Raw genomic sequence first — 72,089 nt, forward strand, 5'->3', positions numbered from 1 at the left:
GGGTTCTAGCATTGGGAGCATTGTTGTTCCCTAAGATGGCCAAGGTGTCAAGGACCTGATTGCTCATACTGAGAGTAGTAGAGATGGTGGGCAATGGATTGTTCTTCGTTGTGATGTTAATGCCAGTGTTAACTGAACTTTCTTATGCAGACATAATTGTGGTAGATTGATTTGGTCCGAGGTATATGAGTTCACTCTCAATGAAAGCATCAATTATTGAAACGAAATTCGCGCACCACTGTAGAGGGAAAAGATGCACAAACTCAACTAAGTGTGAAACAATGAACAAACTGTAAAGTAACCTTGGCACGGTGGGGTGTTGGCCAAAGGCTCTCCGATGTTCAAGTTTGTAAGCAATAAATGAGACTCAAGCAGCAAGTAAGAGAATAGAGTATGCAATTATTGCATTACTAGAGATGAATCTTAGAATGGCGTATTTATACCAGTCGAGGGAGGGCCCTTTTAGGATACAGAATCCATATCAAACCGGAAGAATCCCAAATGATATCTAAGAGTAGATATTGCATCATCTTAATAGTGTGATTACTTGTGGCGCACGCAAAATGCCTATATTGTAGGAATATTCAAGAATATAAGAAACATGGTTGAATCTATACCGGATTAGATTTTTGTATCTTTCAAAATAAGAATGGTCAATCTCGGTGAAGTTGACTGACTTTGCTCACTTATCCAGATCAGGATGATGGTGGCATAGCTAATTCGTCTCTGCAAATTTGTGATAGAAGTCGTTGAGTCTATGACCAGACTACTAATTAAAAGTATTCCGATCCTTCTTACTTTGGGCCCCTAGAAAATCGTGGTCCCACAAGTTAGATTCGCAAGCCTAAATTCCTTTCTAACCCTAATTTTCCCAAATTTCTCGCCACAATTCACATGCAGTCTAATAAATGTTGTAATCAACCAAAATCCCACGTAAGTTCTATGTCGTAAAGCATGTGGCTTATCTCTACCAGTGTCAAAAATGAAATGTCCACACTACCCTTTGATTTAACATCTATTTAACGGAATGGATAAAAATGGGGTGAACTAAGACTAAATGAGTCGAAAATAACAGTTTCAGTGGGGAAAATAAGATAAAATCAGTTTAAGAGAGTAAAATGAAACTAAATTACAATTTCAAAGAGAAGATCAATAAATAAGCATTAAATCAACCATCGTTAAATGGGGAAAAACAATAATATACCTAGACATTGAAAATGAAACCTATCTACTATAATGGTGTGTTTACCAAACGGGACAAGAGTAGGGAGAAACATAATTGTACTACTTTTGACGCATTCTAGTGTTTACTAACATTTGGGGAGTAAAAATAAGAGAATTTTAATGAAAAGCTCTCGATACTGTTCACTTTAACGAAAAACCATATTTTTACACTAAAAAGTCAATACTAGTACTATTCACTTTACCTTTATTTTGTCTTTATCATTAAAACTCAAAGTTTTCAAGTCCTTTTCATTAGTTTTCCTTAAAAAAAAAAATGGGTGAGGTCTACCTAATATGCGGAATTGGATTACCGAGATATGGGTGGTATTTGGATTATAGGGAGAAGGCTTTATCCGGAATCAAACTTTTCTTTCCAAAATACCCTTCCATCTCGTTGCCTTCTACCATCGTATCCAGCAGCTTTCTGTTCCTCTTGTTGTCATCATCTTTCACAATCGACGCCCTTCACTGACTCCAACTTCAACAAGAAGTTATAAGGCTTTGTTTTGAAATCTACCATCTCCCCCTTCGAAATCTGCTTCTCGATCTCACCGACCTCACTCTGATGGTGGCAATCTTCCTCATGCTTTTCCTCACCAAGAACCCCCTGAACGCCTTCTGGATTTTCAGTGCAGAATCCAATCGCCTAAACTCCTACCTGACGTAGTGGACCAGGACCAAAATCACCTCCTCCAACGAGCCCTCTAAGAGTTGGGCCGAGAATTGCCAAGCTATGGGGGTAGGGGGTGAGGAAGACCGCGGTGGTAGGAAGGTTGCGTGGCTAGGAAAAAAAAAGATAAAGGATGAAAATAGGGGCGCGGGGAAGAGATAGAGACGGGGCAAATGTAATCATCTTTTAATATAAAAAAAAGGGAGTCTTTAATTAATTTTATATAGATGGATTTAATGATATAAAATTTAATTTTATTAATTAACATGAAATAATTTTTTGAATAAAGGTAATTTAGTAATTAGACTAAAATTCTGATTCAAGTGAATTAGTAAGTAACTTATATGGAACCAACATCATTCTTTCTACGATTCCAAATAGATTAGTAAAAAACTTAACAAAAATCTAATTTTGTTTCCTCCTCAATTCAATTCCCCTCAATTTATTTACATATTAGTAAATGAGCCATAAAAGAATTCAATTCCCACTTGGGGTTTATAATATTTACTTTTGTTTTAAAAAAAAAAATGAAAAAGAACATTTTGGTGGAGCACCTTCTTGTTGATGAAATTCTAAAAGCCTCATACTTGAAACCTCATACCAAATAGATACATCATAGGTACTGTCCTCCTAGTTTCCCAAACAAAGAATTCTCTCCCATCAAAATGTTAGTCAATTCTATTATGCTCCAGGGTATCCTACAATCCAGGGTTTTTGGCCATTACATTCTAACAAAACTACCAAATAATATTTGCCAAATCAAAAGAGCACCTGAGAAATATAGACAACAATTCCAACCTCCCTTGTTTTTTTAACCTTTCCCCTCACAGGCTTTTTCATGGATCTTAACAGTTGCAAACCTTGTATACCTAAAGCTGGGTTTAGGGTTAAGTTTTTGGATACCCGGTATAGCTTCTCTTCAAGATGTGATTCGCGGTAGGTAAGACGTCAATCGTGGTGGTCGATGAACACCTGATGGACAACTAGTGTCCGCAGAAGAACTAGCAGACATGAATCGTTTGCACCTTGGCAAGGAATTTGATACCCATTCAAAACACATCTACAGCTGAGTTTTGGTCTTCATGCTACAATTAAATTTTCACAACCATTATAAACTAAACAGATTAAGGCAACAATAACTAGCTTTTGCAAAAATTAAAACAAATAAAACTTGGTCTTTCCTTGTCTTAAAAAAATTAAAAATGCATAAGTTTGGGAAGATTATAGTTGAAAAGCCTTTTAATTGACATTTTACAGCTCCTAGTTTTTCTTTTTTCATGCAATTACATCAAAAATAAATTACTCTTATTCATAGTTATGGGGAAAAAATTAAGTCATTTCATAAGCCTGCCAACAAAGGAATCTTTATCTTTTTAAACATCATTTAATTTCAAATAATGCTATTTTGAAAAAAAAAAAAAAAGAATGTAGGTTCACCTACCCTCATTGCTAACTGTAAAAGACCCTTCTCTCATCAACTTCAGGCTTATGCTGTTGAATCTTTCCCGTGAATATTGTCTAGATGCTTTTCTCCAATCTGTACCAGCCTTCATCATAGCAGCAAACTCCTCATAACTGATCCGTCCATCCTGCAAGATGACAATACATCAATGATGCATAAACATAACTTGATTACGAAAATTGACACATGCACATAACAAATGCAATTAAAAAGTAATCTTACAAACTGAAAACATTTAACATGATTCAACCCTTTTCACCAGAAGGTGAACACATTCTAAGCAACAAAAAAAAAAAAGAGACTGAAAACATTTTAACCATGTGTGTTGGAATAAAACGTTTTGGATGAAGGATAAAGCTTTTTAAGTTAATTGTATCAAAATGGTAATTCTAACCTTATCTGTGTCCACGTCGTGCATAATCGCATGGATGACTTCCTCACCACCTATGTCAACATCATTAGTTAAAGCATTTCTCAATTCTTCAAGTTCTATATGGCCACTTTGGTTTTGATCGAAGAAGGCAAAAGCTTTATGTAGGTGCTCGTCATTTGCCATCTTTTTAAGGTGAACCGTAACAACAACAAACTCTCCATAGTTCAGAGCTCCATCCCCATCAACATCGGCCTGTAGCAATCAGAAATCAATTAGTTACTTTGTAAAAACCCCAAAGGGAACTAACATGTTGAACCAACCCTTCTCTTTTCTCTTATGAAACGTTTTTTTTTCCTCTTTTTTTTTCCATTATTTTAGTGTTTTTAGTTTGTTTATCAGGATTTAACATGGTGCAGAGTTGGGCAATTTATCATCTAAACCTCGGTTTACAAGTAAGAAGGCAAGTTGGCGAGGCACAAATTGATACTTACAGCTTCCATCAGTATTTGAAGATCTGGATCAGAAATATTTTGCCCTAACTGTTGTATCCCACTTCGTAGCTCTTCTATGGTTACCTTGCCCTTGTTGCCAGTGTCCATTATTTGAAAAGCCTCTTTTATGCCAGCTACTTCCGCAACTGACAAATGCTCAGCTATGACCTATGGATGAAATATTCAAGAGTTCAGACATAGAATATAGGGCCAACTTTAACACAACATACAAGTAGCCAACATCGAACCCTTCGATTATTATGCACGCTAATAAGTAAACTCAAAACCTTACCCCAAGAGCTCTTTTCTTCAGCTTGTTCATTACGGAAAACTGTTGCAGCCTTGCTCTCACAGTTTCACCAAGTGGGACATTTGGGGCCTTCTTGGCATTTTGTATCCAAGGATGATCTACATGAAAAGAATTGGGATTAACATGTCATGTAAGGCAATAAATGTTTGGTAAACGGATGATCTCAGATTAGTATAATTACCAAGCACTTCCTTAGCTGTTAGCCTCTTCTTCGGATCAGGATCAAGCATTTTCTTCACAAGGTCCTTTGCATTATCAGAAACTCTAGGCCAGGGGTCCCTCTTGAAATCAATGACGGATCGAATAATTGCTTGTGCTACCCCTTGTTCAGTTTCTACAGTTGAAATTTTTTGAAAACTATGAGAAAGAACTACTAATAAAAGCAAATAAATACACTAGCAGGCACACTTTTGTTCAAGCTGATCTAAATCATGGATCTTTGATAAGCAAAAACATTACAATCCCCTATAGTAGTTGTGAAGAATAAAGATAGAAATGTAGGACGAGACACAAACCTGCCCAAAAAGGTGGAACACCGCAAAGTAAAATATATAGGATAACCCCAGCACTCCAGATGTCAACCTCGGGTCCATAGTTGCGCTTCAAAACCTCTGGAGCCATGTAATAAGGACTGCCCACTATCTCATTAAATTGCTCACCTGTGGAATATGACAACCTTTAGCTACACTGTTTTCATAATAAGCGAAAAAATATAGATGATATAATGATGTAAAACAGAAATTTCAAAAAAAAATCATTAAACAGGCAATATTGAAGCAGTGCAATACCAGGTTTAAAAAACACAGACAGTCCAAAATCAATTGCTTTCAAAGAGGCTGTTTCCTTCTTATTTGCAAATAGGAAGTTTTCTGGTTTGAGATCACGATGCATTACTCCGTGTTTATGACACATCTGCAACATAAAGATGCACGTAAATAAATCAGAATAATTAACAGTAACATAGGTACAAAAAAAAGTAGACATCATCACCAAGTAACAGAAAATCAAAGATCAATATTAGTGTCAACAAAGATAGAATTAGTAGATATTCAATCTAACACGTAAAAAGAGATAGGAGAAAGAGACGTATTGGGCAAGGACAAATATCTTCAAATGCACAGGAACTAGTCATATTACAGTAAGCTGCAACATGTTATTATATACAAAGGTTTAAGGTTCAAATGTCAGCAAAATATCACCTAAAAGAACATTTAAGTGAATGAAACACAACGAATGTATTGTCCGTCTATTTAACAACCAATAGTGAGAAATTTAAACCAAATAACAGAACACATAGCACCACAGCCAACTGCTGAAGTGAATATAGAGAATATTCAATAAAAATGGACGGAGGACATTCAACTCACCCTATGGTTCTCCATTTACCATTTAAAGTTCATAGAATGTTATAAATGACAAATATGCTTATATCAAATCTAATATAAGCATGTAACTATCAAATTTCAGAACCATTGGTATTACCAAACCAAATAACACAACATAACCATAACAAAACTCAACCTGAACTACTTCGACAATCGTCCTCATTACGCCTGCAGCAGCACGTTCTGTGTAATGACCCCTAGCAACAATGCGGTCGAATAGCTCACCACCCTCACACAACTCCATCACAATGTGAACCGCATCATCATCTTCATAAGTGTCCTTTAATGTCACAATATTTGGGTGTGGAGGCAAATGCTGCATTATCTCAACTTCCCTCCTCACATCCTCAATATCGACGGCTGTTCTAAGCTTCTTCTTTGATATTGATTTGCACGCAAATTTTTCGTCTGAGGATGTCTCTGTGCACAGATATGTTACCCCGAATTCGCCTCGGCCAAGTTCGCGTCCTAGATCATATTGGGCTGAAATGTCTCGACCTGTGGGGTCTTTCAAGACCAATAGCTTGCCATCACCATCTTTTCCATTAATGCCACCAAAATCTGTTGCAAATGGGTTTGTCTTCTTCTTGTTGTTCTTGTTCTTGTTCTGGCCAGGTGTGCCAAGGGTTACACAGCAATTTCCCATGAAATCAAACCCTAAAAATTTTCACAAATTCCAATCTTTTCTCAAGATTTCTTAAGGACCTAATTGAGCAGAAAGGTCAATAAATTGAAATCTGAAATGGCAAATTAGGAAAAAAAAAATCAGAGAAAATTAATGGCAAATTCCACATTTGGGTTCCATAACATTTCCAGCTCCAAGATTTTTAGTTTTGGCAGAAACCAAATTTATAAATGTGGAATATTCATGCAGAAACAAATAAGAAATCCTTGATTCTTAATATAGAAACACAAAACAAAACAAAAACAATCAAAAGATGGGAAAATGTAATAGAAGAAGAAAACCTACCTACGGTTTTTTCAAATTTTGGGATTTTGAAGGAGACCCAGATGAGATTTCAAGGTAAATTAATGCAAGAAACCAAAGATTTGGGAAGGGGAAGAAGAATATGAAAGGAGTAGGAATTGAAGGTGTGAAAATGCCATGGATTTGCAGAGAGAGAGAGAGTCAAAGCTCTTTCACAGAGGCCTTTGTTTCTCTCTCTAAAAATCCTTGTTTCTTTCTTCTTCCTTCTCTTCGTTTTCTTTGTTTCTCTTTAAATTCAAAAAAAAAAAAAGAAAACAGAAAACAAACCTCCTCTTTCTTTTTCTCTTTCCGTTTTTCTTTTTATTTTGTCTTTGCTCAAAATATGCAATACAACCTTGCAAGTCACAGCCCACAACTCACAGCTCCCTTTTTGTTTTCGTTTTTGCTAATTTTCTTGCCTTGTTACCGTTAGATCAGTTATCCACAATTTTCCAACTAATATTTATACTATTTCATATTTGCATAAAAATATTTTTTGTTATAATTAAACAAATTATTGTTAGTGTAAAATAATTAAAAATTAATCTATATTTATACAGTTTATTGACAAAACTTTTCTTTTTAACCAAGAGAGGGTGAAAATACCAAATTAAACCCTACCAAAAAAACTAAAAAATGACCAAAATAAAAGTTATAAACGATATAGTAAATTGAACACAAAATAATTTTATTGCTTCTTTTCATAGCCTCACAACCAAGTAACCATATTAGTTCCGCTCATTTTCTCTTCCACGTTTTTCTCCTAAATAAAATAAACTTTTGGTGACGAAATAGTTATTTGGAAACAGTCGCCAAAGATATGAACAACCTCTTCAGTGATGAAAAATCATTTGAAGATCGTCACCCAAAATCTTTGGCAACCATTTCATGGTTTCTCTCTTTGTAAAATTTATTTTCAAAATTTATAAACAAATGCATGGCATATGATTGTTAGTGTATAAAGGCAAAAAGGTTGAGTCATTCGTAATTTAAAAAATATCCCTCCCTAGTTACGTTTTTAAAATAAGTAAAGTCAGAAGGCAAAAAGAGTGAATCATTCATAATTCCAAACATATACCTATCTAATTAGGATTTAAAATAAAAGAATTTAATTTTTTTTTAATTCAAACTAATAGAATAAAATTACTCTTGCAGTGGGCAGCTTTTTTTCCATTATTTCTATAATTTTTAAATAAAAAATAATTTAAAAAAGTTTAAAAATTACAAGTAAAGAATAGCATGTAAAAAGGAAACTACAACACGCGTGAGCATGTGATAAAATGCTAGTTATCTATTCTATTAAGAGAAGAGGGATTGTCAACTTTTTGCCCCATTTTCTTCCAATTTTGACCTCACTTTTGAATATACAATGTTGACATGAGGAGGGCAAAATAGTAGTTTTGTATCTTTTGAACTTTTTCCCCTTTTCTTCCAATTTTGCCCTCACTTTTGAGTACACAATATTGACATGAGGAGGGCAAAATAGTAATTTTGTATCTTTTGAACTTTTTCCCCTTTTTTTTCCTATTTTGCCCTCACTTTTGATACACAATATTTACATAAGGAGGGAAAAATTATAATTTTATATCGAAATATTTACATAAGATAAAAAATATGCACTTATTAAGAGAAATTATCTCACCATCATTTTTTCATACACGTAAGTGAAATCATGATGTTTTTTGGATAGTTTGAATGAACTGAAGCAGTTGTGCTTAAGGAGAATGTGGGAGGAGGTGGACGGTTGAAGAGGTTTTAATTTGTACATTTTGACAAAATGACAATCATATCCCTATTTTTCCTATTTTACCCTCATTTTTTTTTAAAATGACAATCATATACCTATTTTGTTCATACACACAAAGTGTGTGCTATCTGGTAGTGTATAAAATAACAAGAAAAAAAGAATGTAAAAGAAAGCTAATTAATTTTATTCCAAATAAAAACTATTTTTTGCTATTTTGATAGTTAAATAATTGTTGGTCTAAATAAAAAAAATAGTTAAATAATTGTTAGTTTATTTTATTTTTAGCACTTGAGTTTTTACCCAACAGTTAAACTAAAGTTGGTTGTGGTTTCTAAAAACAAAAATAAAATCAACCTTTCCATAGTATTTAGTAAAGCATAGTTGTATTATGGAGATATGGATCATGTCTTAACCAATCCTTTTGCAAATCTATCTAACTTGACAAGTTTCTGGTCAGAAATTTATAATATTATGTTGTATTCAATATAATGTAAAATAAACGAGTAAGATATTGAAAAATTAGATCACGTATATGTATCCCTTTCATCTACCTCTATTAATATTTTGTTACACTTTAAAGTTACAAAATATTGTAGCCACACTTCATAATATGTTCATTGACAATAATTACACAAGAATCATTCTATGCTCGTACAGTTCTTGTATAAAATATCCAGAAAACATAAAAGGAAAAAGAAAGTATTTTGGTGGAGCCTTTCGACTTTCATGCCTTTGTGTATTGGGTTATTGAACAACGGCTCCTAACGAACTTCTGCATACTCTAAAAAGAAGGTGATCCGCCCGCACCTTCATATACGACTGCCTTCTTACATTTTCATTACAATTGTTAGCGTAACTCTACGTACGGTTTGGATTGTCTTTCTTGCAATTAATGACACATCCCGGTCCGGGCTCCCACCACATCCCGAACTCGACTCCACCCTAGCACAAAGCCTTTTGAGAGCTCACTAGCTTCGGGCTCCATAGGAGCTCCGAAGTTAAGCGAGTTCGCGCAAAAGCATTCCCAAGATGGGTGACCTACTGGAAAGTTCTCGTGTGAGTTCCCCAGAAACAAAATCGTGAAGGCATGGTCAAACTGACACACCCGACCAAAATCAAGGCGTGCTGGCCGTCACGTAAGTGTGACGTAGCCATGTGCGCAGTGCGGAAATGATAATGATATAAAAAAATGTGAATAACTAAGAACCAAGCTAGCTAATTTACACTAAGCAAATATAAGTGCAATCCCAATATTTAAGTGTGATACACCATAATCAGAGCATAGGTAGCCTAAATGCAGTCCAACACCGGGGTGTAGGTTATGAGCTATAGATACATCTCAGCATAATCATGCAACTCACATCCACAATCTATAAACTCATCTGGAACTTACTTGAGCAATCGCAGTGTCAAACATAATTATGTGCAACTACTAAATGGATATTCTAAATATAAAACATTTGGCATGGCATTTTAAAGCACAAGTCCATTTAAACACATTTTCTGGGAATATATATATATATATATATATATATATATATATATATATATATATATACTGAAAACCAAAAGCCCACTCACTAATATGTGGCAGGGTCGTAACCCCCGAGCCTCGCCTGACTGCGCTCGTCCTCTGGAAACGTCTCACCTATATGCGAAACAACTATTTTAACGTTATTTTTAAGCACATATACAAAATTAGGTAATTACTTCTCATATGTTGCTCAATTGGGGTATTTGAATATACCATTGTGGCTTACTCAACCCCACGAACATCCCGATATTTTTAGAAAAAAATTTCGATGTCCCACGCGATGTCATGCGCCGCCCAAGGCACGGCATCATGAGCGGCCACGTGCAGGCACATGCTTGGCACACTGGACAGAATCCCTAACGGTGTGCCAGGCACGTGCCTGCCCGTGTGGCCGTGCCTTGGCCGGCACGTAACGCCCAGCACGCCTTGGTTTTGGTCGAGGTGTGTCAGTTAATGTAGCGCCTTCACACTTCCAAAGGGAGAAAAATATCAGCGAGAATAGTTTTGAAAGGAAGTACTCGAGTTTTTCCAATAACTAAAGAGTATATTATTCAGAGTTGAATTTCATTTTTTATTTTTATTATAGGAAGAGGAGGAGAGAGAGTCTGAATCTAGGATGCAATGAGTTAAAAAAAAAAAAAAAAAAACCCTAAGATTGGCGGAGAAGGAAGTCCTTAGGCGGTGAATGGCTTTTCCCTAGCCACTCATAGATGAATTCAAGGGATGCATGGATTTTCCCTGGCCACTCCTGTTGGATGAGTCATGGTCCCTCTTCTGTTGTCCGCACCTACTAAAAAGAGCTTTCGTACACACTCCCTTGACATTAGGGATCAAATGTTCGAAGCATACTTTGAAGCTTCAAATGATTGTGGCTTGCAATTGACATGGTATGCTTAGGCTCATAACAACAAAATTTTCTTCTATAGTACGCATTATTTAGTAGTTTAAAAAGTCAATGGTTTTATCTTGCATATAGGGATATAATGAATTTTTGCAACAGTCAGATTTTGGATAAAATTCGTACCACTGAGTGAAACGTATTTGAATTGATCTTCTGCCTTACAAAAATTATAAAGGAAATGACATATTTCATTTATAGAAAGAGAAATGCTTACAATCAGATGAATAATATGAACTGACGTATTTTATATTCTAAAAAGTAAAATAATAATCACAAATGTTGCAATTTCTGAAAGAGAAGAAAGATGTATAAAAACCAATATAACCAATGCTAGAGATCATTTGAGAGATAAAAACTCTCAAACAATTAATCGTGGGAAAGAAAAAACGCTATCCTTCTCTCCAGTTCCCTCGTCATCCCAATGATCCAATACTGCAAGATATTGTGCTTATATCTGAAACAACATCGCTTTGGAGTTTTAGAGTTTTTTAGAGTCAGGTTTGATATTTTGAAATTTATACTACGAAGAGAAAGTTAATAAAAGTATAACTGACATAATATTTTCCAGACATTTGCTTTCTAAGAATCAATACCAACATAATACTCACAACAAAAATCACAAATCTAGAGCACGTTCAGTTCCATATATGGTCATCGACTTCTTTGCTTCTCTAATTAATAGTAATTACTGTTGCACATTTATGGTTTTAAGATGATTACAAGTAAGCACAGAACTAATTTTCCCTTTCTCTATGTGAATTATTCTCACACAAACTTAAACCAGAACCTGTGTATAAGCTGAGCTGAAAGGCGATTCAGCGCATCTGTCTTGAGCATAAATTTCTGGTTGCAGATCAAAACTGGTCCTTTAGGATTTCTCTTTGAACAACTGTGTATGGAGCTGCCCCCGGTCCATCTATGGCTGGTTTTATAACAGTGTAAAACAGCACATTATAGAAGACGGTGAAAGCAAAGACTGCAGCAGCCGCGATTGTGAAGAACGATCCTGAAAATTCTTCAACTTGCTCATCTTTTGTTCGATCTCTTGTAAAAGTCACATCCGGTGCTGCAATCAGTGAAAAAAAGTTCTTGTCGTCAACATCCGTTTAATTTGTTTCATTTCCATTTCCTAATAAGACCCTATGAAACTGCAAATGCTATAGTTCCTTCACATAATAGCAAGATTATAATAAAGACCATATGCTTTGCAGATTTAGGTGCTCAAGTCCCTGATTAAACTATATCAGAAAATGCAGTTTTGACAAAATAAAACGCCCTTGTAATTGTAATATAACAATGCGGTTTTAATGCAAAACATATGAAGGGTGGAAGCAAATAATGGTCTAGAACCCCGAGCCCTCTAACGTGGGCTTGTAACTAAGCAAGACAGGAAAGTGAATGGTCGTATGGAGAATTAAGTCATGGGGGTGAGAGATTCATTATCACCTCACGCTGAAGCCACATTAAGCACGCCCCAAGCCCTTGAGTTAGTAGGATAGGGTATACCCTGCCTCTAATGGGTGGGTAGCAAATCAAAACTTGTTTCTCAAGTTTAATTAACCAAAAAATTCATGGTCTAGAACAGAAAAGTTGTGGCAACTTAATCTAATTGCATGCAAGTTTAGTTTGTTTTTTCACTTTATCGTCAGAAATTCCAAATTAGATCACACTAGGATTGTTGGTACCAATACAAGTATTTGAATAATTCAGATATCAGAAATCACAAATTATATTAGATGCAGGTTGTATAGCAGCTAGGTTCTGGTGGAAATTCCCAAATTAATTTGCTACTCGAAAGCCATATTCAAACTCCAAGTACTAATTGAGCAATATCTATCCCACATAAACACTCACATCAGTTGCATCCAAAGTGCTTGTAGTTCTGTCACAGAGAGAGAGAGAGAGAGAGAGAGAGAGTACCCTTTTCCTTTGGAGGACGGAATTTAGTTTGGGAGCGGGATTGAAGTTGCTGGTCAAGATTTTTAAGAGCTTCTCTGGCCTTATCCGGGTCTACCTCAAACCGCTGCGACTCGTTCTCCACTGCACAAACAATACAGGAAGAGGAGGAAGAAGAAGAATTATGGTGATATGGGTTTGTGTTCTTCTTCCTGAAAACGCCATAGCCAGGCTCTAGCAATTCAGAAATGCATGTTTTAAGCTTATAACTTGTGGGAGAAAATGGTTGCGGTGACAATGGTGGTTTACCGTGAAGTGAAGGAGAATACAGAGGAAGCATTGATTTGAATGAGATAAATGAAAGCACAGCCACTACTCCTAAAGATGTTAACGGTACTTTTATCCATTGATCAACTTGAACCGAAAACTGAACCAAACCGGTTCATCTTCAAATTTCGCAGGCCAGACCAGATCAAACCGAGTATAAGAAACAAAGAAAACCGGCTTCACTGGATCGGTCAAACTAGAACCGAACTATGTGGACTGATTCCTGCGTGATACTGGGACTGAAACCAAAAGAGTCCAAATTAGGGATGAACAAAATACTCATGAGTGTGGGTAACTGTGGTTATTAACCTATTTAAATTTAATAGTTACGGTTGTAAGTAACCGTTTAAATAAATATATAATTATGGATATAACTGTTTACTTGTAAAATATAAATGGGTGAACATGGGTGATGTGGAGTAAAAAATAATCTAAAAAATCATGAAAGCGATATGTGAATTTTTAGGTGAAAAGGACGAGATTACCCTCAAGGCACACCAAGATTTCCACGCGCATGCAACGGATAATGACGGCTCAATCAAGGAAGAGATAAAGGTGGTCTTTAAGGAATTTATTCAAATTCCTCTCATCACTCCTCATCAATCCTTATTGATTTTATTTAAAATGTAACTCCCAAAACTTCTTATTTAAATTAGAAATAATTACCATGTTAATTGCAAGATATTATTTCACATAATATCTTGCAATTATTCTCACATCACCACCATAAAGGGCAAGCCACTCCCCTCTCCCTAAGGACCGGCCACCCTCCTATAAATACTCATCTCATCCCACTAAAATGCTAAGTAATTTGCTACTCACAAACTTCTAAATACATTCTTTTCAGAATCCTAATTTTAGCATAAAAAATTCTTTGGCCAAAACTCCCGTTCATTGTGGGAGTTTAAAACTTTTGCCCTTAATCAAATGTGTTATTATTTTGTTAAAGATAGAGACAACGAAAATTTACATCCACAGGTGTTACACGCGAGTACAAACGGAGTAACCATTTAACCATTTGTATTATTTGTAAAATTTAAAAAAACAAAAGTTAAAAACCTTAACTGTTCAAAGTCCACGAAGCCCTTCCCATCGCCGCCCCTTTCTCATCGCCACCCCACTCTCATCGTAAGCAGAAATATTTTATTTGTCGTAGACGGCGGAGCAGGTGTTTCTGGTGCTGGCACAGTCCACCGTAAAAACTAATTAACAAAGCAGGTGCTTTCGTTTCAAAATGTGAAAACTTGCCTTGAATTTGTATCTATTTCGTACCGAAATGTGAAAACATTCCACTTTGGTACGATTTATATGTATTGGGTGAAATGGAAAATCGAAGCTGTTAGGACTGTAATAATTCTTTGCTTCAAAAGGCTCCGATTTGATTTAGACTTTTCAGTATGAAACTGATTAGAACTTGAATTTTTTTTTTGCTAATTTGATAGTATAGTTATAAATGTGGACCTTTTTTTTTTTTTTTTTTTTTATTTATTTATATATTATTATTGGGATTTGCATATTAGCCCGCCTTTTTATTTACTTTCATTGATAATAGTTAAAAATATGGATCAGAGACTATTATTTAAAGGGGAATTTTATTTAAACTTGTGTAATCCTTTTTACACCCAACTTACTTTTTGCACCTATTTGATTTTGTAATTAAACTATCAATATCTCTTTAAACCCAAATTTACTACCTAAAATACCCTTACAAGCCTAATTCAATATTCAAATTTATCTTTACACCCATTAGCGTCTTCAAGCATTGATCTGAGCTAGCCGCTAATTAAATCGTATTGGGCTCGTGTTGTATGCATGCACGGGTGAATGTAAATCGTATTGGAGGGCATGTGAACACAGGACATCAGCAACCATACCTGTACCAACAGCAGCAGTAGAAATCGTATTGGAGGGTGTTTTGGTGTAGACAGACACCGGGAGAGTGTCTGCAACAATTTGTTGTTGCAGCAAGTTTAACAAAGGGTACTATGCGGGATTGATGGAAAAATATTGAAACCCAAATACTCATCTTCTAAACTCTAAAAAAAAGTTAAATCAAACGAATAAAATATGCATAAATCGAGTCATACCTTAATTGAATGATTTAAAACTTCAAAATCACCATCTATCAATAAAAAAAATGTTTGTTTTACTCTATAAGAGCTATTAGGGTTTTAGCTGGAATGAATGTAGGATAAACAAAGAATGATGCTAAGGTTTAATCATAGTGTGTGGGTTTATTGATAAATTTGAGTTTTATTATTAATTTTATTTGGTGCTTAATAGTAATTATGTAATATAGTAAAATAGACAATTAACATTTAAATTTTAAGTTGGGTGTAGAAAGAGGTTACATGGGTTTAAATAAAATTTCCCTTATTTAAATTTTGAAAATAGTATGAGGACTTAGAATATTGGAATAGAGAAATGCATGTTAAATGTAAATATAATGACGTTCAATTATCAGAAAAAGAAAAATATGACAATTTTTTTTTTAATTTTCAACATGTTAAAAGAAAAAAAAAGTAATTCTAGAGAGACTAAATTTGTAGATAAAATTTGTAAACTAATAGATGTGTCACCAAATATGAATGAACATGTTTATCAACATTTAAGTAATAAACCAATAATTAACTTCAATGTCCTTTAGTTTTCAAAATTTTGTCTATAAATTTAATTAGTCTCCCTAATGCAACTACAGTTATATGGGTACACGGTTATAGGTAGGGTTAACCATTTATGGATAGGGTAACCATTGCAAACGGTTATGAGTATGGATATACCTATTTGTGTAATTACCCAACGTGTAAACAATTATGCAACTAAGAGCTTAAATGGTTACCCGCCCTCCATAATCTTGCCCATCGATCCCTAGTCCAAACGTGACCATGCCAAGTAATAAAATGAAAAATCTAGTGCACCAAAATCGATCAAACTTGAACCGAAATGGAACTTAACCGTGTAGACCGATTCTTCAATTTTTGAACCAAAATTTTGATATGGTCAAGCCTAGCCAAGTTAAAAAAATTGAGTTCGAGTGGCTTTGGTACCGGGCAGAGGGGAAGTTCTAAATACCTTTCCATACTTTGTGTTTGGAGTGCTTCACTTTATTTTCTACGCAGTATTGGGCCTTGGCAGTATTTATCATGCACTTCAGGGACCCGTGAATCAAGATAATTGTTCGTTTCGGTATAAATAGTCAGTATTTGTTCTTTCAAGACTAAGATTAGTTGATGAAACAAGAAGAATATATCCGGGATAACAAGAGAAAGGTTTCCCATTTATTAGCCAAAAAGATATGTGACCATAAAACAGAGATTAAGAAGAACAAAATTGACTGGGCGGTGCGAAATCTTGTTGCATTAACCAATGAGGCCCTAGTTCTCAACAACACCCACCCCACCCCATGGTAGCCTCTCTCTATGGTACCGAAATCAAGAGAACCAACCAACCAAGGGTTGGAGACTAAATCTAACTATGGTGATAGTTTAGGGATAGGAATCTAAATAAGAGTGAGAGTTTAGGAATCTAATCTACACTATGGTGAAAGTTCATCGGCCTACATTTTACTCTAAAGTGTAAATTTTAGAATTTGTTTTTATAGAATCTAGTTATATACGTGTTATGTAAGCAAGTTGACAGAAAGTTTAACAGAAATTAATGGAAGGGACCAATGCTCTATATTTTGTAAAATTTAAGGACCATAATTAATGGATTTTTATTTCAATAACCAATTCTAAGTTCTAACTGGGTTGAAAGTTCAATGATCAATTCATTTTCATGAAATGAGGTCCAATGTTTGATTCATGCCGCTAGATGCACATTGTTCAAATACCATAAACTTACACTTAGACACCCGTTTGCATCGAACAAAGAATTTGCGAGGGCATCGACAACAAAGATTTCTTTCATACATTGTACTATTGTATGCGAGATCATCAATACTATTCATGTATCTGGGTTTAATGTCTATATCTTGCAAAAGAAAATGAACACAAAAAATGGATTTGAATAACAGGAAGGAAGCAAGAGTCTTTAGGGTAAATTACCAATATATTTTTTCATTCATTACGAGTTGCAACTCGACGAAGTAATACTAACATCATCATGAGAAAACCAGCAAAAAAGTAAAAGGAAAAGAAAATTCTGCAAGTAATTTCACAGCATTTTTTAGATTAGTGAGAGGAATTAGGGAGGGGTTTTGCCAAGCATGTTGGTGTTTCCTCTCCAGGCATTACGACAACAACACTTGGCTCTGCAGAGTCTGCTCCTACTCTTTCTCTTGCATCACTACTGCTGCTTGAGATGGACACAAATTTCTGACAGGCACAGGTTAAAACCAGCAGCACTAACCCAACAAGTGCCGCGACTAGGGCAGCACCGAGGCACGCCATCGCCTGTCCGAAGCGACCGCTCTCCGTGGTGGCGGGGTAAAATGTTGCAGGGAACATTGCTCTGTCACACTCTCTAGCTAGCTTATTCGATCGGATGAGAACAAATAATTAAGTTTGATTATTGATCTATAAAGTTATAAACATGGACTCGTTTTGTACAAAGGGTGTTGCATTTTTAGTGCTATTGCTAGTTAGGTTTCTAATTTCGTATATTAGCTAAATGATAATGCGAGGGAGGCTAAATTTTTAATCTAAATTTGTAAATCAAATAATGTGTCATCAATAAAAAATAAGCACGTAATTCAATCATCACCATTCATATTATTTGGTTTAGAAATTTGGTCTCCCTAACATTACTCTTAGCCAAAAGTGTTTGAGCTTTCATCAATTAGGTAGGAGTATATGGTGCCCACCATGTGTTAGGTGATAGTTTGCATATTTGGAAGATTTTACTGAAGCACGGAAATTGATAAAAATAGCTAAAATTAACTCGTCATCAATTATGTAGGAAAATATCCAAATTATATTCATTGGGATTTTATCGTCTTTAAATAGGTTTCTTTTAGTTTATAAAATTATAGAGTACAGATAACCACATAAAGAAAATGGTAAGGTATCAGTCTGGATTTTTCACGAATGAAGTTCAGTCCTTGCTAACCTCTTTCACCAGCAACTGAACACGTTGATGGGAAGAGTTGACACTTATTTCAGAGGTATCTCTACATTTGCTGATGGACGGGTAGGACAGAAAGGCAAAGAGATACGTGCTTAGGAGGGGGTCGGGTTTGGGACCTTAGGGCATCTTCTACGTCTAGCTCTCAGACTCCAAGAGGGACGTCTTTCAGACTGCAACATTTGGAGATGGAGTTATTAGCCTTACTAACGAGAAAAAGAATCTTGGAAAGAAGCATCGCACCAACGAGAGGAGGAGTTTCGGTGTTACATTGCTGGCAAGGCAGTTTCGGTGTTACATTGCTGGCAAGGCCCATGCAATGGCAGCCTTTGGCACTCGCCTTCCTGATCCTCCAAGCCACCTTCAGTCGTCGTCCCACCAACAACCCTAGGAGTAGTTAGTTTAGGATTATTTGCATACATTTGTACAAATATTTTAGTTTTAATAATTAAATATATGTTTTAAATATTACGATTTCTTTTGGAATGAATATAATTAAATTTATTTAAATTAAATGTAATAAATTACGAATTTAAAAAGAATAAAAACTTGTGGCCGACAAAAGCAGGTATTTTGTGTTGTTTTATTTTAATTTTTTAAACTAATTGCCCAACGAATATTTTTAAATATTTTATGTCCAGAAACCCAATGAAATAATGGTGTCAAGAAAGTTTGTTTCATTGGGTCAAGTTAGTCAATGCACTTTACTCGACGAAATATTTCCGTCGAATAGACCATATTTGCATGACGAATGCTAGAATTTTATCAGACAAATATTTGAATGATGGCGTTTATCTGAGTAAAATTGCCCAAAGAATTTCTTCGAGCAAAAAGTTAAAGCAACGAAACCTTATTTGGCCCGTCTATTTGCGTCACTACTGCTTATTCTTTCTTGAGTTGAATTATGTTTTGTGAAAGTAGCGAGTCGAGCAATGCTACCAAAACCTGTCCAAACATGAGGCGTACAGAAGGCACTAGGATTCGGAATTTGAACCTCTCCGGCCGAACTCAGCGCTCTCCGTGTCACCACCACTAACCGTGGAACCGTGGTGGCGGAATTTGGACATTGTCCGGCTAGCTAAACTAGTGTGTTTAGCTAGTTTATTTGATCTCATGAGAAGATATAAAATTTGACTGACCTAAAACATTAGGTATATGGACTTGGTTTCAAACAGAGTAATCGAGTTATTAATGCAGTAAAAATTTGTAACTTGAGCGTAACATCCAGTCATTAAAAAAAAAAAAAAAAAGGTCTTTAGTATGCACATGAGCGTGTGCATATAGGCTGTACAAATTAAAACAACTCCCTCTTGGATTTGGTTTTTGCACCGAAAAATGCCTAAAGAAAAGAAATATAAAGAAACAAGAACGTAAACGGAGGCAGGGCGGCTGCAGTCTTTGACGAAGAACAAAAAGGAGGAACTGCTTTAGCATCACGATAGTCTGGCTACAAAGCGTTGTTGACACATTGGGCATCTCCTCCCAAAAACATAACCCTTCCCGCTCAAAGCATTGTTGACGCGTTTACGCATTCACGCATAACAAAAGTGAATCAGCTGAAAGGAAAACATATTGTTAAGCCGTAAGGAGACAGCAGCAAAACAATTACATGGGTTCAAGAAAACAAATAGACACGTGAACTATGACAACTCACATATGAATTTCGGAAGAACCAACTGTCAAAAGCACGCCGTCTTAAGTCATAAGAGTACATGTGGGTTGGCATCCCAAAACCAGAACGATCATAACTCCATTTACCAATCGGCTTGTTCCTATCTCTTATCCTGTAAATCATATATAATAAAGCATATGCCACAATGAACTGGAAAGTAAATTACCAATAACATCTCGGCTGAATCAGCGCGCTCCCAAAACATCCATGTGTTGTGCCTTGGCCCGTTCGTTAGTGCGGAACCGAGATTCAGATTACAACCTCACCAAAATCACACACAGTTGAACAAAATAAAATACAAGAAATAAAGACACCGAGAAATTTACGAGGTTCGGCAAAAACCTGCCTACGTCCTCGGAGAGATATTGCTCTTCACTATGAGAATAACAGTATAAGTATACATGAGTTAAATCGACATAACCCAATCCCATATCCCTTGTACACCCACTCACAGAATTTTCCCAAGAGCCTCACTCTACCCCAAGAGTTCTTTCACAAGAGATCTTTCACTCTAGCTCTCTTGATTTCTCTCACCCATGCCCATGGTAGAGCCAAATGCTCACACCATGTCTTTTGGATGCTTTCCTTCACTTCATCCGTATCCTTGTTTTGCCAAATGCTCTCTTTTTATGCTTTTCTTAATCCAAGCCTTCTCCCACAAAACATGGCTTTGAAAAAGCCACAAAACATGGCTTTAAAAAAGCCACAAAACATGGAGCAATTTAAGCCACAAAACAAGCCACAAAACAAGGAAACATTTGGCCATTATCCAACACCATGTATTTTACAAATTCATATTTAATGACAAGCTAGTTAACTCTAAATGTATCGAGATGGCAGCACTGCAATAGCGAAAGTATCACATCAAGTGACTTGCAACTTTCCCCGTTACTAAATCATAAACATTGAACTTATCAGGCGCTGAGTAAGTTCATATGAAGGAACTTATGGGCAACATCTATCCTTTAATTCTTCAATCAGTTAAACTTCACCAAGTGTTTTGTGTATTACTATAGAAACGATGGGCAATTCAATTAACGAAATGCAAAGGCTCTGTAAAGTTCTACAGTTCAGCGAACAGACAAACGCAATCACATGCAATAATGATAAGTTGAACTCACATTTAAACAAAGAAAATCTGTTACCACTTAATTTTTATGCAAAACAAACCCATAGCATAAGTAACAAAACATAATCGAACAAACTTTTAGTTGCAGTATCTGTAGAGATTGGCGGTTAAACATAAGATATAAGTTTGACAAATGCAATATATTAATCGCATTTACCTACAAAAACATCAGCTTCCATAAATAAAATAGTGAATATAAAAACAATAGAAGAGAAGTGTATCTTTAAGTGTAATTTATTTACCTTTCCACTTCTCATTTTGCAACATCATAAAGTGAAACAAAGGATGGACTGTAAGCAACTGCATGCAAAAATTCCTGGGTGTGATCAGTAACTGTAGTTCAGCTGAAAGTTTTTGCTTCTTGATTGAAACAACCAACAAGCCGGCTGCCACTGCCGTTGTTTTGTTCTTCCACGTATGCTATTAGGATTTCTCCATTACTCAAAAACATAATTGGCATGTACCCGAAACATCTTGGGGACAAGTTATCAATGACAAGAATTTTAGTCCAATTCCTTCATAACCCACAACTCTAATTTGGTAGACGGTTTATCATGCACACATAGAAGGAGACAACCTTCTAACTTTCCCAATTGTAAATACTTTGAATACCACTTCTGCATTTCTTCCAACAGCCCAGGTGAGAGTGTAGGCACGGGTAGCAATCGAAATTGTTCTCTTTCAAAATTGAAAGAATATATAGAAAACTCTGACAAGTCATATGGGGCCCAACGTTGAGCTCCGTGCAGAAAACCTTCAAACGGTAACTGAATTGCTTCATCTCTATATCTCTTAAGTATAGTTTGCGGCACACTTCCAATGCTTCTCCAAACTCCTGTGCCAAGGGTGTATATCTCAGCCTCATTCTCGCTATCCAATCATTATCAAGGTGCCATTCCTTCATCAAGATCCCAATGGGTGATCTCAAAAGATGGAGACGAGCAAATTGGGGGTCAGAAATTATAGAAAGCCACTCTTTGCAAACGCATTTGCAGTTCAAGACGGTCTTGACGCAGACTATCCTTGAGAGAATGTCCACCACCAAACCCTGCGGAAGATGTTGAAATTTGCTGCTCATCACTGCTCAGTTTGTATTTTGTTTCCTTGGATTCTGACTAGGTTTTCCTTGATTTCCTCTCAGCACTGCGCCTTCCAAGTTCCAGAGAGAGAAGAAATAAACAGATCAAAGATTCAAAACCGAAGGTACACAATAAGAATACCCGATGATCGGTTTCTTAGACTTTTGATTTAGGGTTTATATCTCAAATCACACTTCATCTCCTATATCCTATTCAAACTTTCAAGCAAATTCGCAACTGAAATTCCAAACAAATTTTGAATAAAAATTCTTATAACGTCTAAACTATGAAGGTTTGGCATATAATCGTTCGATAAATAAACAACAAAAAAACATAGAAAAGCAAAGGAATTTTATGCATCAGAAAGACGATAGGTAGGGATTGATCACCAGCGATTTCGAAATGGCTTCGATCTTGGGTCTGGTAGCTTTGTGCTTCTCGAGAGAGATAGAGACAGTGAGGAGAGAGAAAGGACGTACAGAAATACGCAGGTACCGTGGTGGTGAGTCGGGGAAGCAGCTGAGGTTTTGACTCAGGGAATGGAGGAGGAGGGTCTTCGGTTAGTCTTCAGCGATCCCGGCCTTGAACGACTTCTAGAACTATTTATAGGCTTGCAAAAGTTTGGGTTTCATCCAATTATTAATTGAGCAAGGCCTAGAAAACGATCATCATGTCGTCGTTGTCTTGTAACTACTTCACTTGCATGTTAGGTATCTTAAGCTCGATTGTCAATAAAAATGAATTTAAATCATACTATTATTAGATTATTGAAAAGATAAATTCATCCCTTCAACGTAAAAAATATTATTTGCTAAAAAAAAAAAATATTCACATAGCGATCCCATATACCAACACGGCACCGAGCGGAACAAAGGGAATCACAGATGCTATGGGTGCTGAATGGAATAAAGGGATAGAAGATAAGTGATCTAAGTATGTTAAATGCTAAAATGAGAGCGTAGAAATTATTTTCCAGTAATAACAGAAATTCACTGCACTAAAAATCAAGAGGCAAGAGCAAAAATCACTCTCATGCAACATAAATAAATAAGAGGTATTTCCCCCAAACTTTAATTGGCGATCATCCTTCTAAACTTTTATAATTGGGCAATTTTCTGCTGAACTTTAACTTTAGCCGATTACTTCGAAAATTTTATAAATAGTCAATTTCCCCAACGATTAGATTTTAAAATTTTCATCCATCCATTTTTTCATTCTTTTTGTTCCATATAGTTGTCATGTGTTGTCTGACTAATCAAAATTGATGAAAAACTGGGTGAAATTTTTTAAAATCTAGCGTCAGAGGGAGAATTGGCTATTTATAAAAGTTCAGGAGGTAGTCGACTAAAATTGAAGTTTAAGAGAGAAATTGGCTAATTAATAAATTTTTGAGAAAAATTGACATCTCTATACGAGTTCGGGGACAAATCGATATAAATGCCATAAAACAAAGCAAATCAAGCTCGGTTGAAGTAATCCTAAAAAAAAACCCTACGTGAAAGCTACTTAAGAAGACGTTCACGAAATGTTTTTATAAATCCCAATGGAGGCAGGGCAGTTCATATACTGTTTGCTTTCCTCTTCTCATTCACTTTTGTTGCAAATCTTTATTTTTGCTCATGCTAGCCTTTGGCTACAATGCGCTTTGTGGTACATGTTCATCTTTGCTAGATGTAGGGCTGGTTAAGTATTGATGTGCTTTGAATAAAAGCTATTTTTGTTGTGCTGTGAGAATAAGCAGCTGTGAAATAAAGCAGCAGAGTATTTGATAAACTTTTTTGTAAAAGTGCTTTTGAAAAAAAAAAAAAAAAGCAGTATTATAGTGTTTGGTAAACATTTATGTAAAACAGATGTGAAAAAAAGCCGGTTTTTCAAATCTGGATTTTGCAGTTTCTTATTTTTGGCTTTTTTTTCACCCAAAACTGTGAAAAAAAGCTGAAGCTGAATGTTTACCAAACACAAAAATAGCTTTCAGCTTTTTTTTATACCAGCTTTTTTCAAAATCACCTCAGTACCAAACTAGGCCGTAGTAGATTCTATGGTTGCCCGGCTTCGACTTCTGGTGGTTAAGATTGTAAATTGGCTCATAAAGCTTGTGAGTGGCACATAATTTATTACGAGCCAGCTCGAGCAAGCCTTGAACTCGAATCGGTTTATAATGGGAGTCTTACGAATTCTCGTCCTATTCCACTAGTCTCTTGGATTTAATCCAGATACATCTCGTACAAAGTTCTGTTCCAAATTGTTAGATGCCTTGCCAGAGGGGTTTGTAGATGAGACCTACCAAGTAGGTACTAACTAAACTGAGAGGGAAGCCATTGACAAACCAGAAAAGCTTCAAGAACTTATTAGTATTCGAAGAAAACAGAAAGAGAAAGCAAAAGAGAGAGAGAGAGAGAGAGAGAGAGAGAGAGAGAGAGAGAGAGAGAGAGAGAGAGAGAGAGAAAGGAAGAATTCCTGAATGAAAAATGAAAAGTATTACATGCTTTATAACGGTAACAAAGCCAACTAATCCTAACTAACTAAAGTTGATGTGGCAATTCACTTGTTTCTAACTAACGCCATATTGCCACTTAGTACTACGGTCTATTGGTATTACTCGTCACTTGTACATAAGAGGTCTTAGGTTCAATTCTCACCAAAAGCGAATTTGAACCGCATTATTGCTAGCCCATTGTGAGGCTTAGCCCATCTCCTTCCTCTTAGTGTAGATAATATCGTTTGTTAAAAAAAAAATATTCATATTACAACCAATCCAATCCACTCTTAATTGATCCAATGAACAAATGACATGTGGATATTCCATTTTATTAGCTATTAGTAGGGAGTAGCAAATCTCTCTCATATATATCATATATGCTTATGTAATGTTCATGAAGGGTTTTTCTAATCTATATTGCATTTTCTGGTCCACTCCTTAATATACGTTGGCAGCAATCCCTTGAAACTTGGAAAATCTGCTTCCAAACATAGCCTTGAAGAGTACCGTCTCCAGAGGCCTCAATTTCGACAGACTTATTCCCATCGTTTCCAATGTCTGGACAAAGATAATATGTGAAGAATTGGCCAGGTCGACGAGGACCCTACACACTTTTTTAGCTGCAATTCTGGCTAGCTCGCACTCCTGCATCTTCCTCTCTGTAGATGATAGGTCCTCTGCTCAAGTTGCATTGCTTTTGCTGCCATCTCTTCCATCGTACCTGGTTGATCAAAACCTAACGTACAAACTAGCACTGAAGATCGAAGGTTAGGAACATACATCATAATTTCATTTTTCTTGGGCTGTTTTAATTTTTAGTCTGCTAATCCAACTCTTTAATTTGATCTTCATACAGTGGAGGCACTAAAACAGCTACCATGTTGTGTTAAAAGGCTTAGTTTATATATATATATATATATAAACATATATCTATATTTTTATGAAATTTTTTTCGATATAATTAAGCCCCTTAAACTTATTGTTAATGTCACTCATGTCTTATAAATTGCGTATTATACTAACACTGTCCCTTTAAACTTATTTTTAGTGTCATTGATGTCTTATAATAATAAACTTATTTTTAGTGTCATTGATGTCTTATAATAACGCTCTTAAACTTCCCACCACCCCTTGATTCCCCTGGAGAATTCCCTCTCACATGTTCATCAATGTCCAGACAATCAGGCTTCCCTAACCTGCCCCCTCCCCCCTTGACGACAACTGGCAACATTGATCCTACTCCGGAGCTCTAATTTCATCAGCGATTTCAATGGTTTCCTCTGCCCCCAGGTCTGGTGAAAGTTAATTTTGACCCGGCTTGGTCCTCAACAGATGCAGACGCAGTTATTGGTGCTACTGCAAGAGATTGTCATGGAAAGGTGCTCGCGAGCAGTAGCATTTGCAGGACTTCCTCTCTACTGGAAGCTGAACCTCGAGCTGCTTCACTGGCCATGACTGACCACCTCTCAGTAAAAATTTAGCCTCTGAATTGGCGCCTCAATCCCTCATACTCATACAGCAGAATTTCCAAAAGGCATGCAGCTTTCCACTCGATTTCCTGGTGTTGGAATCCTCGTGAAGCAAATCAAGCAGCTGATTTGGTTGCCTCACTAGCCTGGAAGAAGATGAGCGATGATCTATGGGTCTCACGTCCCCCATCTTCTTTGGGCATGTCCTCTCAAGAGACGCATGTGGGCGACACAATTCCCCCTACGAGAGTGTTAGCTACTCTTGTCAGTTTAAAATGCCTTTGTAACTCCATCATGCTCTTGTAAATTAGTTATTTGTTGTATCATGCATGCCTCTGTTGAATATTGAGCAATGTTGTTTATTGGAATGTAAACTTGCACCGCAAGTAAACCGCGCACCGCACTTTGGAATTTTGTTTGTAAATCTATATGAATTTGAGATGAACACAACGAAAATAAAGAGCATAAACGTATTTGGAATTTGTATTTGAGGGTGCAAAAGCGTAGTTGCCTTTCTCTCATTCATTCATCTTCAAATCTTACTACAAAAACACCGGCAGAGCCATATTAAGGGCTACCCTGGGCTGTAGCCCAGGTAGCTTTTGGTAGAAAATAAAATTTTACATGTAGTTTTTACTGATTTTCGAATGTAGCGCACCATATATTTAGTTACTAATTCAAACTCTATTGGTTTAATTATATAATATAGTTTACAAACCATCTTTTTTTCTCACATCTTTTTTCTCATCGCTTCTTGTAAATGTACAAGTTTGAATTTGTTTGAATAACGAAAATTCTTGGTTCATCTTGTGAAAATTTTCTTAAGTTAGCTGATACTGTGAAAAATTTTCTTTGTTTATAAAGATTTAAATCTTTAAGCTAGCCCATCTGGTAAAAAATTTCTAGCTCTGTCATTGTACAAAAACTTCATTCTCATCTGCACATAAGCATAAGTACAAAGCTTCCAAGGCTACAGTGGTGGAAACAATCCTAGCCCTTCATTTGTTTTAATCTAGAGCTTACACATGTCCTAGAAGACTCAGTCACAACTACTATTCTCAACTTTAAAACAAAAACTAGCCGTTATACTTCAAACCTCATCAGGTCATGCCTGGGAATTCTTAAGAGTGAAACGACTTATATTTCAACAACCTCTTGTATAGGAATTGAATGTGACACTAAAGTTCAGAGTGAATCCAATTCCCTCTTGTATAAATGAAAGGTTGAGGGGTCATTTGACTTTTTTGCAAGATTGCATTAATTTCTGAGTTGGCAAAGAAGCATAGGGTTGAAGTCTTGAAGACCTTGTACTTCACGTCTCATTATGCGACAAGTTTGATTTGCCTCGCTGCATATTTCAGTGCTATTCTTTGAAGAGTCGGCTAATCCAACATACAAAATGGCGCTGGAGATCGAAGGTTAGTGGCATACGTTATTCTTTTATGCCAATTCTCTCTCTTAACAAGGGGGTCCTATATACAACTGGTTTATTTCTACGGAGAGGCTACTGCCCCATAGAACTGGATTATTTCTATGGAGAAGCTACTGCGCCATAGAAACGGATGAATTACAAAGAAAGAAACAAGAGGAACATTTAAAAAAATATAGAGTAATGTTATTCATACCATGTTTTTATACCACATTTCTATCTATGCCACCTTAGGTGACATCTAATGTAGACAGCCACATCATTTGAAAAATTTGTAAAACCCAAGGAAAGGAAGGAGAAAGACTTCTCGTATACCACAATCATCATTTAATTAACTAGTTTTTCTTAATTATTAATTTAGTAAATAATGAGTTAACTTTAAAAATCTAATTAATTCAAATAATGTGGATGTCCACATCAAATGTCACCTAATGTAGTATGAAAACGTGGTACAAAAATATGGTATGAATAACATTACTAAAAAAAAATGATGAAATTACTAGAAGATTGTACTAAACAAGTAACCAAAAACCCCCTTCGCAAAACTTACTTAAAAAGGATAAGGTTAGACGTCCGCAAAATGTTTCCTAGAACAAGTTATCACTTGCAGTCTGGATCTCAATGGAGGGAACGCAGCTGCAGTCTTTGACGAGGAACATAGGGAAATAACTGATTCAGCATCGCGATAATCTTGTGACAAAACGTTGTAGGCACATTGAGAATCACCTGCCTCACACTGAAAGTAGTGATAACGAATTACGCATTCACCCCTCCAAAAAATGAATCATCTGGAAGGAAATTATATTGTTCAGACAGCACCGAAATCAATTACATGGATTCAAGAAAACAGAAAACATATAAAACACATAAACTATTGACAACTCACATAGGAATTTCGCTCGAACCACATATCAAAAGCATGCAATCTGTAATCAAGTTCTCTGGGCTTCGATTTACCAATGTGCTTCTTAGATTTCTTCCTGCCTCTTATCCGCAAATCAAATATAGGTAAAGCATATGCCACAATGAATTGGGAAAAACCAATTATCAATGATTTCTCATCTGAATCAGCTCCCTCCCAAAACATCCATGTATTATACAAATCCATAGTTAATAACAAGCTAGTTAACTCTAAATGCATCGAGAAGGCATCACTTTGATAGCCGAAGGATTGCATTCTGAGTAAACGACGTGCAACTTTCCTTGTACCACTAAATCAGAGACATTGAACTTACTACCGTTGCTTTAAAAAAATAAAAAAATAAAAAAATAAAACAAAAAACAAGAGAGAGAGAGATTGAACATGTTAGGTGTTGAGTCAGTTCATATGAAGGAACTTAAGAGCATTTGCTTTCACTGTTCTAAAATCTCTGCATAGGCGCTAGGCAGCTGGTTAGCTTTCCGACTAATCCCTACGCGTTTGAAAATCAAGAAATGGCGCCTAAACCGGCTTAGGCGCCCACCTAAGTCGCAATTCTCATTTATACAAAAAATAGATAACTTTCATTTTGCATTTTATTTTTCAATAAAATGTAAGAGACTTGTTGAATATTTGAATAAACACTCATTATAATTATATATTTGTCCCCATGTTTTCAATATGTTTTAGTACTTTATAATTTATGTCATTTTATTTCACAATTTATGTATCATAATATAATTGTGTATTTTTATAAGTATAAATAGACATTTATTTATATGATATATAATAAATTTATTTAAATCCGCCTAGTTCTCGTAGGCCCCTCCTAGCCACTTAGGCGCTAGGCCACGGCCCGCCGCCCGACTAGCGCCTAACATTTTTTAGAACCTTTGTTTTGTTGACAAAGTTCTAATAAGGAACATACTTTAATTCTTGAATCAGACTTCAACAAGTGTTTTGAGTATTACAATAGCAACGAGGGGCAATTCAATTACCGAAACTCAAAGCCAAAGGCTCGGTAATGTTCTGCAGTTCAGCGAACAAACAAACACACGTAAATCTGTTACCACTTGTTTTTTATGTAAAAGAAACCCAGCATTTATGTAACAAAACATAATCGAACAAACGTTCACATGTGGAGATTGACAGTTAAGATATGATATTATTTTGACAAATGCAATAAATTAAAGGCAATTGACTACAAGAAAAGAAAAATCAGCTTACATAAATAAAAAGTGGTTATAAAAACAACAGGAGAGAAGTGTAATTTAAGTACCTTTCCACTTCTTCTCCTTTTGCAACATCGTAGAGTGAAACAAAGGATGGACTGTAAGCAATTGCATGAAAAATTCTTGGGTGTGATCAGTAACTGTAGTTCGCCTGAAAGTTTTTGCTCCTTGATTGTAACAACCAACAAGCCGGCTGCCACTACGGTTGTTTTGTTCTTCCACGTATGCTATTAGGATTTCTCCATTACTCAAAAACATCATTGGCATGTACCCGAAACATAGTGGGGACAAGTTTTCGATGACAAGAATTTTAGTCCAGGACTGTTGAACCCCATAATCCTTCATAACCCAGAACTCTAATTTCGTTGACAGTTTATCATGCACACATAGAAGGAGACAACCTCCTAACTGTCCCAACTGTAAATAATTTGAATACCGCTCATGCATTGCTTCCACGATCCCAGGTGAGAGTGTAGGTGTGGGTAGCGATTGAAATTGTTCTCTTTCAAAATTGAAAGAATATATAGAAAACTCTGACAAGTCATATGGAGCCCAATGTTGAGCTCCGTGCAGAAAAGCGTCAAACGGTAACTGAATTGCTTCGTCTCTGTTTCTCTTAAGTATAGTTTGAGGAACACTTCCAATGCTTCTCCAAACTCATGTGCCAAGGGTGTATATCTCAGCCTCACGCTCACCATAGAATTCGTTGTTAGATGAGGTCGTTTGCAACACCTTGTACTCATCGGTTCCAATGCTATAACCAAGTGCAATAAAACCGCAGCGACGCCTACCGTTACTATTAGGTGGAATTGTGATGCACTCACCCAACATATGGTTGCACACATACAGGCCTTGAGAGAATATCCACCACCAAAACCTTCGGAAGATATTGGAATTTGCAAGGATCATTGGATTTCCATTCTTCTTTCTCTTTGTTTTTGCTGCTCGTCACTTCTTTGTTTGGATCTCGTTTCTTTAGATTCTTAGGGTTTCCTTGATTTCCTCTCGGCGGCATTGTGCCTGTAAATTTTATGCTCCAGAGAGAAGGGGAAATAAATAGATTAAAACCGAAGGGGATTCTGTTGCGTATTCACAAAAGAAAACACGGTGGTTGGTTTAGACTATAGGGTTTATATATCAAATCACAATAAAATAAAAATTAGACTTTCTTTTTTTTTTTTAATGGAAATTACAAATCACACATTTTTTAGATCGATACCGTGGTCCTTGAGTAGGAGTTCTTATTCAAATTGTTTGTTGCCGATTTACAGAACATCTTGTTTATAATTAATTATAACCGTTTATATTATAAATCGCTTTATAAAAATCGTCTACAAATAGTCAATTAAAATTAAGATTGTTTAGTCATCGAATTGTGTAAAAACACAACATAATTAATAAAAGCATTACGAACTGCTTATGAATTTGCTACAATAGATTGACTAAACGACCTTAGTTTTAATTCATTTTTTATTGAGATGTTGATTCATAATATGAACTGTTTTGATCATAAGCAAAGAGCTCTGTGATTCGAACACAAAGAGTTTTGAGTAGGAGTTCTTACTCATCCTTAAGTTGCCAAGCATTATCCTTCCGAAAAAGAATCGATGAGGATAAAATCAACAATTGAGTGCACAAAAATGACCATTTTCCACCATTACAATAAATCACCATTTGAAAAATCTCAAATCATACCTTATCTCGTCTATGTCATCCAAACTTCAAATTTGGAATTGAAATTCTAATAAACTCTAAGCTGTGAATTTAACGAATGAAATTTTTAAGTGAGGGGTTTTAGGTCTAGTGGTTTTCTTCTTTCAATTGTAAGTAAAAGGTCTTAGGTTTAGTGGTTTTCTTCTTTCACTTACATCCATGCTGCAATGATGAAATTAAGAGAAGATTGTACTAAACAAGTAACCAAAAAGCCCCCTTGGCAAAACTTACTTAAAAAGGATAAGGTTAGACATCGACAAAATGTTTCCTAAACCGAGTTATCTCTTGCAGCCTGGATCTCAATAGAGGGAGGGCAGCTGCAGTCTTTGACGAGGAACAAAAGGAAACAACTGATTCAGCATCGCGATAGTCTTGTGACAAAGCATTGTTGGCACATTGAGAATCACCTTCCTCCCACTGAAACTAGTGTTAACACATTACGCATTCACCCATCCAAAAAGTAAATCTCCTGGAAGGAAATCATATTGTTCAGCCATTAGGAGACAGCACCGAAATCAATTACATGGATTCAAGGAAACAGAAAACATATAAACACATAACCTATTGACAACTCACATAGGAATTTCGCTCGAACCACATATCAAAAGCATGCAATTTGAAGTCCAGTTCTGTGGGCTTCGATTTACCAATGTGCTTCTTAGATTTCTTCCTGTCTCTTATCCTGCAAATCAAATATAGGGTAAAGCATATGGTTACAATGAATTGGAAAAAACCAATTAGCAATGATTTCTCAGCTGAATCAGCTCCCTCCCAAAACATCCATATATTATACAAATCCATAGTTCATGGCAAGCTAGTTAACTCTAAATGTATCAAGATGGCATCACTGCGATGGCAGAAGGATTGCATTCTGAGTAAACGAGGTGCAACTTTCCTTGTACCACTAAATCAGAGACGTTGAACTTACTACCGTTGCTTTAAAAAAAAATAAAAAAAATAAAAAAGAAAAAGAAAAAGAGATATTGAACTTGTTGGGTGTTGAGTCAGTTAGCATTTGTTTTGTCGACGAAGTTCTAATAATGAACAACAAACTTCAATTCTTGAATCAGTTAAACTTCAACAAGCGTTTCAAGTATTACAATAGCAACAAGGGGCAATTCAATTACCGAAACTCAAAAATGTTCTGCAGTTCAGCGAACACAAACACGCATACATGCAGTACTGATGAGCTGAACTCATATTTAAACAAAGAAATCTGTTACCACTTGTTTTTTATGTAAAAGAAACCCATCACTTATGTAACAAAACATAGAAGAGAAGTGTATCTTAAGTGTAATTTAAGTACCTTTTGACTTCTTCTCCTTTTGCAACATCATTGAGTGAAACAAAGGATGGACTGTAAGCAATTGCATGAAAAAATTCTTGGGTGAGATCAGTAACTGTAGTTCGCCTGAAAGTTTTTGCTTCTTGATTGTAACAACCAACAAGCCGGCTGCCGCTACAGTTGTTTTGCTTTTCCACGTATGCTATTAGGATTTCTCCATTACTCAAAAACATAATTGGCATGTACCCAAAACATCTTGGGGACAAGTTATCAATGACAAGAATTTTAGTCCAAGACTGTTGGACCCCATATTCCTTCATAACCCAGAACTCTAATTTGGTAGACGGTTTATCATGCACACATAGAAGGAGACAACCTCCTAACTGTCCCAACTGTAAATAATCTGAATACCGCTCATGCATTGCTTCCACGATCCCAGGTGAGAGTGTAGGTGTGGGTAGCGATTGAAATTGTTCTCTTTCAAAATTGAAAGAATATATAGAAAACTCTGACAAGTCATATGGAGCCCAATGTTGAGCTCCGTGCAGAAAAGCGTCAAACGGTAACTGAATTGCTTCGTCTGTAGATCTATCAAGTATAGTTTGAGGAACACTTCCAAGGCTTCTCCAAACTCCTGTGCCAATGGTGTATATCTCAGCCTCACGCTCACCATAGAATTCGTTATTAGATGAGGTTGTTTGCAACACCTTGTATTCATTGGTCCCAATGTTATAACCAAGTGCAACAAAACCGCAGCGACGCCTACCATTATTAATAGGTGGAATTGCGATGCACTCGCCCAACACAGGGTTGCACACATACAGACCATCAGTTTCCGGTCCATACAAACAAAGTAAACCATCACAAGAGTTTATCAACTCGAACTCGAAACTGGGCAGTCTATTTTTGGAAGTGAAAATCATTTCTTTGACCCCAAAACCAGTACCAGCAGCACTTTCTACTATCTGGGCCAAATCAAGTTTTTTCACTGGAGAATGAGATTGCCAAACGTTCACCAATATCCCAATGGGTGATCTCGGAAGATGGAGACGAGCAAATCGAGGGTCAGAAATTATAGAAAGCCACTCTTTGCAAACGCACTTGCAGTTCAAGACGGTCTTGAAGCAGACTATCCTTGAGAGAATGTCCACCATCAAACCCCGCGGCAGATATTGAAATTTGCTCCTCATCACTGCTCTGTTTGTATTCTGTTCCAATGGATTATTAGGGTTTCTTTGATTTGCTCTCGGCATTAGGGCTGGGCAAACGGGGCCTGGACCCGCGGTTCGGGGCGGGTACGGGGCGGGTCCTGTTTTTAAAATTCTAAAACGGGGCGGGGCGGGTCGGGTCCATGTCATTTGCGGGGCGGGACGGGTCCTAATTGCTGAGGAAACGGGTCCCCGACCCGAACCGTTTCCACCTTCCAAAGATGCGTTGATTTAATCTGATCACTCTGTCTCTGCCTGCCAGACTCCCACACCCACAGTCGACTGACTCAACTTGACACCCCACTCCCCAAATCTCGTCTCCTCTCTCGTCTCAGACCTCGCTCGATCGTCTCAGAGTCAGACCTCACTCCGTCCAGATCCAACCCTCCGTTTCCTTCTCTCCCCTCTCGATTCTGCATGTTCCGCCTCCTTAGCTTCTGTTTGGTTTCCGAGAATCTGTTTTCCCGAGAAATTTTTTGATTTTGTTGTTTGTGTTGAGCTGTGCGTTTGGGACCTGGTTTTGTTTTGTTTGTCCTGGAATTTGTATAGCGTGATTGTTTAATTTAAATTTTCTTTTGGTTTTTTTGGAGATGATTAATTCTGTGCTTTTAAAAAATTGTAGGGCGGAAGAGATGGATCGTTACCAGAGAGTGGAGAAGCCGAGAGTGGAGACGCCTATCGATGAGAACGAGATTAGGATTACCAGTCAGGGCAGGATGCGCAAACATCACCTACGCCATGACCCTGCTTCAGGTCTCTCTCTCCCTCTCCTCTATTTTTTTTCTTCCATTTTTTGTGTTTAATTTCTGCTTTCGGATGCATAGAATTGAAAAAAAAAATTGAAAATAATGAAATTTTGTTGTGTATTATGATGAAACAAATTCAAACCCTGATGTTAATCTTGTGTGTTTACCTGCTGCTGTTGATTTTCTGCTCGTATGCGATTATATGGTAGTATATAATGCGTATGGAAGTTTGAGAATGCGTAGGGATGAATGAATAAAGATTGAATAGAGATTTCGGATTTATGTTAGGTTTTGATAAACCTATATTACTTGATACAGCACCTTAGATTTTGCTTATCCAAGAGACTTCGGATGTAATTTAGGTTATTTTAGACCTATATTAGTTATTACAATACCTTAGGTTTTCTTTATCTGCTTGTGCTGCATCCTTGCAGGAAAAAGGATCGGATGAAGTTGTGTTCAAGGCCATGGGAAGAGCCATCAACAAGACTGTAATGATTGTGGAGTTAATCAAGGTTATGTGTCTTGTTCTGAATCGTTATATATTGTTTGTGAGATGTTTGTTTCCGTTCTTGGATTAGGCTGACAAGATATTCTTATTACTGTTGTTTCAGAGAAGAATTGTTGGTCTTCATCAGAACACTACAATTGGGCTAAGAAATTATAGCAGAATAGTTGTATATGTTGTTACAGTCTGCAAGTATAAGTTGCTTGCTTTCATGTCGAAAATGAAACTCTGGTAAGCGCTCCCCAAGGCTCGTGAAGAGAAATACCAGTCAAGAATCAGAGTACTTGAAACACTTGCATCCGGAACCAGTGAGGAAAGTGAGGTATGAAACATTTTTCGAAAAATTAGATCAGGAGTTGACAGCTTCTCGTAAACATGTTTCAATGTGGAACCAATGTCTTATTTTCAAAGTGAAAATTTTCTGTTACAGCTTATCATGAACCATCTTCAGCAAATAAAGGTATATTTCGCAGACAATGAAAAAACATATTGCTGGTGTTTAGCAGTCAAAGAATACGTATAATTTTACTTGTAAACTGCGGTTGTTCAAGTTTAATAAGGTCTATGGTTCAGATGTAACTCAATGCAAAATACTTAGTTCTTGATTTAGTTGAAGTTTAGCCAGTGCTCCCGGGGAATAAGTTTAACCTACTCATTTAATAGATTCTTTACTTCATAACACGATTATGTATATCAGTGTAGGAAGTTGTTTATGGCTCTAATTGATTATATGATTATGGACTACTGCGATATAATTGCATAAGCTTTTTGATTGATTATTTGTACAATCTGTGAAGCTGTACAATTTTTTTTTTTTCTTTCAAACATAATTGCATAAGCTTTTTGATTGATTATTTGCAATCTGTGAATCTGTACAATTTTTTTTTTCTTTCAAACAACCAAAAAAAAAAAAAAAAAAAAAGGGACCCGTGGACCCGGCCCGAACCGGCCCGTTTCAACCGGGCCGGGTAATGTCCGGTTCTTATATTAAAAAATGTAATCCCCGGCCCGGCCCGCCCCGTTCCCTTTGAACCTAGGTCCGGTCCGGTCCCTTCAAAATTGGGCCCGGCCCGGCCCGTGCCCAGCCCTACTCGGCATTGTGTCTTTCGAGTTCCAGGTATCGAATCACACTATCTAGTCCAAAATTTCAAGCAAATTCGGATCTGAAATTCCCAACAAACTTTGAATTCAAATTCTAACAACGTCTAAACTGTGGAATTTTGAATATAATCGTTCCAGAAATAAACAATTCAACGAGAAAAGCGTAGTAATTTAACGAATCGAAAAGACGAGCTCACCAGCGATTTCGATATGGTTTTGATATTGGGTCTGGTAACTTGATGCTTCTAGAGAGAAAAAGAGACAGTGAGGAGAGAGAGAAGCCCTACAGAAACACGCAGGTGAGTCAGGGAAGCGGCTGAGGTTTTCGCTCAGGGAAGGGCGGAGGGTCGAGTTCTAGTTAAGCTATCACGCACTTCAGTGATTCTGAAACTCAAACCCTTCCCTATTTTTGGACGAGGAAATAACTTGAAATTTGGATAAAAATCAGAATTTATAAATTATATTTACCAATTCTTTTGTTTGCATTCATAAATATAGAAATTTAAAATTTCCGTCTGGAAAAAGAACTTGAAATTTGAGACCTCCAATTTTCAAGTTTAAATCTATATAAATATGTGTCATTTCTCAATTTTTAGGAATGAAAATTTAAAAATAACAAATTCCGTATTCAAATTTCATTATTCTTTTAAATTAACCAAATAAGAAAACTCATAAATTTAAGAAAATAAAATTCCATCGTTCAATTGTCTTAACCTCGCACACTAGCAATGGGAATGGTGAAATTATTGGGCTTTTCATCATTGCCTCTTGAATTAGATATCATTTTATAGAAGAGATACAACGTATCTTCCCATCAATTCTCTCTACAATAACTCATGAGCGTGGCATTCATGAGAGAGACAATTAAGTGGGGTGTATTGTCAAACACCTTGCGAGCATGACTGAGTGACTCGTATAAAGTACGCCGATTAGGCTCCATGCCCTCACTCAACATTGCATTTAAATACCTCTGCCATCATATATTGGTTGTAGTGCATAATGTCATTAAATATAGCCACATAGGACTTGAAACTTTCATGTACACCAAATTCCTTCATGCTATAAAACAACTTAAGATAGTTTTGAATAATGACAGTCCTATGGTAGCCTTCCTTAACGATGTCGTTCTATGTTTTTATAGTTCAGGACCAAAATGACGTCGTTTTAGTCTGGGTATTTAAAAAAATAAAATGCATAAAAAGTAGTGAAGCATAAGAACAAATGCGGCAAAGTAGCGCAACAGTTTCAGTGACAATTCAAAGGGGCTAAATCTTCACTCTCAATGACAATTTCTGACAATTAAAGGGGCGAACGCCCCTCCTGTCTCCATGTAGCTTTGCCATGGCTATGGTCACTAACTATTGGCTAGCTATACCTTAGTCCTCCATTTATATACCCAATACTAGTCGTCCATTTATATACCCAATACTAAAAAGTAAAAAATATCTAGGTTGTGTTTGTTATACTGGACTATCTCAGACTGGACTAACTTCATGAATTAAGTTAGATTAGCTTGACATGAACTTAGCATTATAAGAATAATGAAGTGTTTAGTATAGTACCTAACTAATCTACAAACAAAAATAGTTTTTAGGCCTAAATTTAAATTCTATTTCATTTAAACAAACAAATAAAATAAAATAAAAAACAAATATGATATTAATTTTCACCCCAACCATTTTCCTTCCGTTAATCTCTAGATGATTTTGTTTTCTGGTCAGACTCTAACTCTCTTATCTCTCACTCTCTCCCCCTTCACTTCCTCTCACGGACTCCATGATTTTCTGGTCAGAGGCTGCGGTGCAGGCGTCGGATGATGGAGATGAGGCATCATGTTGCTCAGGTTCGTTAGAGAGGGAAACTTGGGTTCTAGGTTCGTCAGTTCTCATAAGAGGGAGAGATATCAATTTGAAGCAAAGAGGAGGTTGGGTTTGCAGAATGGTAGAGATCGGCGAGAGCCGTTTCTAATCTGTTGATCACTTGTTTGTACCAAAATTGCATAATTGGTCTGTGCAATCAAGGTTGTTGAGTGGACATAACTCCCAACTGTTGGATGGAAAAGTAAAGCTAATTTTGTTATTAATAAAGGATAATATTATGGTTTTTATCATAATAATTATCTTTTAATATGATTCATCTTGACATTTTCTGATACGGAGTAAATAGCTAGGATTCAAATTATCTCCACTCTAGAAGCAATAACAGAGTTCAAGTTAACTTGGGTTTGCTAGCAGGGGACGCTTAGATTGGAATAGCTTGGAGTAGGAGATTAGCACAAAGATTTTAAAGATGGGGTTATTGGTCAAAAAGATTGGGTTGCATTTGCATGCAGCGTGAGGCCATGGAGACTAATTCCATGCAATTAAGCAATTAAGAGTCCAATTTGAAGAAATTACCAATGTGAGTGGTGTTTGATTAATGTCGTGCATGTCCCTGATGCGCTATTGGTTTAGTTATAACAACAAGATGGTCGGAGATAAAGTTGGGATTGTATGTGGTCTTGATTTCACAAACAAGTTCGAGAGGTTGGCAATCTTTGAAGTTATTAAAGATAATACTATGAGGAATATTATTTTTTATTGCTTTGGTGCCGCGGCAAATCATCATTCAACATGGCCGCAAAGTGAGGTGTTATTAGGTTACTTAATATGAACTAGCAGTCTTGTCTTCAGGCTCTAGAACCCAAAGGCCGAGACGTGTTCTTTCCTCGGCCACAGTTGTAAGATCAAGAAGTCAGCAGCGCGTCCAACACCACATCAACACTCATTCACTCCCCGGCCGAGCTCGGTCGACGAGTTGGCACGCCCCGCATTCGACCTAATAACGTAGTTAGCTTATTCGGCCTACGCGCCACGTAGGCTAGGTTGTTTTAGGATCAACATCACTGCTCCAAAACGAGATGATGGTGGCATCGTTGCTCCATCTATGCAGCTCCGTTGTAGAAGCTGTTGAGTCCATGACCAAACTTCTAAGATATTCGTATTCCGATCCACCTTACTCTACCCATATATCGTTGATTTCAAGGATGATATACGACGACATTGCTTGTCCATTTTATAGCATTTGGTCATTATATCATCCTTGTCTGTTGGCATAATCTCAATACTATATCTACACTAAATTTATTCACATAGATCGTTGGGTTTCAAGGATGAGATATAACAACAACATTACTTGTACAGCCCCTTATATCACGTGGTTGTTATATCATCCTTGTATGTTGGCATAATCTCAATATAAAGTCTACGTATCGTTATATCATCCTTATGTGGTCGTTGTATCATTCTTCTTGGTTGACATTATCATTATATATCATATGCCATTGATATATAATTTGTACATCGTCATCTATCCCGCAATTTTATGTATATTGTTGCATCCAAATATACCCCTCTATTATCAATCAGCCGTTAGTTCCAACATTATAACGCAAAAGACAGGATGTTTATTAGACGATATAGGGTGACTAATGCTGCATATGGATATTAGACGATATGAGGTGATTAATGCTGCCAGATTTTATGTTCCCTTCTTCCATGGGATTCTCTATTAAGTCTAATCCCTTAATTTGACAAAGATTGACATCTAGATGACTTGTTGATAGTTGTGTGCTAGCTACTTCATGCACTCCTTTAATTTAAGGAGTGACAACTTTAGGGTTTACTGGGTTAGTAGGATTTGCCAAGGTAGGGTTGCTTCTAACCTTCTACCTCATTATATATCCCCCCTTGTACATTCAATCAATATATTAAAAATACATTCAAACAAATGTTATCATCATATTACTAACAAGATGCTTGTGTCTAGGAATGTAAGATTTGAGGAAACAGACACCTATTTCTCCAAGGAGGCTACTCACTCCCAAGAAGGGGAGCTAATGTGTGATTTATTTCCCTTGCTTGCGTGCATTGATCACTCAGTGCACTTGGATCCATAAGCCACTAGCAATCATGAATAAGCAGAGATTGTGAGTGAAACTACTGATGTGTCTTCTCAACCAAGAAACCTGGAGGATAGTACTGAGTATGCTCAAGATGAAAGTCACAAAGAGGCTCCCATTTTACCTCCTACAAGGCATAATCATGTGCGTGCTCGACAACCTCTAACAAGGCTTCGAGATTATGTCACCTTCGCTTCCAAGCACCCCATCACTGAGGTGCTGAGTTATAGTCGTGTTCACCCCAATCATGCCATATTCCTGGCTGAAATCGCTCATCACATTGAACCACGAACCTTTCAAGAGGTTCAACTAATTCCTGAGTGGAGAAATGTGATGAAGGATGAACTTCATGCCTTGGAAAACAATCAAACATGGAGCATTGTGAAGTTGCCCCCAGGAAAGAAGGCTGTTGGGAGTAGATGGATCTCTAAAACAAAGTTCAAGGTTGATGGATCAATTGAACGTCACAAGGCTAAATTTGTTGCACGTGGTTTCACTCAAATTTTTGGGGTACACTACAAGGAGACTTTTGCTCCAGTAGTCAAAATGAACTTTATTAGGGTTCTTCTTTCAATGGTTGTGAATTGTGGCTAGCCATTGTATCAAATGGATGTAAAAAATGTGTTCCTTCATGGGGATTTACAAGAGGAAGTATTTATGCAACTTCCACCAGGTTCTTCTCAAGGTAAAAATGATATGGTGTGTCGATTGCACAAAGCAATCTATGGTTTGAATCAATCTCCACGTGCATGGTATGCCAAGTTGAGTTTAGTGTTGGAAGCTGCTAGTTTTGTTCGAAGTAATGTGGATTCATCCTTGTTCACTGGTAAAGGATCAGCTAGTATATTAGTGGTTATCATCTATGTGGACGCTCTCATCATCACAGGTGAAAATGAAGTTGAAATTGAAGCTCTCAAGAAATCTCTCAATCACATATTTTCCATAAAGGACCTGGGGAGACTAAAATACTTCCTTGGCATTGAATGGCAACATCTCAAAAGGGTTTGTTTTTAAATCAGCGCAAGTATGTTGTGGATCTTCTCATTGAGGCCGAATTACTTGATTGCAAGCCTGCTATCAATCCCCTTAATAGTAAGCTAAAGCTTGAGATGGATGGAAAACCTCTCACCGATGTGAGTCACTACCAAAGGTTAGTTGGAAAGCTTATATACCTTACCATAACCAGACCGGATATCACCTATGTTGTGAGCCTGGTTAGCCAATTCATGCATGCACCATCTGTGAAACATCTTCTCATTATCAAAAGAATTCTACGCTACCTCAAAGGCTCTATTAGTAGAGGTATTCTTATGAAGAACAACCAATCCACTCAAATCAGTGGCTACACCGGTGCAGATTGGGCCGGAAATGCAATTGATAGGAAGTCTACCACTGGCTATTGTAGGTTTGTTGGAGGAAACATCGTCACATGGAAAAGCAAAAAACACCAGGTTATTGCACGTTCTAGTGCGAAGGCTGAATATTGTGCAATGGCATTGACAACATGTGAGTTAATTTGGCTCAAGGGGTTACTTTTAGACTTAGGATTCTCTAGTTCTACTCTAATGTCACTCATATGTGACAATCAAGTCGCCATGCATATCGCTACTAACCCCGTGTTCCATGAAAAGACCAAACATATTGAGGTGGACTGTCACTACATTAGGGCACAAGTTCAATCCCAAGTTATTCAAACCATCTATACTCGCAATCATGATCAACTGGCAAATGTATTCACAAAAGCACTTCCCTCTGTTCCTTTTCAGCGTCTCCTTGACAAGCTTAGCTCGATCAATCTCCTCGATCCAGCTTGAGCGGGAGTAATAGACGATGTAGGGTGACTGATGCTGCATATGGATATTAGACGATATGAGGTGACTGATGCTGCCAGATTTTATGTTCACTCTTTCCATGGGATTCTCTATTAAGTCTAATCCCTTAATTTGAGGAAGATTGACATCTAGATGACTTGTTGATAATTGTGTGCTAGCTACTTCTTGCACTCCCTTAATTTAAGGAGTGACAACTTTAGAGTTTACCGAGTTAGTAAGATTTGCCAAGGTAGGGGTGCTTGTAACCTTCTACCTCATTCTATATCCCCCCCCCTTGTACATTCCATCAATCTATGAAAAATACATTCAAACAAACTTAAAATTTCCACACTGTTAGTTGTTGTATGTCAAATAACTCTGATTATCTGCCATGCGAAGCCACCAAAAGCTTGTTGGCTTTAACAATGGTGACCAAATACTTACTTTTGGATCTGAAATTTCTGTGCAAAACTATTTCTAAAATTGGATAAATTATGAAAGAGGAAATAAAAAAGACAGGAGAAATCCCAAATCAAGTTTGCGGGGGGAAGATGGAGTGGGCGGTTGGAACTAAGCCATCACTTGAATTAAAGGCGCACTTTTTTTTTTCAAGTTTTATTTTTGGATCTGAATTTTAGCGCCTTTAGCTCATCTTGTTTTGTCTTCTCTTTTTTTTTTTTTTTTTTTTTTTTTTCTTTTTTTTTTTTTTTTTTTTTAATTTTTTGCAATTGCTTCAGTTTCTAGAATTTTATTCAAACAACCGAAGAAGGGACTGGAATAGAAAAGTGTCAATACAAATTTCCGCCGTCTTCAATCATGATGATAATGCACCTGTAAAACAATCAACACCTTTGATCAAAGATCTAAGCCTCACACACCCGCGAGGTGGGGGGGTTAGGTCAAAGGATCTCTGATGCCTAAGTTAGTTTATCTGAGAGAGTAAAGTGTTTAAGGCTTTTTAGGGTTGCAAAAACCCTCCAAAATTGGTAGAATATGGGGTATTTATGCGGCTAGGGGCAGCCATATAGTGTTTAATGGAGAGATATTCTCTAAATATTCCCAAGATATTAAATAGGAAATAATATCTTGAGATAATGCTATAATTATCCCTAATTTATTTAAATTAGGATTACTTACTTGATTGGAGTTATTCTTCAAGTATGAATGTATTAAAGATAGGATTTGGGTAATTAATCCTTATCTTTAATTCCTTGCCCAGGGCAGGTGAGCTGTGGGTAGTTGTGTTCAGCTGCTAAGTCCTTCAAGGATGTGAGCTGCACATGGGAGCATCTGAGAAGCCTGCCCATTTATTTAGGGCAATCTTGTCATTCTTGAATAAAAGTCCACGTGTCGCCTCTAGAATTTTTGGGATTATTTTAGGCTCCACAAATACCCCCACACCTATTGTGCCGCACGCAGGAAAATGATTGTAGGTGTAGGAATCCCAAGCTGCTCAGGCTTGTAGAATTGTTCTCAATTTGAACTTGATCTTCTTTCTTGATTTAGAGATAGACTTCTTTTAAGAAAAGGAAAATAATTGCCCCCAATACCTATTTAATTCTGCCTTAAGCAGGGAATTAAATAAATTTAGAGAACGATCATTATTTCAACAAGGAAGAGAAGCCAGAGGATATTTTTTTTCTTCCCCCTCCCCTAGTGTTCTTCTTTTCTTGCCTTTGCGAAGAGTTGTTTCTCGTTGTTCTTCTTTTTTTCCACGCCGCACCAAGGTAAAGAAAATTTGAATTTTTTAAGAGCCTTGGGGCTTGAAAAATTGGCTTCGTGGGTGCCAAGGATGTATGAATGGTGTGGCAGGGAGGCCACAGGCTGCATGTGGCGTGGCAAGGGTGTTGGCCGGTGTGGGGAAACCAGCTCGAGCCGGGTCTCCATGGCTACTGGCCTGGAGCCTGGGCAGGCCTGGGTTGCTTCTTGGGCATATATATAAATATACATATATCTTGCTTTTTTTTTTTTTTTTTTTTTTTTTTTTTTTTTTTTTTTTTTTTTGCAAGCTATCTTCTAAATATTTTTCCTTCGTGCTTTTTGCAGAGAATTTGAGATGTTTTCTTCTAATCACAAAAGTGACGAATACCCTTCACCTTTGTACCGTCCAGGTGGTTCTTCTGGCAAGGTGGGTTACTTCAAGGCTACCCACGTCAAGATTAATTCCGACGAACTGTTTCGGGATTTTTTTTAGGCGTACAAGCATGCAATTCCATCAGGGGTTTGCGTCAAGCGGGTGCAGGATGATAGCGGCTGTGAACCATGTGGCGAGGGTGCCTTTGCTAGGATGAGGGCCATCAAATTCCATCCGTATTACTTCGTGTTGGGATTCACCTTTCCCATGCCGCGTCTTTTCCAATAGATGATCTGTTTCATGAAATGAGCGCCTGCTCAGTTCTCCCCAAATGCAATTCGTGCGATGGTGGGGTTCTCAAACTTGAGCAAGTTCTTTGAGCTTGGCTTGACCATAAATGAGTTTTGGTACTTCTTTAAGATTAGCCACAAGGAAAGTGTGGAGCAGCTAAGGTCTCATCATAAGATGTTTGATGCTTCCAGCAAAGGCGATCATAAGTGGGCGAGAGATACCTTGGAGGTGAACGGAGAGTAGGAGTCTAACTCTTCTCCTGAGTTGTATGTTCCGACTACCTTTATATGTGGTAAGTCAATTGTTTCATTCTTGTCCTGCTTGAATTTTTCGTTGAGCTACTTCATGACTTCAATTTATTGATTGTCTTTCTTACTTTTGCGTAGATTCGGAGTTTGGCTCAACCCCCAGGACTTCGGTAGATATAAAGAAATTACACATCGCTTTGGGCATTCTTGCCGAGTACCGTGAGTGGTGCTGGCTGCTCAGCCCTCTTTATCAGGAGAAGGGTGGCCTGCCTCTGAAGGAATAGATAAAGCGGATAAAGGATGATATGTTGGCTCACCCGATCGCTGCTGTAGAGCCTGCTGCCAATAGTGGTGGAAAGAAGAGCTCTTCTTCACCTATTTATGAGCCTTCAGTTGAGAAGAAGCCAAAGACTTCTTCTGCTGCTTGTGGGAGCTCGTTCGCTGCCTAGAAACTTATCATTGATCTAACATCCCCTAAAGAGGCGAAGATGACTATTGGGCCTAAGCCTATGAAACCTACTACTCTAAAGATGACCGTATCCATTGCTGAGAGACTTGCTCAGCAGAAGAGTTCAGTGGTGCCTCTGGTGTATGGGTTTGTATGGAAATGTTTGTTGGGAGCTAAGTCTGGCTCTGCTTCTGAGAGGCTCATCACTATGAAGAGCAAGAAAGTGGATTATGCTGCTAAGGTGGCGTTAGGGCCTACTCCTCATTCTGTCGTGACTAACTCGTCTATTGAGAAGGGGAAATTTGCTCGCACGGGCAGTTATGAGAGATCCACCGAGTCTAAGACTGGAGAGTTTCCTGAAGTTTATACATTGCTGAAGGCTGACCTGCTTGAGGACGTCAATGCATGCGCCAAGTTTGTCGACAATGTTGGGAAAGTTGTCATCCTCTCAAATTCCTTTGCGTAGCGTCCTGCCTACTCGATGAGGTCCTCCCTAATTGCTACAATGCATAAGACTTTGATCCTGGCAGTTGAGTCTATGCATATTGATCAGGATACTGTCAAGTGTGCTAAGGAAACCGAAGTGGCTTTGGTGGCTTAGCTTCACTCGGTTGAAAAGATCGAGAAGCTCGAATTTGAACTCGCCGTTTTAAAGGGGTCTGATCTCTCTTCTCCCACTTCTTTGCAACTAGAGATCGCTAATCAAGAAATCACTCATCAAGAGATCCCCCATTTGAATGCTAGGCTTCGTGCGACTCAAGCAATGTTGGAAGCTGCAGAGAATGAAATCAGTCGTGTTTCTTTGGTGGTCGAGGACCTTGAGCATATCAATTCAGAGCTACGAACTGCTTGTTTTTTCAAAGACGAGAAGTTTTTCCAAGGACGAGGAGCTTATCTTCATGCATGTTGAAGTGTCTTGTCTCAAGGAAGTTGTCAGTAAGCTTGAGTCCAATGAGATGGATCTATAAGGTGCACTGTATGTTAGCAAGAACCTGAAAAAAGAATTGGATGGGTTGCAGGGTGCTCACACTGGACTTGTTGAGAAGAATGTGCATCTGAAGAATGAGAAAGCAGGCCACGAAGTAGCGTTTGCTTATTGTCATGTCGATTTCTACAAGTTTGGCTATGTAGACCATATTTAGGGTAGGTCATTGGATTATGAGTTTTCTGAGAAGAACTTCAAGACTTTTTCTAGTTCTCCAGTTGATCTGCTTGATTTCTCGTTTGAGGCTGCCTTTGGTGGAGTAATTAAGCGTCAAGCAGTCCAGGCAGGGGCAGCTGAGGATGAGCTGATAAAAGTTTTGGCTGCTAGGAATGGCACGGCTACTCAAGGCGTAGCAGTCGAGGAACCAGTGGTTGCGCAAACTGCTATGGAATAGTTTTTTTGCTTAAACTTAGGAGTTTTCTTATTTTCCTTTTTGTTATGCTTTGCTTGAATGTTGTTGACCTTCGAGCCGGTTTATCAATTTGTTAGAAATTTAATAAGCAGCTTTCCTTGTTTTTGCTTCATCGTTCCATTTCGCCATGTCATTTGCGAAACTTTACTGTAGGACGGGTAGCTGGGTGAGCTGCTTCAACAAAGCAGTTGATCCCACGTCATCACTTAAGTTTTAGTTTCGGCTTTGGGGCTTCAGGAGCCTTGCCTACTTGAGGCGTTTTGCAAAACTTTGTCGTAGGACGGGCGGTTGAGTGGGCTACTCCAATAAAGCAATTAACTCACATAGTCACTTTTGGCTTCAGTTTTGGCTTTGGGTAGCTTCGTGAGCTTTAGCCCTTCTGGGGCGTACTGCAAGATTTTTGACTTATTGAGTCGTCGGCCAAACTCGCGCTTCTCGTAGGAAGCAGAAGAGGTCCGCGTAGCTGTCATAGTCGTGACACTCAACTTTGTGGCTTCTTGAGCTTTGGTCTTCCAGGGGCATGTTGCGAGATTTTTTACTTATAAAGCTATCAGCCAGACTATTGCTTCTTGTAGGAAGCAGAGGAAGTCCACATAGCTACTATAGTCATGACACTCGACTTTGTGGCTTCTTGAGCTTTGGCCCTCCCAGGGCACGTTGCGAGATTTTTAACTTATAAAGTCATCGACCGAACTCGTGCTTCTCGTAGGAAGCAGAGGAAATCCACGTAGCTGCTATAGTCGTGACACTTGACTTTGTCCCAGCAAAACTTAAACCATAGATCATCGACTGGAAGTACTGCTTGTAAGTAAATAGGCAAGTCAGCGTAATCATAGCAGGTATAAGTCTCGGCTTACTTACAGAAGCAAATGACCCGCATGACCACTTCAGGAGTCATCCCTAGTTCTCGGAGCAATTTTTTGGCTTAAGGTGTAGGCGAAGTCACTCCTCAGGGACCATATCCTTTTGGGTCGCAGCTTTGATCTCACAGGTCGCTTAACTGGTATTACAACACTTTGAAATCAAGCCACTTCATAAAGATTTGCACGTTGATGACAGACCGTCTTGTTCACGCGACATCTTTCATGGGTAAGGGTCCTGAATTGAATTGACTCTTCAGGTTAGATGCCTAGGTCCCGCGGAATTGAATCTTTCAATTGGCTAATTCTATTCTCGTGGAAGGACTATTTTGGCCAATTATGGGAATTTTCCGGCTCAGGTAGTCGCTGACATCAAGGGAAACTGAACAATCGTATTACCCATCCACGTCTGGATATTCTGGATACGGCATGTCTGAACGTGCAGCGGACGTCTTCTGCTTGTCACAGGGGTGGTTGTGCCACATCTGTTGGGCAGCGAGCATCTTACGCCATGTTTGCGGGGTAGCCGGCGTCTTGCACCATGTCTGCCGAGCAGTGGGCATCATACACCATGTCTGCAGGGCAGCGAGTGTCTTGTACCATGTCTGTCGAGTAACGGGTGTTTTACACCGTATCTGCGGGGCAAGGGGTGTCTTCTGCTTAACGCAAGGGTTGGTCAGTTTGTTTATTCATTGAGCCCAGGATTGCGAATAATTCCTTCAATCTCTATTGAAACTAAAGGCTTTTATTAACTTTGCTAATAGGCAATAATGTCTTAACAACTGATAATCCTCGGCATGCGAGGTTTCTCTTTGTCGAGCTACTTAAGTCTTTGAACTTTTTTTTCTTGAACAGGGTTCAAGAAGTGGTGGGAGGTCACACGTAGTACTTCCTCAGGTTGTAGGCATTCCACAGCTTGTTGATTTCTTTGTCGCTCATAGTGGTGAGGGTGTAGCTGCCCTTTCCGCCTACTCGGTTGATTTTGTACGATCCTTCCCAGATGGGAGCCATATTTTTTGGAGCCTTCCCGTTAGGAGGTGATGAAGGCTTTTCTAAGGACTAAGTTTTCTGGCTAGAACTGCCAGATTTTTGCCCTTTTGTTGTAGCTGGAGAGGAGATGTTACTGATAGGCCGCAATGTGGGTGATAACCTTCTCGTGTTCTTTCTCTGCTAGGTCTAAGTTAGTGGCCATCTCCTTTTTATTCTGCTAGAGGTTTGGCAATACAATGTTGATCCTTGGCACTACGACATTAGGAGAAATGATTGCCTCAGAACCATACACCCGGAATGTATTGATGCATGGTTGGGAGGAATAATTGCCACATAATCCTTGGCATCTTGATGCATGGTTGGGCAATAATAGCTAGCGTTGAGAGCTTTTTGCGCCAAAGATCCAGAGTAGTTTCCACATACGCCTTCGTGGATTGAGCTAAGAATCTTCAGGTCGTCGGATGGCGATAGACAGTGAAGATGTGGTCCTGAAAATGATCTTCAAGCAAGCATGCCGCTCCACATATAGTAGCGTGCCGCCTTCATTTGAAGCTTTCTGGACTCCAGTCGGTCTGCAGGGAATGTTCCATTGACTATGTAGTCAATGATGGGATCTTACCAACTTGGGATTGTGCTTATCTGACTGCTGGTTCCTCATATATGCTTTCCAAGTACTCGACTGGAATAGAGCGTTTGAACTGATGGTCTAACGCAGAGCCTAGGCTTGTTAATGCATCTGCGTGGGTAGTTTTTGCTTGTGAAACCTGAGTGAGTGTGTACGCCTGGAATGTCGTTTGTTGCTCTCGTACCTTCTCAATGTATCGGGCCATCCTTGGCTGCTTTGCTGCGTACTCCCCTGAGGTTTGGTTTGTGATCAGCTGGGAATAGGAATAAATCATGAGCTTCTTCACCGCTAAGTCTTTTGCCAATTGAAGACCTGCTAGTAGGGCTTCATACTCTGCTTTATTGTTTGATGCTTTGAAGCTTAGAGTAGTCGCCTGCTCGAGCATCGAGCCGTTTGGGGTAGTGAGAGCTAGGCCTGCCCCAAATCCTTAATGGTTGGATGATCCATCGACTTGCAAATGCCAAAAATCTCCATCAAGTAGGGTAGGTACGACTATGGGGTGCTCGGCTGCCTCCGAGGCGTTTTCGGGCCGTGTTGCTGCATCTTTTAGGCTTGGGGTGAATTTTGCTATGAAGTCTACCAGTGCCTAGGCTTTTATCGATGTGTGAGGTTGGTATGCTAGAACGTATCGACCAAGTTCCAACGTTCACTTCATCACTCGTTGAGAAACGTCTGGATTGTGCAAAACTAATTGCAGTGGGTATTAAGTCATGATGATGACCGGATGCCCTTGAAAGTAGGGTATGAGCTTCCGAGCTACAACAACTAGCGCCAAAATTAGTTTTTCAATCTTCAGGTATCTGGTTTCCGCATCGAGGAGAGCTTTAGATGTGTAAAATACAGGCAGTTGGCCTCCCAACTCTTTTCGTATAAGGGCAGAGCTTACTGCTACTTCTGATACTGCCAAATAGATGTATAGGTTCTCCGTTGCTTCCGTTTTGGATAGTAGTGGAGGTGATGTTAGGTACTGCTTCAGGTCCTGAAATGTTTTCTCTCACTCATTGTCTCATTTGTCCTTTTGTGCCTTTTTTATTGCCTTGAATAAGGGCTTACATCAGTCAGTGGATCGCGAAAGGAAACGATTGAGTGCGGCTGCTCGTCCGATCAGACTTTGGATCTCTTTTAGAGTTGTGGGTGATTTCATGTACATAATTACTTTGATCTGCCTTAGATGAGCCTCGATTCTTTGTTGGGTTACAAGGTACCCTAAGAATTGGCTCGAGGAGACGCTGAATGTGCACTTCACTGGGTTAAGCTTCATGTTGTATTCTCGGAGAATGGCAAAAGTTTTTGCCAAGTTGCGAATGTGGTCTGACTGCTGCTTACCTTTCACCATGATGTCGTCGACGTAGACTTCCATGGTGACTATGATCTGCTTCTTGAACATCGTGTTTACGAGTCATTTGTAGGTTGTTCCTGCGTTCTTGAGGCTAAATGGCATAACCTTATAGTAGTATGTGCCTCGCTAGATCACGAATGCGGTCTTTTCTTTGTCAGGCTTGTGCATGGCAATCTGATTGTAGCCTGAGTACGCATCTAAGAAGCTGAGCAACTAGTTCTCGGATGTTGAGTCAATGAGCAGATCAATTCGGGGAACCGAGAAATTATCTTTAGGGCATGCCTTGTTAAGATCGGTGTAATCCACGTACACTCTCCATTTGCCCTTCTCTTTTTTCATCACTAACACGACATTGGCTAGCCATGCTTAATGTGCCACTTCCTCAATGAACCCGGCCTCCAGTAACTTATTGATTTCTGCCTCAATGATTGATACTCGCTCGGGTGCGAAGTGTCGCCTTTTCTAGATCACAGGTTTGGCAGCGGGATCAACGTGCAGCTTATGACAAGCTATCGTTAGGTCAATGCCAGGCATGTCAAAGGGTGACTATGCAAAGACATCGCAGTTTTCCCTAAGGAAAGCCGTAAGTTCTTCTTTCTCTGCTGGGCTTAAACGTGAGTCGATTCTAGCCGTCTTTTCCGGCTGATAGGGGTCAAGAATGATGTTTTTGGCGTCCTCTTTGGATTTCCATCCTGATTCATCTTCCAGGGCATTGTCGACCTTGACGCCATCTTCTCGACCTACCTGCTGTAATTGCTATTTGGAAAAGGTAAAGTCGTCTTTCTACACTTCAGCTGCTACTACGAGGGCGAAAGATTTCTTCTTCGACTTCTTGAGAACTTGTATAGTGCATCGCTTGGACATTGCCTGGTCGTCTTTGATCTCTCCGACTGTTCTTCCCAGTATGCAGAATCGAATTTTCTAATACTCGATCGATGTCACAACTCCAATGTTCACTAGACAGAGACGACCCAATATCCCATTGTGAGGAGATGGATCACTGATGATCATGAAGGTATATGATAAGACAATCGATGGCCTGGTTACATTGAGTGTGATAATGCCAATAGCAGTTGAGGTGAGTTCGTTGAATCCGGTCAAGACCTCTACTTTGCGTTGGATCTTGCTTTCCAAGCTCATCTTCTGGATGACTAACAGTTGTAGGAGGTTGACTGAGCTGTCATTGTCCACCATGACTCTATCAACGATAGAGTGGGCCAGTTGTACAGAAATCACCAGGGCGTCGTTGTGAGGAAAGTCTACTCCCTCAGCGTCCTGCTTGGTGAAGCCGACGATTGGTCCAAGTACAACATCTATGGCTTGAACCTGATTGACTGATCTGGCCTGCTGGATCTTCCTCTTCTTGGAGTTATTGGTGGCCCTAAAATGCTCAGATTCGGTAAAGATTCCATTAATTCAGATTATCTTGGTTGTGGGTTCGGCATCGGCATCTGCTTCTCACCTTGCTCGGGCAGTTAGTATATCGATATACTGGTCGCACTTGTCTTCCTTCACAAGCTACTCAAGGTATCGTTTCCATGTGGTGCAATCATTGGTTGTGTGCCCAAGACTTTGGTGGAACGCACAATACTTGGTCTGGTCCATCTTAGAATTGTTACCCCTTAAAGGTGGCAGGGGCATAAACCATGGTTTATCCTGGAGGTTGTGAAGGATCTAGCTAATCAGGACTAAGAACTTGGTGTATGCCTTGGGTGATGCACCTTCCTTTGCTGGGGTCCAGTCCCTGCGTTTGTCTTCTGGCTTGCTTTTGTTGTTAAGCGGTTTGTCGCTCACCTTTTTTTGAGTCGATTCCGCGTCTTTCTTTTCTGTGGCTACTCAAGCAACTTTTGGGAACGTTTTTCTTCATCCCAGAAGGAGTGCTTTTCTGCCAAATCATAAGAGTTTGCCAAGGACAGGTTCTCGCCTATAATCAATTCTCCGAAAAGTGGGTGATATGCTAAGAACCCCTTTTGGAAAGCTAAGCATGCAATGTTTTAATCGCATCCAACAATTTTTGCCTTCTCCGCGTTGAATCTCTTGACATAAGTGCGGAATGACTCATTCGGGTCCTTCTTCATGCTGAAAAGGTGGTCAGACTTCTTCTTAATCTAGCGGCAGGACGAATATTCCTAAGCGAAAACCAAGGAAAGTCTGTCAAAGTTCCAGATTAAACATGGTGGCATGGTGTAGAACCAGTCTTGCGCCTCACCTTGGAGCGTCATGGCAAAGATCTTGCACATGAGAACGTCATCGTTGGCGTAGAGTGTCAGGCACTTCGGTAGTGCATCAAGTGTTTGTTCGGATCTTCATTTCCCTTAAATAAAGTGAAATGTGGCAGGCTAAACTTCCGCAGTGGCTTCGGCTGCTCAATTTCGTCTGTAAAGGGTGGCCTGCTCAGGTTGGCCACATCTCTACGAAGGCCATCGTCGGTAGTGTCAATCTGTGCAATTGCTCTACTACGAGTCTTTGTACCTCTTCCTGGATTTGCGCCTGGTGAGGCAGTGGAGCCTCCAGCTGCCCCCGTTGTTCTACTACGAGTCTTTGTACCTCCTCCTGTCTTTGTTGCTCTTCGGCTCATCCTGCTTGTCATTTGCAGTACACGTGGTTCGCCTTGCGCTGCTTCCGTCGCTCTGGGCGGGGGCTGCCAGTGAAACTTGAACTGGAATGCTCACGTGCTATTCTCTATGCGTCATGCTGCTGACTACTCTGTTGCCTCGTAGGAGGATATCCTTGTAGACATAGCCTCGTGTGGACATTTCTTCTGAAATGTCTTGAGTGCTCATCGGAGTGTGGACCCAACCTTGAAAGCACACTGAGTCATGAGCTGAGTTAGGAATGTACTCTTCTCTGCGTATCTAGGAAGGAGAAAACATTTCCCCGACGGTCCAAACGAGAGCCCACACTATCAGAACACACGGTTCTTGGTGGGCTAAGCGGCTCTTTATCGGGACGTTGCTAGAATAAGTCAAGTTCTTCTCCCCTTGTTCTGTTTCGGGACACCTCATCTGGGGCGCACTACATTTAGATGCGCTCAAAGAGCTGGTTCACCAAGGTCGTCTGCTGCGCGAGGGCGTTTGTCAATAGATTGGAAGAGCTTGGGTGATGGGCATCTCCATGTGTGGTGGAAGTATAATGGACTACAAGTACAAAACTTGAGCCCATAACGGGCAGTCCTACAGAAAAGTGGGATGTAAGTAACCTTGAGTCGATTGCGGGACCTGTGGTCGGAATCTGGATTGTTAGAAGTGGCCTCGGAATAGATTGGGTCGCAGGGCGCGTTGGACCGGCACCTGCTCGCCTTGGCTCTGCATGGCCCTGGGCCCTCCTAGTCGTTGGGCTGCCACATCTTGGCCTGTTGGCTGAGTGGCTTGGTTTTGGGCCAGTTAAGCTGCCTGGTTAGCAGCAGTTGCCGAATTCTGGGCTCGAATTCAAGCCTGCTGTGTAACAAGGCATGCTGTTGCATTAGGCTGGGCCTCCTGCCCAAGGCTTGCTGTGGCAGCTGCCAAGTTCTGGGCCTCCTACCCATGGGCTTAGAAGTAGACCTGGGCCTCCTGCCTAGGGTTTAGTATGAGTGGTGTCGTAGCTGCTGGGTCACCGTAGCGATAGTGGTGGCACGGCTCAGCTGCGGTAGGGCTCATTCTGCCGTCATGTTGAGCCTTGAGGATCACCATCGTGGGGTTATGTCCTCGTCTCCACTCTTCGGTCCAAATCCTTCCACGTATGGGGTTTCGTTCGTCGTAGTTTTTTAATTTCCTACCATTGTATCCTTTCTCCAGAGATTGATCAAGAAACTTTTCTAGGAAAAATTACTTGATACGATGTGTGAGAAATTCAACGTTACAGAAAATTCAAGAAACTAATGTGAGAGGCTTCTTCGAGTATTTTGAATCAGCTATCAATGAAAACACTAATTTGTCGATGCAAATTTCCGCCGTCTTCAGTCTTGATGAAAATGCACCTGCAAAACAATCAACACCTTTGATCAAAGCCCTAAACCTCACGCGCCCACGAGGTGGGGGGTGTTAGGTCAAAGGATCTCCAATGCCTAAGTTAGTTTATCTGAGAGAGTAAAGTGTTTAAGGCTTTTTAGGGTTGTAAAAGCTCTCCAAAATTGGTAGAATATGGGGTATTTATAGGGATAGAGCCGGCCATATAGTGTTTAATGGAGAGATATTCTCTAAATATTTCCAAGATATTAAATAGGAAATAATATCTTGAGATAATAGTGTAATTATCCCTAATTTATTTAAATTAGGATTACTTACTTGATTGGAGTTATTCTTCAAGTAGGAATGTATTAAAGATAGGATTTGGGTAATTAATCTTTATCTTTAATTCCCTGCCAAGGGCAGGTGAGCTGTGAGCAGTTGTGTTCAGCTGCTAAGTCCTTTAGGGATGTGAGCTGCGGGTGGGAGCATCTGAGAAGCCTACCCATTTATTGAGGGCAATCTTGTCCTTCTTGAATAAAAGTTCACGTGTCGCCTCTAGAATTTTTGGATTATTTTAGGCTCCACAAAAAGCAAAAAAAGGAACATGAGCATACGCAGAAAGAAGGGGACAGAAAAATACTTTCCCGCAGCAACAAAGCTGAGCATACAATTGGAAGGTAGTAATGTGTACACCCGAGCCGTAGCTCTAAACACCTTCCTATAAATCCTCAAAATAAGGGTGGAGACATGGTTACAGATCTTGAGATTTGTGAGAACAATGGAGGGTGGAAGTGTATTAGAAAATGGATGAATTAAAGTCAAGGAGGTGGAAAAACTGGAGGGAGAAGAAGAAAAATGAAGGTTGGAATTGGGACATTTCGATTGAGCCAATGAATGGTTAGATAGGAGGCAATAGGGGATCAATTACATAGAAAAATGGGTCAAAAAACATGGAGAAAACCAGGCGTACAGAGGTGGGAAGAGGCAAAAAAAGATGAAAAAGGGATGCTACCGACTATGGCCATTGTTAGGGCCGGCTACTGAGCAAGCCAACGAAATTGGGAGCACTCACACACCAGTGAGAAAGCCTCTCACTCAGAGAAGGTCTCTCACGCAAAGAAAAAAAAAAATCCCTGTTTGGAAGGTTTTGGGTCGCAAGAAATCTCTAATGGTTACTTTATTTTTCTCATGTCTTGCTTCCAAACCATACGGCCAATCATGTCTTGTTTCCCTTGCTCAAAACATACAATATTTCAAATTAATAAAGCATCTACAAATTTCTCCATGGCCAAATAGCATAGCCCAGTGGCAGAGAATAAAGTTTGCTAACCTTAAAAACATGGTGGGCTTGGCCCTCGAAGTGTACAAAATTTTATCATTGCCACCTTGGCTAAATTAAGATGAAAACTTAACGCAAAATCGAGCATAATTACGTTTAGAATTTATACAGCCGACTCTACTTAATGGAATAAAGTTTTATTGTTATTGTAAATAACTAGGGTACAATGAGTTATTAGGAAATATCTTCATAATAAAAATTTCCTAAAAGTAAATGCTAAGCCTACAGATTCTATGGTTTGGAAAGGTATATCCTAAAATAAAAAGTCGTATTCAAGAGGAAGTCGCAGGAGCAGTAACCACAGTTTAACATCATTAATGGAATGCACAATTTTCCTAGAGAATTAAGTCTATTGTTGAAGACATCATTCACCTCAAGAGTAATTTTTTGCAAGTGTCATTGAATTCAAACATTTTCTGGGAAGACGGCAGATCTAATGGCTGATCTTGGACATCAATATACTCATAACTGTATACTACACCAAGAAATGTAGCAGAGCTAATAACCATGAAGGTGATGGCTTGATTGCAAAAAGAATGTGGGGAAAGTGACAGAGCTTTTAAGAGTCTCTGCTGGGAGTTTGTAGAGCTAATAACTATGAAGGTGATGGCTTGCTTGCAAAAGGAATGTGGGAAAAGTGACAGAGCTTTTAAGGGTTTTACTGGGAGTTTTTAGATGAGTTGAGTGTCATTTTCCACTGATTCTACTGCCCTTGTATAGAGTCTTTATCCATGTAGATTACCCCTTCTTTTTCTAGCTTGAGCCATTTCTTTGTCAAGTGGTTGATGTGACTATATTCAGCAAGGGTGAGTTCACACCTGATCCTTCCTTATTTATGAGTTTTTACCATCAAAAAACACTTTCCTCCTGCAAAACCTTCTCTGCAAAATTCTCCCTAGCCTGATCATCGTAGGCTTTGCTGCCCATGGCTGCCACGTCATAATATTTAAAAACATTAGGCCCACAGCTTTCCAAAATCAAATACCAAATAAGGGGATGTCTGGGCCTAATCAAATCAAGGCCGAATAATTATCAGTCCAAATAGGGTTAGTTATAGTTCAATTCAGGGTTTTGGTTGTTTTAAATTAGGCCTAAATGTCATAATAGTCTATGTGTTAGCTAATTAAGGACATTTTATTTAATCTCTTTTTTAAAATTCATATGAAAAATAATTACCTTTTCTCTTTACAAAAAAATGCATATCAACGATTACACGTATAAGAAATAAAACTTTCAATCTAAAAAATGATTAAGGTTGTGACATAGAAAAGAGAGGGGGTAATGTTAGGGAGGAAGTAGAGTTGGGTTGTGACAGCCCGTCCCGGACTTTTCGTACCATAGGGGTGAAATGACGTTTTTGCCCCTAGCATGGTTATTTCGTTGTGTGGTTGTTTTTGGATTTTGTTGGAAGGTTTTGGACCACACACACACTCCCACACCCCCTCACTTTTTCCTCTACCTGCACCCTTGTCCCGAGTCCCCTCTCTCTCCCATTTCTATCCAATATGTACGGACACAACCAAAAACCATCCAAACCTTCACAGATCGAGGAAACAAATTACATATTCGTGCTCGTGAGGTTCGTAGGAGTTCAACCATACCCATTTCAAGTAAGTATACCTTCGTTTTCACGTCGAACTCGGGATACCCCGATTTGGTCACTGTTCATGCACACGTTAATCCTTGTGTTTTTGGGAATTTCAAGCTTGTAAGAAGCTTGGTGAGGTCCTTAGGAGGCTCGGGGTGGTTCGTTTGAAGGTTTTGGACGTCGGGATCATGAGTTTCAAGGTTGGCTGGAGTTGGTGGTGTTTTCCCGACGAGATTCCGTGGATTTTAGTGCTTGAAAGTGGTATGGATTTGTTCCTCTTGTTGTAAGCTTCATTTTGGTACCAATTTTGTGAAATTTGGTTGAAAAACGAAGAAGATACGAAGTTTTAAAAATTTCCCGGTTTTCCGGCGCCAGAGCTTTGCCGGAGAAGACGACGGAATATTCCTAACGGCGCTAACGGAATCCGTTAAAGTTAACAGAAAATTTTTCTAAAAATATGGGGATATTCCTGAGGTTGAGTAGATCACGTTGGTGTATTCATACACCCCATTTGAGCATTGTATGAGAAGTTATTTCGTAAGGTTGGTTATGTGCTTTAAAATTAACGTTTTTATAGTTGTTTCGCATATAGGTGAGACCTATCCCGAGGACGAGCGCGGTTACTCGAGGCAAAGGGGTTACGACCCTTCTACATACCAGTGAGTGGGCTTTTGGTTTTCCGTATATACCTAGATACTTATACTTTTCCCAGAAAGTGACATGAAATATTATACGTTTATATACCATGTTTATTGTTCGCCATTTATTTACACATTATTAGTCGCATATGTATATATATGTTTGGTGCTGTGGACGCACAGGTAAGTTTCAGGTGAGTTGTGATTTATGTTAAGTTCAGTAGTGATTTGAGATATATAGAGAGCTCATAACCTGCACCCTCGGTGTTAGTGCTCCCGCCCAGAGTTGGGCACAGTCCTTCACGTAATGTTCACCTCCCGCACCACACGCTCATCTTGGATCCAAGTTAGGTGCACAGTCCTGTTGTACAGACCACTTTAGGTGGTTCCGACTCGTAGGTGACCCGCGATTAGTCGCCTAGCCTTCACGTGATCGTAGCACTTGAGCGTATATATATGACACCCAATCCTGTCGTACAAACCACTTTAGGTGGTTCCGACTCGTGTGCAGGTATAGTTAGTGTGATGGAGATTTGAGCTCTAGATTCAGCCGTGCAGGTCACGTTAGGTGACTCCGGCTGACAGCTTACATAGCATTGATTTGACATTCCCGAGCACTTGCATTATATTTAAAGACATTTGGCATGACATATTTCCGAGCACGACTTGTATATATGTATATTCTATTTTTCTGGGAAGTATACAGGTTTTACGGCGAAGGGTTAGAATCTTGTTTTTGAATTGGTTTTTGAAAAGCTTGGTTTTTGCCCACTCACACTTTTGTTTTGCGCCCCTCCAAGTTCTAGTTGGCTAGCATTGTTGGTGGCTCCCCAGAGGATTTTCCCGGCATATCTGACAGATTATCACCAGTGTATGACCACTTTCGAGTATGTTTATGTAGTGTCGTTTCTCCCGGACTGCATTAGGTCTTCGTGCTCTGAACTTTGTTTTCACACTTTCGCTTGCACATGTATGTTCTTACTTTGTGTAAAGCTGGTTTTTATTTATTCGTACTTTTATTATTATTGTATTAGCTTCCGTACTGTGCACATGGTTACGTCACTTCCACGTGACGGCCAGCATGCCCTGATCTTGATCGGGGTGTGTCAGTTAGGAGGAGAATCATTTTTCTTTTAATTTTTAATTTATTTCATTTAAAATATTTTAAATCAAATAAATTAAAATTTTTTTTTTTTTACATAAATTAGATGAAAATATCCTTAGTTGGATAACGGAGATGAACACATGGACCAAATTGGCCAAATTGAAAACACAGGGATTAAATTGACCCAATGATTAAAACATTGACCATTTTAACATTTAAGCCTTTTATGAGGGTTTTTATTCTAGTTATGCAAGATTTTGATTACTAAATTTATTTTCCAAACCTGAAAACTTATATGGTAACTATTTTTAGTTTCACTTTTTAAAAATATAACTTTTTCGAGTTTACAAAATTTAGCTTCAGCTTTCATATTTTTGTTCTCGCTAGAAATAAAAACTAAAAGTAATTACCAAATAAGTTTTCCGATGTTTGGACAAAAAATATATTTGAAGAACCTGGTCGACAAACACCCTACAAACACATTGTCAGTGTCACAAAGTGATGACTTCAAAATTTAAGAAAAACTAATCAACTGGGCTTCAAAAAAAGTTATTAAAAGAATATCAGTTCTTATCAAAGAAATCAGGTATAGCTAACAATTAGTCGTGCAAATATCACGCGTTTCACAAAACAAGTTATCACTTGCACTCTGGTCTCAACGGAGGCGGGCAGCTGCAGTGTTTGACGAGGGCAAAAGGAAAGAACTGCTTTAGAATCACGATAGCCTGGTGGCGACAGTATTTGTTGACACATTCGGAATCCACCCTCCCCGAAACCATAACCCTTCACGCTGAAAGCTTGCTGACACATCGCGCATTCAATCATAACAATAGTGAATTAGCTGAAAAGAAAACATATTGTTCAGCCGTAAAGAGACAGCAGCAAAACAATTGGATGGATTCAAAAGAAAAAAATGACAGATGTACTAAATGTAAGTTGACAAATGCAATATATCAATAGTATTTTCCTACAAAAACATCAGCTTCCATAAATAAAAAAGGGAGTATAAAAACAATAGAAGAGAAGCATATCTTAAGTGTAATTCAAGTACTTTTCAGCTTCTCCTTTTGCAACATCGTAGAGTGAAACAAAGGATGGACTGTAGGCAATTGCATGAAAAAAAATTTGGGTGCGATTAGTAACTATAGCGCCTGAAAGTTTTTGCTTCTAGATTGCAACAACCATCAAGCCGGCTGCCGCTACGGTTGTTTTGCTCTTCCACGTATGCTATTAGGATTTCTCCATTACTCAAAAACATAATTGGCATGTACCCGAAACATCTTGGGGACAAGTTCTCAATGACAAGAATTTGAGTCCAAGACTGTTGGACCCCATATTCCTTCATAACCCAGAACTCTAATTTGGCAGACGGTTTACCATGCACACATAGAAGGAGACAACCTCCTAACTGTCCCAACTGTAAATAATCTGAATACCACTCATGCATTGCTTCCACGAACCCAGGTGAGAGTGTAGGTGCGGGTAGCGATCGAAATTGTTCGCTTTCAAAATTGAAAGCATATATAGAAAACTCTGACAAGTCATATGGAGCCCAATGTTGAGCTCCGTGCAGAAAAGCGTCAAACGGTAACTGAATTGCTTCGTCTCTGTTTCTCTTAAGTATAGTTTGAGGAACACTTCCAATGCTTCTCCAAACAGGGTGTATATCTCAGCCTCACGCTCACCATACAATTCGTTGTTAGATGAGGTTGTTTGCAAGACCTTGTATTCATTGGTCCCAATGTTATATCCAAGTGCAATAAAACCGCATCGACGCCTACCATTATCATTAGGTGGAATTGAGATCCACTCACCCAACACAGGGTTGCACACATACATACCGTCAGTTTCCGGTCCATACAAAGAAAGTAAACCATCACAAGAGTTTATCAACTCGAACTTGAAATTGGGCAGGCTATTTTTGGCAGTGAAAATCATTTTTTCGACCCCAAAATCATTACCAGCAGCAGTCTCTACTATCTGGGCCAAATAAAGTTTTTTCACTGACGAATAAGATCCCAATGGGTGAACTTGGAAGATGGAGACGAGCAAATTGAGGGTCAGAAATTATAGAAAGCCACTCTTTGCAAACGCACTTGAAGTTCAAGAAGGTCTTGAAGCAGAATTACAATTCTAACAACGTCTAAACTGTGAAATTTCGCAAATAGATGTGTTCCATAAATAAACAATGAAAAGAGAAAAGCGTAGTAATTTTATGAATCGAAAAGACGAGCTCACCGGCGATTTCGATATGGTTTTTATAGCTTTCTGGTTTTAGAGAGAGACAGAGACAGAGAGGAAAGAGAAAAGACGTACCGAAACACGAAGGTCCCGTCGTGAGTCGGGGAAACCGGCTCAGGGAAGGGAGGGTCTTGAGTGACTTCTGGAACTCAAATCCTAAATGCAGTTACAATTTTAACGATCGTGCTAGAATTTATTGTATGAACCAACAACTAATAAATTTACAATTATAATCTTTAATATATAACTACAAAAATTGTGAGAAAAGAAATAAAAAAAAAAAAAAAAAAAAAAAAAAAAGGAGAATTCGAAGGAGATGGCACGATGGTTCTTTCAGCCACTAACATGCTTGCTGATGATGATACGTTCTCAATGGGGCATATAATTAATGTCACAGGACATTTTCTCTGTTTAATCCCTAAGCAATGAGAGATTTTTCAGTGTGACCGATACATAGGGTGGTACATCACGTGTCATTATACAAATGATGGGATATGTGTGCCAAAAAGTTAATAACTTAAAAAATAAAATTCTCCACCACTTCTATTAAAACACGTGGTGTAACATTTGTATTCCCGTCACAACTAAAAATTTCTCCTAAACAAGAGTTCTCCATTTCTCCCTACCAGAAAAGGGGCCAATAAAGTGGCTCATCGATTTGCACGTTTGAGACTTTCAAGTGAGCAATGAAGAGTGTGGTTTGAAGAACTCGTGAGATCATTTGAGATCCCTTTATGGAAAATAGTTTATCTTTGTAACTAAATGTGTGACGCTCTTTTTTTCTTCGATTGGGTTGATATCCCAACAAGATTTTGTCGAGGCCCTTTATTTTGCACTATATTCTTCATGTACTGTACAAATTTCAAATTCCTTTACAAATGAATATCATACTTTGAACTAAAAAAAGAGGAACATTAAAGTAATTTTGAACAAACAATTTTTTACCTTCTTTTTTTTTAAACCTTACAGTCATGTCACGCCATTGCATTCTAAACTCTCTCTCTCTCTCTCTCTCTCTCTCTCTCTCTCTCTCTCTCTCTCTCTCTCTCTCTCTCCATAACTACCAACACTTTTTTTTATGCTTGCATAACTCCTATTGAAAAAAAAAAATTAAAAACTGTTGCAGTCCTATTAAATTAGGAATGTGATTGTGTATCTAGGGATATCTCTGAATATTCTCTTTGGTAGTTAATATCCTATTAAAGTTGTAATCCTATAAGGATAAAGATTTAATCTATCATACTACTATAAATAAAGACACAATTGAGTGATACAACAAACACCTCATAATTACATCTCTCTCTTCTCTCTCTTAATGTTGGCCCTCTCCCTCTCTACTCCTAAATACAATTCAGTAAATCCTACAACAAAAACAATAATGTGTGATCTTTGCTAGTAATTAAATAAATAAATATTTTAAAAATTAAAATAACAAAAAAATTCCTAATTAGTAGGAAAAAAGCTTATTATCGTATTAATTGTAAGCCTCATGCTAATATGCATCCATAGTGTAAACGCTAATTTAGATTAATAGTCTTGTGGTAATAAAGTAATCGGCAGATAGTCTCCGTAGTAAAAAAAAACTTAGAAACTAAACCCAATGATGATGTTCATTAGGATTTAAGCTTGTAATTAATATTTTTGTCAACCATTCGTAAACTTATTTAACCATTACCAAAAGGTTGTTGATGAAATGCTTGAGCATGCTCCAAGCATTGGATTTTTTATTATACGGAATTTTTTTGTCAAATGTCATTTCAGCTTTCATTGATTTTTTTTTTTCCTCCTCAACCGCTGCCAACTTGTAAGTCTACAGTAAAGAGGGCTAAAGAATAAAAAGCTGAAACATAGTCTAATTTGGACAAATTCCAACTCCAACCAAAAGCCATTCTTTAGCCTAATAGCCGGTCGTTTGTTGGGGCCAAGCTGTAAATCCTAAGGCTACTTTTGAAAGAATTCAAGGGCAACACAATGCCATTTTTGTATGTGACAACTGATTGAGTGCTTGCTTTCAGCATATGCTCCTTACAAAATAAATTATTCCTGCTAAAGTAATATAAATGTGAAAATTCATGTTTCGGGAATACTATAAGACCGTTATAAAAACTTGGTCTCTAATTATAATCATTAGAAATTAACAATTAATCTTTTTTTATTATTACTGATAAATTGTTGAAATGCTTGTGAAAAATATTTTTAAATTGTCTTCTAGTGAAACAAGTTGTTTTCACGTGCACTTAACCAATAAATAAAGAATAAATTTAAAATTAATAAATTATTAAGGGGTTATATTTAGCTTTTTCGGTTGGAGACTGTATATGAATATAGTCTGATACTATTCAATAAAAATAATTTTTTGAAGGGTTATAATTCTTGATGGAGCTATATTTAGCCATTTCGATTGGAAATGGCTTAAGGTCCTGATCCTTTTAGCCAAATATGCAACTACTCTTCAGCTTTTAGCTATTGCGAAAAATTGTGATAATATCATCTAAATTAGAAAATGAAGCCACTTAATACAACGGTCTGATGATATTTTTCTTCACTTGTAATTGAGAGGTTTTAGGTTCGAATATCGTGAATGGTTCGAATATCGTGAATGGCAAATTCGATACCAAATTAGGTTGTCCATTGTATAGCTTAGCCGAACTTTCTTTCTTCTTAATGTAAAATATATCATTATACTAAAAAAAAAAATTAGAAAATGAAAAATTGAGAGAGTAAAGAAAAGGTTGCAATGGCTACACAAACTAGCCCTGAGCATGCCCATACGGGCGATAGTTGCAAGGGGAGGGAGGTTTCTGACCCCGACTAATATGAAGGTCTTAATTACTAAGACAGTCAAACGCTTGCAAGCATTTCTCATTTTAGTTAAGTTACGGTAATCACCCACTAATGTGAAGACAATTAACCGAAAATTAAAAACATAAGACAGAAAAATACCATCCTAATTGGTCTCTCCTCTCGAATAAGCTCCAAATTCCAAATTGATCAATGGTATGTACTCACGTATGACATGCAATTCTATTAAGATTTTGTCGTTTATGGTTTATGGATTTTATATTGGTTTTGTTTTATTAAGTTGTTGGATATTTTAAGTTTTTGGATTTAAACTAATATAATCGTATAACTAATATACATTTGGTCATCAATTTCTGATGAGAACCTTAAGAGAGCAAGATTGCTTACATATCTGCCACTCTCAATTTTATTAACTTTATGTTTTTTTTTCTTAAATCGTTTTGTAATTGGATTGATTTTTACAAGTATGACCTATAAATGGAGGATTTGAAATGATTACTACAACTAGTCAATTTTTTTACACCAATATGAACTATTTAATATAAGTTTCAATATCATCTTGAAGTGATAATTTCTCTTTTAAACGTATATAACTCATATAATGGTACTTTTTTTTATGAGTGAACGACAAATTATTTATTTTAGGTTAAGTTATGGGAATAGAGATTATGGACTTGTTTGGAAATGGTTTTAAAATAACTGAAAACGTATTTACAAAAATATTTTTGGGTACTAAAAGCATTTAAAGTTAGTGGCGGAGCCACTTGGGAACTAGGAAATGATTGGGCTTATCCTGAAGTTTCTTCACCTTGTAGCTTCTATTTGTGTTCTTTGGTGGATATTCTGTATTTTTCGACTTATGTGTTTTTGTTCTCAGTTAGCTTTATTATGTTCTTCTAATTGGCCCAAAAAATATGTTTTACAATTGTATTGTTATGAAATCAAAGTCTTATATCAACTAGCCTTCCTTACTTAGTTCCCCATTTTGCATGACACAACATTGTTTATAATGAAACCACGCATATATGGAATAAAGAAGAATTTATCTTGTATAAAAATTTTTATAGCTGCTGACACACCCCGACCGAGATCGGAGCGTGCTGGCCGTCACACAAAGGTGACGTAGCCATGTGCACGTGCGGAAGCTAATAAAGTAGTAATATAAAAGTACGAGTAATTAAAAACTAGCATACAAGGTACTAAAACAAGTGCTAGTAAGTGAGATACAATTTCAGAACAGGTCTATAGCAGCCCAAACGAAAAAGACAACAGTAGTACGCCCGAAGGCGACCCTACAATGGGGAGTGTCTGTCAGAAACGCCGGAAAGCCCTCAGGGGAAACCACCGCAACGGCTAAGCAACTAGAACCTGGAGGGGCGCAAAACAAAAGCGTGAGTGGGCAAAAACAAAGCTCTTTGAAAACCATTTAGCGAAATACATTCTAACCCCTCGCCGTAAAACCTGTATACTTCCCAGAAAATAAACATATAAACGTATGTATAAACATGCCAAACATGCTCAAGGGTATGCCAATCATGCTCAAGATATGCCATGCCAAAGCCTCATAATGAATGTAAGTGCCCAGGTATAAATCATATCAACATCATAACATCTGGCAGCCGGAGTCACCTAACGTGGCCTGTACGGCTGCATCTAGAGCTCAAATCTCAACTCTATAACTGAACCTGCCCACGAGTCGGAACCACTCTAGGTGGTTTGTACGACAAGCCTGGGTGTAACATATATATACGCTCTAGTGCTACGATCACGTGAAGGCTGTGCGAATAATCGCGAGTCACCTACGAGTCGGAACCACCTAATGTGGTCTGTACGACAGGCCTATGCACCTAACTTGGATCCAAGCTGAGCGTGTGGTGCGGGAGGTGAACATCACGTGAAGGACTGTGCCCTACTCTGGGCGGGAGCACTAACACCGGAGGTGCAGGTTATGAGCTCTCTAAGTCTCTCAAACTACTGCTGAAAGTAAATATGAATACCACTTACCTGGCACTTACCTGTGCGTCCACAGCACCCAATATGCATATATATGTATGCCACTATTAATGCGTGCAATGATGCATAAACGATAATAATAACATGCATGGCATAAGGCAAATAACCCTTTTTAAATCAATTTCTGGGAATATAAATGTATATAGGTATATACGGAAAACAAAAGCCCACTCACTGGTATGTAGAAAGGTCGTAGCCCCCCTGCCTCGCGTGTGCACGCTCGTCCTCGGGGTACGTGTCACCTAGATGCGAAACAACTATAAAAACGTTAACTTTAAAGCACATAACCAACTTCTCGTAATAACTTCTCATACATTGCTCAAAATGGAAAAATGAATATACCAACGTGCTCTACACAACCTCAGGATCACAACCATATTTTTAGAATAATTTTCCTCCGCCGCACGCGCCCCCACGCGCCGGCCAAGGCACGGACCTACGCGCCCCCCACGCGCGGCCACGTGCCATGCACACTAACGGTGTCAACAGACGCCGTCAGGAATATTCCGTTAAACTGACGGAATATTCCGTTAAACCTAACTAACGCCGTCACTGCCGTTAGGAATATTCCGTTAAACTTAACGGAATATTCTCCTTTCTTCTCCGATCTAACCTCGCCGGACTCCGGCCACCGGAAAACTGGGAAAGTTTAAAACTCACTATTCTCCGTCGTTTTTCATCCATTTTTCACGTATTTTATACCAAAATGAAGCCCTAAACCTCAACTACCACGTTGGACTAGTTTTAGAGCCTAAAAACAACGGAATCAAACTTTCCAAAATATGAAAATTCGGCCAAACTTACAGTTCGTGATTTCGACGTCCAAAACCGTCCAACGATGCACTCCCAAGCTCCTTGGGACCTCACCAACACATCTACAAGCTTCAAATGTCCAAAAACTAAGTAAATTAATGTTGCATGAACAGTACTCAAATCGGAGTTTAAGAAATCGACGTGAAAACGTCGATGTTCTTACCTGAAAAGGGTATATTCGTGCTCCCCTCGACCTCACGATCACAACTGCACCCTTGGTTTCCTCGATCTGCTACGGTATAATGGTTCTTGGTGTGTGTCCGTACGTTTACAGTGGAAATGGGAGCTCGGGGGAGAGAGAGACAGGGAGAAGACAGAGGGAGAGAGATAGGGACAGTGTATGTGTGTGTGTGTGTGTGTGTGTGTGTGTGGCCCAACACATGCCAACACCACACCACCCACCAACAAAATAACGAAACGAACTAGGGGCTAAAATGTCATTTCACTAGTACGTTTTAATAATCCCGGGACGGGATGTCACAGCTGCAGTTTGAGCCATGATTATTAATTTTTTTGTCGAACTTCAATTTAGAAATTTACAAAGAAGTTCAGTGCTTATGATATAACTATTCAATGTTAATTTTTTTTTCGTGACTTAATTACTCTCTTTTGATTAATTTTTTTTTCATTCCAATACAAAAAACGAACCCCCATTCTTCTCCCATTAGTATATTACTTTTGTTGCTCGTGTTTCTTATTTTTCTCGTTTTTTTACTCTACCACTGCTTGAAGTATATGCTTATTACAGTAAGCATTTCAACTGCTTTTTTTAGGATTTATTTGCATGTTTACTAAGAATTGATTACAAAAATATTTTTACCAAAAACTTTTTCAGACATTATGAAATCACTTCCAAAAGAGTCATGTTACCAAGTGTTTCTAATTTTTTTCTTTTTTTTTACCAAACGATATTATCTATACTAAGGGGATAAGGGAGTCGACTTAGTCTTACAATGAGCCCGCAATAATGTGGTTCAAAATCTCATTTGGTGATAATCGAACCTAAGACCTCTCACTTACAAGTGAAGAGGAATATCACTAGACCGTAATACTAAGTGGGTCAAGTTTTTCTGACATAAAAATTGAGCAAAGATTATGTAAAGTAACTATTTTTTTTTTTCAATAAAAGAAAAGATAAAATAGTTATTTTCTTTTATTTTCCTTTAAATTTTTTACTGAAAGAAAGCACATAAATGTCAAAAAAAAAAAAAATACCGGCATAAAAGGAAAATGAAAAAAAAAAAAAAAAAAAAGGAAAACTAATGGAAACATCCTAGAAAACTTTCATTTAACCTTAAGGACAAATAATTTCAAAAATGGCAATGTTGCCCTTGAAAACCTTCTTACAGAAAAAACCAAAAGTATCCAATCTCCAACATCCATCAGAAGTCACATGCTCTTCATCAAAGCAAATATAAGAATTCCAGGAGAAAAAACTGTGCAGCAGGTTCACATGTAAGGCAAAATGAGACAAACAAGTTCACATGCAAACTAAAAGGAGACAGGCAAATTCACATGCATTTATCAAACAAAAGTCAGACACGTTTTCAGCAACAGTAGAAGCAAAGTGACAAATACCAAGGAGATGTTCACACCAACCACTTGTAAAATTTTATACCATTATAGCCCCATTCAGTATATATAAGTGTAGTTCTATTCATTGTAAATATACCTCAACATCTCAACACCTGAACACCTTATTCTTACCATATACTTGTGGACATCAGGAACTTTTCGTGTTTACAATACTCACACCATCTTCATACTCTCAAGCATCTGTAGTCTTCATAGCATCCTTGTAAACACTTTCTTGTAAACAATTATCTTTGTAAACATTCTATATATCAATAAAAATTCAAGTGTACATATTCAAGCAATCTCCAAGTCTTAAATAAGTTTTCTTTTCTTTCTTACTTTTCTTTCTTTAGTGTGTTTGCTTAATTAGACTTCTAGTCCAAAATAAGGAAATACTATTGTAGTTATATTATTAACATGCTAAACTAATGATCATACTTTGTTCGAGCACTCTATTATAGTTGAATGCTTACCATACAAATATTGGACATTAATCAGGGTACCTCTGAGTTCTTCGTACCTCTGAGTTCAGCCGTTAAGGCCTTATACTTGTACTCTGAGTGGCCATTATGCTGAAACATGTCGAGTTCCATGTGTAAGGTTTTATGTCTAGTTGTTATAATGGTCATCCGACTATTTAATAGTATAATTATAATAGTAAATACCTTGAGGAACAGATCAAACTTTAGAGACCACAACCACTAGGTATTTATTGTCCCAGACACCCCACTATAAATAGCATAAAGAGAAGATTAGCATATATATCCAAAGAATTAGCAGGACTTTGAAGAATCAAAAGTTTTATCTTGGTTATCTTGAACATTCTTCATTTATTCATAAATATAATAACGCAGAAGTGCAGCATAAAGTTTTAGAAGCAAAAAGAGCAACAGATCAAACTTTAGAGACCATGAGAGAAAAAAGAGAGTTTCTAAGAAGTTAGTTAGCCGTAACTTTAGAAAAATGTAGACTGTAGTTTATAATACATTACCTTAATTTAGAAATTAGTGAACCTTGAAAAAGAAAAATAATCTTAGATCAAAATAGTTTAGTTTGTTATTTTCCATTGAGAAACCATAATCATGTTTTGCATAGTAAAGAAAATCCACTAGCCAATAGTATAGTAAATCTTACTTTTAGTCAAGCAGAAATTATAAAATTAGAAAATAATAAGCATAATCATTTGTTAAACCAGTTATTAGAGTATTTTCAGAAAAATTTCATAAAAGCAATTAGACAAAATTTAAACTATATTACATTTCAGTTAGAAGATAATAATAAAAATATTCAAAAGTTTCCTAGCAAAAGAGAGAAAAAAGAGCTTGTTGACCTCATAGATAGTAAGTCAAAGCAAGTAGAACTTAGATCATTAGAAGTAGTTGAGCAGTTAAAATTAGAAGTCCAAAAAATTCAATTAGTGCAAAAAGATTTAAGTGAACAAGTAGATAAGTTGCATAATAAAATAGATAAATTATTAGTTTAATTATTAATTTAATGACCGATTCTAAAACTAGCAAAAAATATATCCAAGTTTTGAAAGAAATTAGTAAGTTAGACAAAGAACCAGTAGGTTTAATAGATTTTTCAATACAAGTAGCCAGTAGTAATATTCCCATTTGGCAAAACAATTTAATTATTCAATTAGTTTTAAGTTTGGCTAAAAAATTAGATCAAGTTGAAGAACAAATAGCATAAATAAACCAAGTTTTCCATAACGCATCTTCATCACTTCCACCATCTTTGCTAGTTAAATTAGAAAATTTAACTTTAAGTGCAAATAATAATATTAGAAGACCTAAGCTAAATCCTTTTGATAATAGAAAATGGAACTCTTTAGTAAAAAAAGGAAAAGAAGTAGTTAAAGCTAAAGATATTTATCCAAATGAAGAAGAGGCATAAGAATTTATTCGAAGAGGTTTTGAGAGAACACAGAAAAATAAATATAATTTGTATCAATTAGGTTTATTTGAAAACAGAAGTAAAACTATAAGTATCATCAGTCAACATGAAGTTAATTGTATCAATAAAGAAGTTGCATTTAATTTAATTAGTAAGGAAGCAATTATGCATTTGAGAAAATCACATTTCAGTCAGATTCATATATGAACAATATTAATTGGAATAGTAGGATTAACCAGAGCACAAGTAGGCACAAAAGCATTAGTATACATATATGACGATAGATGGGATAATCACCAACAAGCAGCAATAGCAACAGCTGAAGTAGATTTAAGCTCAAACTTAGCAGTCATAGGTTGTATTCCAAATTATGTTATGACAATTAATGAATTTAGTAAATATATTAAAGAAAGCATAAGAACAAAAAATTATAATATGAAAAGAGAAAATAAAAATTTATGTATTAGCTTAATGTATATTGATAAAGTGTCTGATAAATACAATCATAAGTTTAATTTAGAATTTCAAAATTAAGTTCAAACATTTGGTAGTAAACATGTAAATATGATAGAAGCAAAACTCATAGATAATAGTTTTTTAAAAGGAACTCAGTGGACATTACCTAATTTACAAGTAGCAAGAAATAGACAACCAAATAAAGTACAAATACATGAAACTAGTATAGGTCAAGCAACAATTAGGTTTAGTAATTACAAACAACAAGAAAAAATAGAAGAGAATGAAAGTGAAATCGAAAATGAGAGTATACATATGACTTTTGATAATTTAGATATTAATTTAGTTGAGAAATTCTTTGATCATATTGTAGATAAACTTATAGAAGATATTGATCATTTAAATGAAGAAGAATACTTAGAAAAATATAGGACATATGATTTAGAACTACATAGAATTTCAGATGAAGAGATGGAAAAATTAATTTTAGAAATAGGAGTAGAACATATTTTAGGATCAAAAGAATATAATAATTTATTAGAATTGAAAGAAGAATGTAATCCAGCAGAAGAAAGTAGTACATTAGCAGTAGAAACCCCAGGATATGCAAGTAGAACTGATCAACAATTTCTGAGACCAACAAATGAACAATATAATGAAAAAGCAAAAATAGATTACATGGAAGAAAATATGATAAAACCACCTAGAAAAAATAGGATTCTATATTTGAGAGGGTTAGAACAAATTAATATAGCTGGAAATATATTAAATTTAGATAATGTAGATCCAAAAGATTGGGAAAGAATGGTTGAGAGATGGGAAAAGAGTTGCGTACATGTAGCATTAATGTTAGATTTTAGTAATTCACAAAATATGTTAGATTATTTTGAGCATACTTTAGATGATTTAGTTTTTTATTATTCTAGTCATGAAAAGTCCAAAATCCATAATAGCATCAGGCAGCTAAAACACATTTTAATATAGATGGTTTTGTTACTTTGATTAAACAAGAATGTTTAGATCATAACAGGTTAGATGACAAAAATGAACAAGAACAAATAAGGCCAATTAGAGATTTAGAACAATTGCAAATTTGTGATTTACAGTATATAACTGAGTATACAACAAATTTCTTTAAATATTTAGAAAGAACAGGTAGAATTAATGATATTAATTTATTAGATACTTATATGATAAAAATAAAAGGACCAATAGGAGAAACGATTTGGAATGAATGACAAAAGCATCCAAAGAAAATTGATATTGCAATAGGACCTAGAATTCAACATGTATATGATATACTTAGACAAGAATGCAGTCAAATAAAAGCTAAGAGACAAATTAGGAA

General features: G+C 37.7%; 3 protein-coding genes and 3 pseudogenes across 7 annotated transcripts; all 6 read right to left on the minus strand.

The window, feature by feature from the left end:
- Positions 1–2,325: 2,325 nt before the first annotated feature.
- LOC137715506 (calcium-dependent protein kinase 8-like) lies at positions 2,326–7,113 on the minus strand. Of its 4 annotated transcripts, XM_068454855.1 has the most exons (10): positions 6,886–7,113; positions 6,052–6,652; positions 5,319–5,442; positions 5,046–5,189; positions 4,712–4,864; positions 4,513–4,628; positions 4,221–4,388; positions 3,751–3,981; positions 3,336–3,483; positions 2,326–2,979 (listed from the first exon to the last, which is right to left on the minus strand). In XM_068454855.1, exons 2-10 carry the CDS (start codon positions 6,559–6,561, stop codon positions 2,975–2,977), a joined length of 1,599 nt encoding a protein of 532 aa, XP_068310956.1. In that variant the 5' UTR covers positions 6,562–6,652; positions 6,886–7,113; the 3' UTR covers positions 2,326–2,974. The 4 variants fall into 4 exon arrangements, with proteins under 4 accessions (XP_068310956.1, XP_068310955.1, XP_068310954.1 ...); XM_068454854.1 differs by lacking the exon at positions 2,326–2,979 and having other exon boundaries at positions 3,328–3,483; positions 6,052–6,572; XM_068454853.1 differs by lacking the exon at positions 2,326–2,979 and having other exon boundaries at positions 3,328–3,483; positions 6,052–6,620.
- A 12,443-nt stretch (positions 7,114–19,556) lies between these two features.
- LOC137714417 (uncharacterized) lies at positions 19,557–22,230 on the minus strand (annotated as a pseudogene).
- A 5,943-nt stretch (positions 22,231–28,173) lies between these two features.
- LOC137714418 (F-box/kelch-repeat protein At3g06240-like) lies at positions 28,174–30,668 on the minus strand (annotated as a pseudogene).
- Positions 30,669–31,591: 923 nt separating this feature from the next.
- On the minus strand, positions 31,592–36,711 carry LOC137716479 (F-box/kelch-repeat protein At3g23880-like). 2 transcript variants are annotated; one of them, XM_068455938.1, is made up of 5 exons: positions 36,518–36,711; positions 36,310–36,382; positions 32,779–34,002; positions 32,049–32,154; positions 31,592–31,941 (listed from the first exon to the last, which is right to left on the minus strand). In XM_068455938.1, the coding sequence occupies exons 2-5, from the start codon at positions 36,315–36,317 to the stop codon at positions 31,918–31,920; spliced, it is 1,362 nt and encodes a 453-aa protein (XP_068312039.1). In that variant the 5' UTR covers positions 36,318–36,382; positions 36,518–36,711; the 3' UTR covers positions 31,592–31,917. The 2 variants fall into 2 exon arrangements, with proteins under 2 accessions (XP_068312039.1, XP_068312040.1); XM_068455939.1 differs by lacking the exons at positions 36,310–36,382; positions 36,518–36,711 and having other exon boundaries at positions 32,779–34,010.
- A 12,303-nt stretch (positions 36,712–49,014) lies between these two features.
- LOC137714419 (uncharacterized) lies at positions 49,015–50,391 on the minus strand. The gene is made up of 2 exons (XM_068453642.1): positions 50,331–50,391; positions 49,015–49,430 (listed from the first exon to the last, which is right to left on the minus strand). Exons 1-2 carry the CDS (start codon positions 50,389–50,391, stop codon positions 49,015–49,017), a joined length of 477 nt encoding a protein of 158 aa, XP_068309743.1.
- A 9,583-nt stretch (positions 50,392–59,974) lies between these two features.
- On the minus strand, positions 59,975–68,979 carry LOC137714421 (F-box/kelch-repeat protein At3g23880-like; annotated as a pseudogene).
- Between the last annotated feature and the right edge of the window lie 3,110 nt (positions 68,980–72,089).

Source organism: Pyrus communis, chromosome 14 (assembly GCF_963583255.1).
Source record: "Pyrus communis chromosome 14, drPyrComm1.1, whole genome shotgun sequence".
Taxonomy (NCBI): Eukaryota; Viridiplantae; Streptophyta; class Magnoliopsida; order Rosales; family Rosaceae; genus Pyrus; species Pyrus communis.

Bases quoted from the DNA above. Each gene is read 5' to 3' on its own strand.
- LOC137714419 (XM_068453642.1), bottom strand. From the start codon at position 50,391: ATGTTCAAGAAGCAGATCATAGTCACCATGGAAGTCTACGTCGACGAC. The intron at 49,431-50,330 runs GTAAGCAGCAGT...CCAACCATTAAG, and splicing joins CGACGACATCATGGTGAAAG to GATTTGGGGCAGGCCTAGCT.
- LOC137715506 (XM_068454854.1), bottom strand. From the start codon at position 6,561: ATGGGAAATTGCTGTGTAACCCTTGGCACACCTGGCCAGAACAAGAAC. The intron at 4,629-4,711 runs GTAATTATACTA...CTTTTCATGTAG, and splicing joins AACAGCTAAGGAAGTGCTTG to ATCATCCTTGGATACAAAAT. The intron at 4,389-4,512 runs GTAAGGTTTTGA...TTTCATCCATAG, and splicing joins TGAAGAAAAGAGCTCTTGGG to GTCATAGCTGAGCATTTGTC.
- LOC137716479 (XM_068455938.1), bottom strand. The intron at 32,155-32,778 runs GTACTTAAATTA...TTTGATTTGCAG, and splicing joins AAAGGAGAAGAAGTCAAAAG to GATAAGAGACAGGAAGAAAT. The intron at 31,942-32,048 runs GTGAGTTGTCAA...ATTTCCTTCCAG, and splicing joins GGTTCGAGCGAAATTCCTAT to GAGATTTACTTTTTGGATGG.